General features: G+C 37.7%; 2 protein-coding genes across 2 annotated transcripts; both read right to left on the bottom strand.

Moving 5' to 3' along the window:
- Positions 1–33,538: 33,538 nt before the first annotated feature.
- Positions 33,539–48,252, bottom strand: LOC145767623 (copine-8-like). The gene is made up of 16 exons (XM_082579479.1): positions 48,130–48,252; positions 47,003–47,043; positions 45,061–45,107; positions 44,667–44,770; positions 44,477–44,516; positions 43,634–43,710; positions 42,813–42,980; positions 42,375–42,521; positions 42,064–42,139; positions 41,665–41,780; positions 41,320–41,440; positions 40,766–40,873; positions 36,906–37,033; positions 35,999–36,159; positions 35,252–35,325; positions 33,539–34,868 (listed from the first exon to the last, which is right to left on the bottom strand). The coding sequence occupies exons 1-16, from the start codon at positions 48,237–48,239 to the stop codon at positions 34,689–34,691; spliced, it is 1,698 nt and encodes a 565-aa protein (XP_082435605.1). The 5' UTR covers positions 48,240–48,252; the 3' UTR covers positions 33,539–34,688.
- Positions 48,253–51,832: 3,580 nt separating this feature from the next.
- Positions 51,833–71,764, bottom strand: LOC145766452 (uncharacterized). The gene is made up of 12 exons (XM_082578165.1): positions 71,123–71,764; positions 69,057–69,144; positions 64,399–64,452; positions 64,111–64,157; positions 63,220–63,271; positions 62,925–63,036; positions 62,252–62,561; positions 61,960–62,024; positions 61,530–61,677; positions 60,027–60,204; positions 59,405–59,541; positions 51,833–54,627 (listed from the first exon to the last, which is right to left on the bottom strand). The coding sequence occupies exons 1-11, from the start codon at positions 71,695–71,697 to the stop codon at positions 59,416–59,418; spliced, it is 1,755 nt and encodes a 584-aa protein (XP_082434291.1). The 5' UTR covers positions 71,698–71,764; the 3' UTR covers positions 51,833–54,627; positions 59,405–59,415.
- Between the last annotated feature and the right edge of the window lie 325 nt (positions 71,765–72,089).

Genomic DNA, 72,089 nt, shown 5'->3' with positions numbered 1-72,089 from the left:
ACTAAAAATAACTTTATTGATCTAAGCAATGATATCATTGTTTCAACCATAGAGAATAATGAATAATTATATTAATTGATAGATTGCTTCACCAATCACACGCAACCACACCCGCACGTGCTTCCCATCAATAGCGGACTCAACAGAAAAGTTTGAAGATTGGATTTCATTATTGAGCTATCAAAAATAATCAACTAGTGAATATCAAATGAGTGAAGACCTATTTTGGTACTCCGTCTCTGATTTGCCATTTTCGCTACCTTTTCAAAGAAATTTGGCTTTCAAAAGTGGGTGGGCCAGGCCCACCCAGAAAATGAAGTAGGTGGGTCCAGGCAAGGCCTATGAGAGGGGGGTACGGAGGGTACGGCGTACCCTTGAGGGCCCTGGCCTGTGTTTGTTGGGGGGGCCCAAAATTGTGATTTTATAGTTTACGCGCAAAAATGTTTGGGTAAAACCATCAAACGACTAAATTCAAGCATAAAAGTTGTTATTATTTAGTCCTGGCGGCCCGTAATGTAGCAAAAGGGCCCGGAAAGGTAATTGAGTACGGTACATTGCGAGCAAATTAGGAACCCAAAGTGGTAATTTAATGCTTTACGTGCAAAAATGTTCTGTTAAAACTCATCCTAAATTAAATCATAAAAGTTGGTTATTCTCCTGTCTGTGGGGGGGGGGGGACATAGTGTAGCAAAAGCAATTTTGAGAAAAGCCCGGGTGTTTTGTGTTTTTTAAAAACTATTTGAAAAAGGTAGTTTCACGCTTATTTCATTTCAAATAAACTTCGGAGTTGAAGCAGGTGCCGGTGTCAATACTTTCGGGAGCAGAAGCGGAGCCGGAGTAAAAAAACTGACTTCGTTCATCTCTGCTAGGCATGTGGTGAATGCAAAAGTTAATGAAGAAAGGTTAGGCCTATTGGTCAGATGATTAATTTGATTATGTTTTAACAAGATGTTATGTTTGAGCCTTGGTAGAGAGCTTGACTTGTACCAGATACATGTAACACTCAGTAACGTTAACGGATTTAACATTTTTTATTAAACACACAAAAAAAAAACTACTAAATCCAACGTTTTCGACACCACATAGTGTCCTCATCAGAAATAATTATAGGCTACATCTAAGAGAAATGAATAAATTTGAAAACTTTATATTAAAGCTGTACAAGCGACACCTCTCAACAAGCACCATCAACAACTGACACACGAGTTCAATGCAGGATGCACAAATTGGCGAGGATCAGATCACATGATATGCACAACCATCCATGGCACAACACAAAACACTAAATAATAACATTTTTGCAGCCTGATACTATTATTGCGCACAGATATCCAATTCTACAGTAAAATATTGTATGATGTGCAATAGGCCTACGCCTAAGCAAACATCACGCGTTTTGCCCGAGACAATGGGGGCCCGGAGTGAGAGGGGGGCCCGGAATGAATCTTTGTACCCCTATTGAAAATTTCTCTCAGAGGCCCTGGGCCCAGGCCCACGAGGCCTACGTGGTTCCTCCATGCCTGCCAGTATGACCACTGAAAGTGTGATCGAAGCGTTAACTTCATCGTTTACCGTTTTTAGAATGCCTGATTACATACATTTTGATCGAGGGTCTTCTTTTATGAGCCAAAAACTAAAATAGTTTTTGTTGGAAAGAGGAGTACCCACAAGCAAAACCACGCCGTACAATCCTGCTGGAAACGGACAAGTCGAGAGATGCAATAGCGTTATTTGGAAAGGTATTCAACTAGCCTTAAAGTCGAAATGCTTACTGAGTGCTAGTAGGATGTGCTGCCCGATGTCCTACATTCGATAAGATCACTCTTATGCATAGCTACTAACGTCACTCCACATGACAGACTTTTTAACTTTGTTCGTAGATCTACAAGTGGATATTCAATGCCTACGTAGTTGTCGACTCCGGGCCCGGTGCTTATTAAACGCTATGTACGAAAGTCTAAAAACGACCTATTAGTTGATGAAGTACAACTCATTGAAGCTAATTCACATTACGCTCGTGTAGAATTTCCAGATAGACCAGTGGTTCTTAATCTTTTTTGTATGTTTTACCCTTTTAACAAAGATGAATATCAGATTTACCCCCAATAGATAAAATGGTAAAATCATTCATTAAAAAAACAAAAGGAACAAATTCCATCAGTTATATTCAATGCGACGGCTGCCCTTGCGTTTTGGCAACGAGTTGTTTAATGTCTGGTAACGTAGGAGGTAATGCACAACCAGTGCCGGTCTTTGGGGTGTGCAAACCTTGCGATCGCACAGAGCCCACAAATTAGGGGCGCCCGCAATTTACTCAGAAAATGCAGTAATTGTTGTCATTTCTAATGGAAAAAATTTAATTCGATTCACAAGCAAGTACCGGTATCCTTAAAGTCAGTTGCGGTTCTCAGAATGCGCAAAATTCAAAGTAATTTTTCAAAATTTTCTGGGGGAAGCCCCCAGATCCCTCCGCCGCTGGGTGTCGCCTTCGGAGAACACACCGTCAGGCTTCGCCTGCCGGCCGTCAACCCCTCCTCTTTCAAATTACCTATAGCTACGCTACTAAATGGGATCATCGTCATTGGGGCCGCAAAGCATATTTCGCACACGGCCGAAATGCCCTAAGACCGGCACTGTGCACAACAAATATCGGATTCAACATAAAGTTGGTTTCGTGCTTTAGATTTGATAGTAAGCAATGCAGAGAAGCCGCATTCGCATAGGTAAGTTGAAGAAAGCGTGATCAAAACATTCAGAGCTTGAATACCTATCCTTGGATAGCAATGTTATATTTTAACCCAAAACTTTTCTAGGTTGCAAGAGTGAAACTAATCTTTTGCAAAAGAATCGTTTGTTATTTCTATAAATTCTTCTTGGATTGCTTCAAGAACATCTTTCACTTTACATACAAAAGGATTTCTCGCTACTTTCATCAAAATACTGCCAGTATTTATCTCGAGAAAATATCGTTCAAACTCCTCCTGCGAGTTTTGAAGATAGCTGATGATGTCATTCTTTAAGAGATCATTTCCAGTTATCTCCGTCAAGCGGTGAAGTGATATATACAATACCAATACCTACAACTGGCACAATTTTCTGTCCCGTCAACTGACGTGGATATTTTGATAAATAGCTCATTTACCCCCCAAAACAAGGAAATTTACCCCCAGGGGTAAATTTACCCCAGTTTAAGAAATGCTGAGATAGACAAACCTCAACAGTAGCTACAAAGCATTTAGCACCGTATGGAGGATCTTCCGAAAAACTGGAAATCATACTCAATTATGAAAGAGTGTGTGCTCCAGATGATGAAGATGACCATGAAAAAAATACTACCAATAGTAGTAAAGTCGCCGAACAAACTGACATCACCGAGACTCTTCCAGGAGCATCGGACTTGAATAATACACAGATTTTGTCTGAAGAAGCTGTCGCTCCAATTACTGATACACAGCCTGAGACTGTTACGGACGATCGAACAAAAGGGCGAAGTGTTGTCGCACCAGACACATTACGTCGATCTACTCGTGAACGACGCCCCGTTGATCGTTTAATGTAGCCTACTGTTATTAGGTATTGTCAAGTTTTTATTAGTATGTATTGCTTTCATTTTAAAGGCATAGTAAATGAAATTTTCAAACGGGAATTAAGGATTAAAATGCGTAAACTGAACATTCAAGAATACATTTCAAAAAGAATTACTGAAAAAAAAAAATGTTTTCAATGGCACTGGCAAGGTCCAAAGTTCAATGTTTCATTTATTTTTAATTTTTTTTCAAAATGACCAAAAGTGCAAACACTGCTTGAGAATACGTCACTATCGACAGCAATAACAAAAGCCACGTTAACACTAACATCAGATCTGATGTTTTGAGCAAACTGTCTGATGTCTTGATGTTGAAATCTGCTGTTTTGATGTACATACATACATAGCCTACAGTTAAATCGCCCGCAGTAACAACTATTGCGCAATCAACTGATTGCTCGCTTATAGTGACGTAGGTTGTACAGTCGCACGCTTCGCTGCTCACGCCCATTCTAGTTTTGAAAGCTCTGACAAAAGCGGGCGCGGAATGCTGATCAGACCGCAATGGGGCAAAATTTTATTGAAAATCGTTTTATGGTAGCATGTTAAACAGAAAGAACGTGGAAAATCGCCAAGTCAGGTTTTTCCTTTACTATATCCCTTTAAAGTTTGGGAGAATGTTGTAAAACTCTTGATTCTCTTTTCTGATTGGTTGTGTTAAATCGGTCTTGCGTGCTCTGTGCACAGTCCACGTGTTGGCTTCTGTCGAGATTCGCGAAGCTCTTGTTGACACTCTTTATCCACTTTTCAGTTGTGTTGTGAGGGTTGTAAACAGCTTAGGTGCTTACTTTATGTTTATGTTTAGCTATGTTTTATAAAGCCTTTGTTATGGCAATCTTATTAAGTAAATAATATATGTCAACTTGTAGCCACCTCAAACCTAAAAACGAATTCACACCTAGCCACCTAAAAACAAATTCACACCTTCATCATACCACTCACAAACACTTCAATAAACTCTTTTTTGATTTTCCGTTATTTATCAATAATTTAAGCCGTAAAAACTGACAATGAGTACAATTAAGCAAATAGGCTACCAGCTTTGCTGCGTTGTAGATCTCATAAATGTGGGGTTTGTCGCATATGACCTCGGTGCGAAGAAAGTTTTGCCTCCCTTGTTGTGGCTATTTGTAAACTGCTTTTAAGAAAAAAACGAAATTGGGGAATAGAGAACTGAAAGTGCGGCGAGTTACTTTTTACACTAGTTAAATATGGGCGTGGCTTTAATGGTTTGCTTTTCGAAAGAGCGTCGTCGAAAAGTTGCAATCGCTTGGAAAAGCAGACTTTATTTAAAAAAAATTTTTTTTTTAAATAGCCTATTAATAATTAAAGATTAAACAATAACTAAATGTTGTTATGATCTCTGTCTAAAATGAAGTGCTACTTTACAAGCTCTTTGAACTGCAGCCCGTAAAGTAGCCATCAGCATTCAATTCAAGTTTAAAAATTAATGATATGCAAGCATGGTAACAGCCTACTACAGAGAAACTGGATAAAAATAATTTTCAAAATTTTAAGTCTGAAACAAATATTTCCTCACCCATCCAGTAAGCCAGGTTTCGAAACGGCTTTGCAATTCTTTGTAAATAAGACTCCATCTTTTCGTATTCGTTAAACACGTGCCCTCCTCTGGTACGACATTTCCTTTCCGCATCAACGTAAGTTGCGATGACGTAATGGAATGTGACGTCACCAAGGTGATGACTTCCATACGCTGCTATGAGTAAAAGTTAAAATTATTTTTAACCGAAATTCAACATCTACCAACAAAAATTAAACGCAATAATGCTACCAACATTTCTATTGCTTTCAGACACATGGATTTTGTGGATTAAGTCTATTAACTACAATTGTCAACTAGCAAAGGTAGTTGACATTTATCAATAAACGTGGTTAGAATTAATACAGCAGCTGTAAAGCCAATAGCATGCGAAGCGAAATTTTCTAAAATATATTCAGCACGGCGTGACTTGTATTTCAAACTCGCTTACAATATAACACTAATAATAACAATGTGTGTTAATCATAATATATAGTTATGTTAATTTTATAATACAAATTGTCTACAAGGCATTTAAAATTATTTGAGCAGCATAAACAGTTTTCACCTGTGTCGACTTTTTGGACAGTAACACCAACGCTGAAGTGGTAGCCGCTACAAGCTAGCAGAAATATCAATATAAATCTCATTGTCAAAATATACTACAAATACTTTTACGAGGCGACAATTTATCTGTAATTTATAATTATTACAAGATCTTGGTAAAGTTGAACTCTATGTATACATTTTGATCTCCTATTTCATGCGGTAAAATGATAGCATCTTAAAAATTAACAGCCCACAGGATAATTGTAAGTAAATATATGTAGCCTAAATTTAAGTAAGTAGTAAGTAAATAATAATTTTATAATAGTAAATAATAGTGTAATATATATATAATATAACGGTGTGCCAATGTCTGCAGTTATGGACGCTCTTGGCTTATGTCGATTGAGCACTTTAGTGGAAGTACCTTGCTGTGCATTCCGCAAAGCTCAATGCTTGCAGTTTCAACACTTTGGCAAGGTTGGCGGTAGTATAATTTTTTGGAGTTTAGTTCCACAAAAATGGGAAAACGTCACACGGGGGATATATACCTCCGTGGTCACACCTAGTGTACCTACTGCATCAAAAAAGCCAAAAAAAAAATAATAATAAAACTGTGGATAACAAAACTTTTACATCCACAGATTACCATCTACCGCGGTGGGTCCCTTCGGTAGGAGTTAAGTCTCTCGCCTCCCTGGTAGGTATCTTCCATGTAAGTATGGTGTGCCTGCTGAGTGTTTGGGTGTGTGGACGGCTCCGGGAGCGGACGCACTGATGATGAGACAAGAAACAAATCCATTTCATATGGAAAATTGTAAACCTGCAAGATGTAGTGGTATCCATTTTGAACTCTGAGCGTTGTGCGAAAGAGAAACGATGCTCTATTTGTTTAGTCATACTCAAAGAAGTAGGTTACACAGCTTCCATCACTCCTTATGGGGTGTAAAAGACGACATCAATCCTCAAGAACAAGACAGATACCTGAACATCCTGGGAGAAGCCAAAATTGACGAGGACGCAGCTGAACAAGCGAAACAGCTAATAACTCTAAAAGAAGTAAAAAACCGCCATCGACTCTCTAAATAACGGTTCTGCACCCGAATCCGATGATCTTGGTGCATTGTTTTACCAAAAATGCTGGCACTTTCTGAAACACAACATTTTGGAAATGCTTACAAATCGCTATTTGAGAAAAAATGACCCCTTCCATGAGAGAAGCAAAAGTGAAGCTAATCTTTAAAAAAGGCGAAAAAGAAAAGCTCAAAAACTGGAGACCGATCTCTTTCTTCAACACAGACTATAGGCTACAAGATTTTGAGTAAAATCCTCTCCAACAGACCCACACCCATGATCACAAACCTGATAATTTGTCCAAATCAGAAATGTGGATTGCCAAACTGCAGAATAGAGCATGTTACAATGAACATACAAGCGGCTCTGGAAGCATCCCAAACACAACACAGGGCTTGTACATCATGTTAACTGACTTTGAAAAAGCGTTCGATATAGTAAGTCATTCCTTTCTCTATGGAATCTTGAAGATACTCGGCGTGAAACCAATAATGATGAATTACCTGTCTTTGGTTTACAACAAAACAAAAAGCAAGATAGAAATAAATGGAGCCCTAATCAAACGAGTCAACGTTAAAAGGGGCATTCGACAGAGATGCCCCCTCAGCATGCTCTATTTCATAATCTGTGCCCACGTGCTCACCCGTCGCATTGAGAAAAAACAACTGATTAACGGTTTTCGCTTTTCCAAGATGAAAATCAAAATACAACAATATGCGGACGACACCACATTCATAACAAGAGACATTCCGTCCCACAAAGAAATCAATAGAGAACTAGCCTTGTACCAGACCATGTCTGGCCAGATAGTGAACAGCGAAAGACCCAGATCTTGGCGTCCAAACCTGTTCTGGCCCAAAAAGCTCAGCAGCTCTTTCCTGAAACTGCGATTTTGAACAACATCAAGATCCTGGGCACTTGGCTAGGAACAAACAAAACAGAACTAAATAAATGAACTAGTAGACCGCCATCAGAAAAACTCAGACAATCGCCAACATCCACAAGCCACGAAGACTCTCTCTCTACGAAAAGATCTCCGTCATCAACACTCTCATGGTACCCGTCACTTTGCATCTGAGTAGAGTGCTGATGCCAACAAAACAACACCTCAAAGAACTCAACAAATCCTATTCAACTTGCTCTGGTATCCTTCACCATTCGAACAACTCCAGAGAAGCAAAACACTTTCCTGTCAAAGATGGAGGCATCAACATGATGGACATCCAATCCAAATTCATACAAGCCGCATCGACAGAATTCGCCATCTCTCCTCAATAGAAGACGCCACGGAACACTGGCACGAATGGGCCATGTTTAATTTAAGCTACAAAATGAGACACATCAATCCTCTTTTATTTTCCAACAGCGTTCCGCATGCCTCGAATCCAGTCGAAATGTATGCGGACATCTTCAAGTCCTTTTGCAAACTCAAAGGCTTGAAACACGACTGGAAAAACACTTCCTATAAAAACATTTACCTTCATCTGAAAACTCAAAATGAAAAGAAGATTGACAAGATTGACCAAAATGGAAAAACGATCCCTTGAAACGAGATTCTTTTGAAAAACAAGGAAATCAAATTCCTGCTTCCCCCTTACCAATCCTCCATGTCCTATCGGATAGCTCATGGAGGATATAAATGGGGTGAATTTGAAAGATCGCTACAATCCGGAAGAATAACAAATTGCAAATTCTGCAGAAAACCAGAGGACAATGTGGCCCACGTCCTAACCGAGTGCTCCTTTGCGCTAGGAATATAGGAGCGCCTGAAACAACTATTGTTTGACTTAACCAACGAAGACATTGAAATAACAATGGAAATGATCCTTTACAACCAATTCCCCGGCGGATAAAAAAAAGAACCCAATACCGCTGATCATGATGAATGTAGCCAAACACACCATCATCCAAAAGAAGATACCTCCGGATATTGGCCACACCTACATATGGAACACAAAACGGTCCACCATCCAAGCCCTGTGGGTGATCATGACAAAAACAAAAGACGCAACACAAAAGCATAACATATCTTTGTCATCTGACATTACCATTCTTTCCAAACCTCCTCCTACGGTCAGAAGAAAGAAGAACCAGACGAGACTCTTTCTTCAACCGCTCCTCTTCAGTCGTCCTCGGTGGTAGAGACGACTGGTTGCAGCGGTGAGTCTCACTAGCACAGTACGGTCGAAGAACATCTTTGAAGAAGTTTAACAGCCAAGGGCGTAACAACCCATCTTTAACCCATCCCTCTCACTCATCTGAAACGGACGGTGCCGGAAGAGTGATTGCAGCGGGAAATCTTTAACCATCTTTAACCTCTCCGTTATCTCACTCGCGTTGGGAAGACAGGATTGCAGCGGCCCATCCCAAGAAGACGCTGGGGTCAGCGAAAGCTACCGTTCCTCTGGCCGCCCCTCTCTAGCACCTCTGCCAAATGAGATGTCAGACTGAAGGGGTCCGTTTTCTACAAGCAGGTGTCCTTCTTCAAGCGGGCATCAAAAAGAAGAAACACACACACAAACAAACTCAAATTAAATTAAAATCAATAATCAACCAAAACGTGCAACTTCTCGAGCTTGACCTGTCATCTCCTAGTCTGCTCCAACAACAGCAATAGGAAAGTCGAGACAGGCAGATCAGCTTGAGGCAGCCAATAACCATCATTTTTACATCCACAGATTACCATCTACCGCGGTGGGTCCGGTCCCTTCGGTCAGAGTAAGTTCCTGGCCTCCCTGGTAGGCATCTAACGGTGTGCCACTGTCTGCAGTAATATTCATATATATATTAATATCAAATGCAGTTATTAGATTACTGTAATTTGCTCTGCTTGGCTTTTTGCTTGGCATTTAGCACTTTTTGTAACTTAGTAATAATAGTATTTATTGTTTATATAAATATAAATGTTATATAATATATATATCGTAATAGAATTATATAATATTAATAATAGTTTATATTTCCTGTGTAATTGATATTAATATATAATTATTATTATTTATTATTATTATACTGTATATTAATTATTACACTATTAATATATAGTAGTAATGCAAATAGTAAGTAAGGAGTAATCTATTCATATAATCAACTACCTCATGCCACTATAAAATTATTTACGGTATGTCAATTCGACATCACATTTGCATTAAACTTGTGTTAAGCAAATGATCTTTGAAAATAACGTTGCATAATTGTTAAATAACCTTGATTTCGTTTGCTTCTGTTGGTAATTATATCACTTCATGCAGTCTTCGTTGATCACAATATTTAGCATCTGACGTACTATACTACATGCAAAGCAAAGACCTACCTACCATGCAATAACCTGTGTAGCCTACCTACCTGTCCTAAAAATTCTTTAAAATAACTTGCTTTCGTTTAAGATTTTAAAAGCAGTTTTGCTTTGAGAACAGTATTAAACAAAAGAACGAATTTCTACGACTTACCGTACTAACAAATCTCAAAAATTTTGCGGTTACAAACATAACTATCAGTGAGTGACAAAAGTATCTTCTAATTAAAAATGGCCTGCACGTGATGTTACCACTTCTTTCACAAATAATTGGTTTCACTTTTTATGAACAATAAAATAAAAAAAAAAAACAATGAAAGACCATTATTTTATAATAAGATTTTAGAAATTTATTTCTGCAATTTAACTTTTGGTCAAGCCCCTGAGCTCATTAGGCTATAGTTTTTTATTCAATCTTCAGCAATTTGTCAATTACCAGCTAGTCAAATATTGCAGCATTGTGACGATTTGAATTACGGTACAAAGTAAGATTTCTTTCCTCGATTACAGTATGTAGGGCATAAGCCTACTGCTGAGCTTGATATTTTTCCATTTACCTTCTGATAACCAAAAAGACAATTTATCATTCGTATTTAAATCATGTTTTTCTGATCTAATTTTCTGCTTTGTCAAAACACGCTGCATAAAGAACAAAGGTTTTCATCCTCATGTCAAGACTTCTGCTGGAAACGCGTGCGCAACACGACAAAACCTTCGTAATCAATCAAATCAGGACATTCGTATTTCTTGCCAGCAAATCGGTTTGTTTTTACATTGACTTATCGTCTGGAAGCGGTAAATTAATGTACAAAGGACTGAGTTGCCAGCTGAGAAATTGCAAAGCAAAATTCCCCTCTGAAGATCAAGAAAGTCGTCAAAGTTACACGTTAACTTTGGTGCTGAAACTTAATGACCCGAAACAAACGAAGCAATCAATCTGAAACAATAAAATGGCACCCAAAATCAGATGAATAGTCTACTGTACATTGAAACAAAGCACAATGTATTTTCATTTCATATTTTCTTAGCACAATTGCCAGGCTACCATTTTTCTGTTCTCATGAAACATCCCAGACAACACAATCCAATCCGTCATTTTTACATTGATTCAACATCTGCAGACGTTGAATCAGTGTAAAAATAACGGATTTTGTTGTCTGGAATTGCAGCTCTAAAATGGACATTTTCACAAAATCACTGAAAAAAACTTTTAACAACGCTGCAGCCTATGGCAATGATTTTCAACCGGTGTTCGGTGAAACATCGTCAGGTGTTCCGCAACAAATTCATCAGTTTGACTATGACTCGTGTTCCATGGAACACTAGCCGAAAATCAAAATCACAAGAGCTTCACTTTTGTCTTTCTGCAGTTCCCATCCGAATATCAACTTTGTGCTCATCCAAACAGGCCCAGATATTGCACTGAGAAAAGCTGAAAGTGAGAAGATTGTTGTTGTGTTGACCCAGACAACAAAGTTTGTCATTTTTACATTTAATCGACGTCTGCGAGACGTTAAATCAATGTAAAAATGACGGATTTTACTGCATGAGGAGTATCTTATTGCATCATTATAAAATTTTGTTTGGTGTTCCGCAAGATTTTTTAATACATAGGTGTTATATGACTCAAAAAAGGTTAAAAAGCACTGACCTACGGGGTACTGCGGCAAGTCTACAGTACAGATTAAAGTAAACCTATGAAAGGGTGTAAAATACACGGAAATGTTGCACAAGGTTGCAATAACGTAAAAGTTTTTGTAATATAATATTTTTAGATAACAAAATTCCATTACGACGCGTTCTAACTCATGAAAGGTCCGTGAGTTTCACAAAGCGGTCTACAAACAACCAGAGAATATTTAAATAATATAGATGCAGTATTGCTTCTACAGTATATTCTTCATCCCTGTATGACACTTGTTGTCCTACTTTCTTTGTCATGTCGTTGTGGCGGTATGAAGACAACTCTCTTACAGTATACCGATCTGTGTGGCGTTGGCCATCGCTTCCGCCAAATCAATTAATGTTGTAATTTTCGGATACGTTTTGGTGTGGTGCAATTAAACTGCCTCGTTGCTTTTCTCTGAAAAACTTTCCAGTGAAGGTAACTTCATTTTTTTTAGTTTAAAAAGTTTTTACCACAAAAATCCGTTCTGGATTAGTCTGAGAACTTTCTGAGTCTGACAATGCAGAGACACTTGATTTAACTTAAAAGTTTGTCCATCAATAGCGGAATAAAAAACTCAACAAAGACTGTGAAGTGTAGTCTCTGCCCAGACAGCAAACCAGTCGTTTTTTTACATTAATCAATGTGCTGTCTGGGTGAGTCTCTTACCGGTAGCATTATTTTTTTTTACTGACCACAAGGTTGTGCCCGAGATCATTTTGGGACACATATTATTTTCTGATAAATGCTTTATCCAAAGACAGAAACAATCATCCATGCAACATATAATAGGAATTTTTGGCTTAATAAATTATTTGAGGTCGTCGATGCCTGGTTCAGGGAATTGCTTTATTGATTCTAGTCTTTGAAGGATGAGTTTTATGACAATAAAGAGACGAAACCGTTTTGGAGGGACAAATCTTAAGTTTTCATCCAAACGGCGAAGACCACATATCACTATCAATGTGAAGTATTACCAAAAAAGGCCTACCCTACAGGGTCGTGTAAGCACCATCTCGCCCTCCCTCCTCTCTTTCGGAAATTCACTAAGTTTTAGTGGGTCTCTACTTTTTTTGTAAAGGTACCTAAAATGTTTTTCAAACCAAGGTTGTTAATTTAGATCAAAAACATCAGACTGACTCCACAATCTGTTGAGACTCTATCTTTAACTACATAACAATGCAAAGGGCTGTGGAGTTTAACTAAAACAACTAAAAAAAATTATCATTATCATTTTCAGCCTGTGGTAGCCAATTAGGCCTACTGGGCGAAGCCCTTCCCCTTGTCTTGCCAATCTCGATCGATCGTTTCTTTGTAGGCTACTAGTTTGTTATACAATTTGGGTAAAGAGGTAGCTCTTTTGAACCATAAACAAACATAACTCAGCAACAACACTACATTTAACATTATAAAACAAAAAACAAAAGCGAACGTTTTCGGCTAGTCATGCAGCCCTTTTCAAGCCTATAAGAAAAAATACATATTAAAAGAAATGCTAAAGAATCAAGTTCTTCATATTTTCGCTCTGCGATACGTAGCTCTCTTCGCGTTTCTGTCAACTTCCTTTTTAGTTTGTTGTTTCACATTCCACAAAAACTAGGGAAAAGAATGATGCAGTGTTTGTCTTGAAAAAAAAAACGTTTGGTTGAATGCAAAACAGCCCACTTCATCAAAGAAGCTACAAAACATTTGGCGACGTGAAGTTTCCTTCCGTATGCATTTAAGCCCCTCCTCACTTCTAAAAAGTTTTTAAATTAAAAAAATCATCTCTAATGCAAAAGTAGAGCTACGCTGGGTAATCCTTGTCACTTAGCATAGATTTACTCGTTTTGCTGATATAAAATTGTCATTCCAAATGATGATCAACAATACAAAACCGATGGATGCAGCCTAAGCTATAAAATGTCTAGTTTTTGTAGCATTGTCCCCCTTTTTTTATTCAAAATTGACGAGTAAAGCTGCACCACGGTGAGACCCTAAACAAAGATAGGCCCACTAACCGGATTTTGAAAGGAATAGCCGTACTAAAGGGCCTTGCGTGATTTAAGCTATTGGATATTGAGCTTCTGCAACAATATTTACAATTTTTTTTAATTTCAAATAGCCAAAAACAAACATTAAACAAATTGAAATAAATGGGCTACTAAACAGTCGTGCCCCCCACTTCGGGAGGTATTAGGACCGTTAATACGACCCTGTTACCCAAGATCACTATTAAACAATAGACCTAACATGATTGCACTACACCATCGAAACAACGCTAAAAAAATCAACACTTTTGACGCCGAGGACATGGCCCAATAGCCGTATGCCATTGCCAGTGCTCCCCATATGCGTACGCCACTGAATGTGATTATTTTCTCAATAGACCTTGCTTACTTAATTCCTAGTGTTAGATGAAACTAACAAAGATATGAAAAGATCTGTAGTCTAATTTTCTGTAGGCGTATTTTGAAATAAAACCAAATACGTAATAAGAATAAGGCGATTTTTTGTAACCTAAAAAACTCAAAAATATGACTTTAATTTTGCAAAAAAGTAACCAAAAAGTAACTTTATTCAACAAAAACAAGAAAGCGAAAGAAATAGCAGCAATTCAACAAAAAAAAGCATCTAAATTAAATTTGTGCTAAAATTAAAACTACACATTGAAATTATACATGTAATGTTTTACATTCTCTGGCAGGAAGTTTCTGTCAATCAAACACTTTAGCTGTTGTAGGGAAAACAAGTGGCTAAATACAGTTAACACTATTTATTTCATCGAAAAAATTACTTTACGAGTTTTAGGGAATACACGCGATACGAACAAGCATGGGCTCATGCAAACCTAAAATCCGTACCATAGTAGAAGATATATTAGAAGTCTTGGCGTTACATAAAATGTAAATTCATCTCTACCATAGATAAATGCAAGATAAATACTGTACATAGGAAAATTAGGCAAAAAATATGCAAAATAAAGTCACTAAACAAATGAAAAGTAACCTAAAAACACAAAAAGTGACTTTTGGTAACTTTATAACTTCTTAAATTATATGACCCCACAACCATGAAATTTTGGTTCTACATTTCTTTTGTTAATTGGTACAACTAAAGAAAAAGTAACTTTAGTGACAAAAAATCACCCTAGACAAAGGCAATGACACAAAACAACAATGAAAACAATTTGGGCGAATGCAAATGAAGCAAAAACCGTTTTCGGAACACATCAATGACAGATTGTTCAAACTGATGTTTCTGTTAGGTTGTCTTTTTGCGGCTGGCTTAACAAACCGTTGATGCTAGTACTAGTGATATTTAAATTGGACCAAACAAGAGATATTCCATCAGAAATTTTCTGCCAAAGCCAGTGATGCAATCCTGTGTTGATCAGAGGGTTTATAGCACTGTTTATTGGCAGTAAAACGATGGCCGAAATTCCATAAAACTGGTTTGAGATAAAAGTCCGCCCCGATAGCTCAGTGGTTACGCGCCGGGCTCAAGATCACACGGCGCTGGTTCGACTCTCGGGGTGTGCGCTTGAGCAACGCATTTCAGGACTGCTCTCCATTCAGCGGCACCTAGTGAATGGAATAATTTCTCGGCAACAAGACTTCAACAATCGGAAAACTTCACTCTGCCAATCTCGGTAACCGGCCCTGCGTCAAGTGCCTCTACAAGTATGCGAACAAGTACCAGGAATAACCTATCAAGGCTTTGTCAGTCCGAGGATAAAGATTCAAAACCAAACCAAACCAACCTACTTCTGCAAAGCTTAAAAAACCTATTATACACACAGGCATCCAAGTAAAGCAGTTCGTCAAAATCAGCAATGTAACTGTTTGTTGTAAATTTCCTTGCGTTTTGTTTTTATTGACCATTTTTCTGCTCTTTGAAGATTTACACCAGATGACGATGTATGCACACACCATGAAGATCGTGGCAGTAAAGTTAAAAGTGATTAGCAAAGCAGAAAAGTACCCACCGCTAGATGACAGCGAAGTAAACCATTTAGGCATGCAAACCGAATCGACGCTAAAATACCCAAAATAACCCAGGCTTTTAAAGCTGCTGTTTGTTGGCGACAGGTATTCATTCGCAGTATAAAATATTTCACTCCAGCTGTATGTTTTATCTTCGGCAGTGTAATTTCCGAAGATTAGAGCATCAAACTTAGTTAGAAATTGTGTAAGCGTTTTCTTGGAAATCGTATCTGAGTCGAAATAATGCGATCTGGTTATCCACACTTCATCTGAAAAAGCGTCCAATAAATTCGGCATGTGTGGAATGATTGAAACTATAAGTGATGTTATCCACGTAAGAACAATAATAGTACATGTTTGGGAAAGTGTTAGAGGCTCTTTAAAAGGGTGTACGACTGCTCTGAGTCTATATATTGCCATCAATACAAGAAAGCAAGTTGAGGCCTGGCAGGATAACAACTGAAGAGATCCCAGGGCTTTACAGGGCAATCCAGTTCGCCAACTTTTATCAATAAAGCAGTATCTTCCTTGGCTGACAACTGAGTTTATTCCCAGTGTCATCAAGTATATGCCCATTATAAAGTCTGAATGCGCCAAGTTTAATATGAGCATTTGATTTAATTTCATGTGCAACTTTAGTTTATTTTTTCTAACCAATGTTTTCCACCTCGTTACAATTACTACAGCGTTTCCAGTAATGGATATTAACCCAGCAATCCATACCATTATTCTAAGCCAAGTTAGACTTATGGCATTCTCTGCAGACGAAATAACTCGTTCAGAAAATAATTGTTTTGGGCATTCATCGGACCCATCTTCGCAATCATCTTTTCCATCTTGAATGAAGGACTTGGGAACAAAAAGAGGACTTTTGTTTTCGCAATAAAAACGATCTGGACAATTTATTTCATCTGTACCGTTGTGACAGTCGATAACGAAGTCGCAAACCTTTTGGCGGTCAATACTTACAATAGGTTTCAGTTTGGAAAACTGGGTCAAAACATCACATTCAAATCTATTCGGACAATCCATTTCATCCGTAGCCCCAACACAATCTGCTCTTCCGTCACAAATTTCAGATCCTGTTATTAAAGTGTTGTTGTTATGTAAGCAGCTACGATATTGTATTTTATACTTTCCGCCCACACCATAAGAAAAGGAAAGAAGAGGGGAAGAATTGCAGAACCAATTTGTGGTCTGGCAATCAGAATTACACTCATCGTCCATTAAAGCACATTCAGGAATTCCATTACACTTCGTCCCCTTTTCTGGTCGCTTATTCCCAGCTGTAAAATAGAGAACTTGTCCAACGAGTTTAGTGCATTTGTAATCTTTTCTCAGAACTTTCGTTTCTTCTTGTTCCCCATGCATACAATATAGCTCATCTGCTTTATCTTGACACTCTAGTTTGGAATTGCAAACTTTACTTGAGAGTACTAACATGTTTTGATCACACATGAAGGTTTTAGAATAGCATTGAGTAATGTTGTGACAAAATAGATTGTCACAGACTCTATGAGCTTTTGAACTACCGCATAAGCATTCATCAGACAAGTCTGGACAGTCAAAAATCCCGTCACAAACTTGTTTGTCGTGAATAATCGTACCGTCAACACAGTTAGTTTGAAATTTTTGTGTGGTATCTGATTTATCATCACAGTCTACTATTTCGTCTTTTGATATGAAATATTGTGGAACAATGCATCTTCTCGTAACGCCTTTTTTAGTGATCAGACATTTAAATCCAAATCCCTTCTCCGTTTCGTCAAGCATATTGCTGCAATCCTGAGTTCCATCACAAAAGTAATTTCTGTTTATGTACGGGTTGTTAGGAGTCATACAGTGAAATGTGTAGGACGTTAGGTTTAAGTTTGCGCACTCCAATTCATCACTGTAGTCATCACAGTTTGGAATGCCATCACAACGCATTCCTGCCCATAAACATCGTGATCTATCATGGCATTCAAATTCTGATTTTCGACAGGGAAACATTGCTTGCTCTAACTGAATAGAGTCCTCGTCGCTATTGTCTCCGCATTCATTAACACCGTTTTTGAGCACCACACGATGAACACACCGCCCAGATGAAACACATTTAAATTCATCTTCGCTACATTCAAACAAAAGCCCTTTGAATTCATCGCTTGATAGACAAGTGCTGAAATTGGAGTTTAAAAAATACTTAGGGACACAACGATTTGACAGAGAACATGAAACTTCAAACCATTGGCACGGAAAAGGATTTACATTTTCGTCTTCGTCTCCGCTGCAGTCATTTACTCCATCATTCACTTTGCTTCGAGGAATGCATTTGCCTTCACTATGGCAAAGAAATTGAGTATTGGGACATTCTGTTTGCTTGTCTTCATCACTTCCACCGACACACACTGGGATGCCATTGTTGATCTCCCTACTGTTAATGCATTGTTTGCTGCGGCGACATTGAAACTCATTCTCTGCACACTTAAATAAGATTCCATTTGTTGAACCATCACCACACATATCAGTATAACTGTTGACGAATACCCGTGGAATGCACCTCCCTGAATTTCGGCATTTGAATTCGTAATCATTACATTTCAAGGTTACAGCTTCGTCTTCACCGGTAGGACAGTGTGAAACTGTGTCTCTTACCCAAAGTCTCAATATGCAGCGTTTGCTAATACTGCATTGAAAGCCTGTATAAGCATCGCAATCAACGGGATCTTTTTCGTCCTCTTCTTCCCCGCAGTCATCAATGCCATTTAAAACTGAATAAAAATCGATGCAAAATTTTGTCTTTTTGCATCGAACTTGTTGCCGTTGGCAGAGAGTCGTTTCGTTCCATTCGTCGCTACCATCTTTGCAATGTGGAACACCATCCCGAAATAAATATTTTGGCACGCACTGTAGACCATCAGCGCATGCGCTGTCTGTCACGGGTTGACAACTTTGCTTTGCACCACTTTCATCTTCTCCTCTTTGACAATTTCGAAATCCATCATTGATCCACATTCTTGGAATACAACGTCCATTGCTTTCACAGTAGACTTCTCTGTCATATAAAGAGGAATTGAAGCACTTTAGTGGTTGAATTTCATCACTAGAGTTGCTTCCGTTCCAGCAATCATTAAATCCATCTATCACCTGACGAATAAAAAATGCAAATCAGTTTAGTTGCAGTCAAGATTCATGAAAAATCCTAACGTTTCACAGATTTTACAAATACTGAATTAATTTGTGTTAACGCGGTTTGAGGATTATTCAAAGGCGTTAGAATTAAAGTTATCAGAAATTAAAATAAATGTTTTTTTTAACGAAAATGCAAAATTGTTGAAAAAAACAAGCTAAAGATGCTTCTATAATTTTTAAATTTGTGCGTGTAAATTGTTATATTAAATTTAGAAATGACGTTAAATGGTTGTTTAAATACTTGTCACTAATACGATTAATATGTAATACGATTAATATGCAGATTATTTTTTGGATGTAACGCAATTAGGCTACAAAGCGCACTGCATAATGCATATATCACAGTGTTTTAAAACTATGAGACGGAAAAAAGGCAACTACTTTTTAGACAATAATCTATTCCTTATTCCACAAAATTACGACATAAACTATCAATTACTGTATTACAAGGACGATTTAACTAAAAAATGCATATGTAGGCCTACAGAAATTTTATTTACACAATACTGTAGGCTATAAACAATAAATGCTACAAAAAGTGCTCAATGCCAAGCAACAAAGCCCAGCATCAGAGCGAATAACATCAAAATCAGTTAGCCTACTACTAACCTGTTTTACCTTATTAGGATCATTAATAGGAACTCATTCAAATAGATTATATTTGAATGAAAAGGAGCTTATTCAAATAGAATCTATTTAAATAAGATCCCTTTTATATTATTATTCATTGAGGTCTTTCTGATGATTCCAATAAGGTACAACAAGCTGTTAAGATTTTTAGTGAGTAGTAACTGAATTTGATGTAATACTGTATAGTATAACTTTCACTGCACATTACAGTAAGGTCTGGCTTCCAGGGCTGTGGAGTTCGGCGAAAAATATACGACTCCGACTCCTCGGTTTATAACTGACCGATTGCGGCTTCAGTGTAGCCAGATTTTTTAGCGTTGCCAAATTTTTTAAAACTTGTCCTTTTTATTTTTTTTGAATTTAATCTCACCCAAGTTTTGATCGAAATTGCAAGGGCAACTTTTGCAAAAACTGACAAGAACAAACACTTCTATTTTTGGTGAAGATTTAGATCGCAATAAGGAGAACAAGAAACAATATTTTGAAAAAGTTTGCAAACAAAAGTTTTATTCTTCATCGCTTTGTATCAAGCCAGAGTCGAAGTCGGCATTTTTAACGGCTCACTTTGATTCCAAACGCGCTAAAGTTCCCCCGACTCCAGAGCCCTGCTAGTTTCCCAAATTAAATTGATAGCCGTTTGTTCAAAATCTTCAAAGAAATTATTGGCTTAACATTTTGTCTCTTACGTGACCATTTTCCTTTCTCTACTCCAATACCTTACAACTCACAATTAGATATTGAAACGCAAATCATATCATCATGCAAAAAATAAAGTAATACTTTGCCTTTATTTTATTTACCATTGCTCTTGGAATACATCTCCTTGTTTCTTTGCATTGAAACTCCCTCACCAGGCAAGTTATTGGGCTATTTTCATCCGAGTGGTCAGGGCAGTCGTACTTACCATCCAACACTAAGTGCCGATCTATGCACGTTGTGTTATCGTGGCAACTCCATTGTGTCTCGTGGCACATATTTATAATTTCTGGAATTGAAAAAAATGAAGTTGCTTGAGGTTGTTTTATCTAGGGACAAAGTTATGGAAAAAGCAACCCGAGGTGAAATTGCGTTATTCTATAAAAATTCAGCTTTTCTCCATTAACTTTCACACAATTGTAAACATTAAAACTATGAACATGCTCTACTCTTAACGCCATTAACATTAATAGGTTTAATCTGTTTCATACACTTTTTGAAGAATATAAATAAAGTTGAAATGCTGGAGTCATAGGTGAACCAACCTGCAGTACTACAAGTAGGCTACTGATAATGCAAACCAAATCAAGTCACCCTAAGTGCCACTATACGAGCGATTTCATCTTACTATTTTCATTCTGGCAAATGTAGAAAACTGGTTCTGAACAGTCAACAGCATTGAGACCCTGTCTATAGACCACGCATTGATGCTCCAATCTGGTTAGAGTAAAATTCAAAAACTTGCCAGTGCTGGTCATCCAATTGCCAGGTCGGTGCATATCTGTTATTCCTGCAATAAAATTAATTTTCTATTAGAAATGTACTTGCAAAGTAAATCGTTGCCTTTTCACCCAAAATAGTTTTTTACGTTAGCTCTCCTTTGACCTGATACGAATGGGTCACCAAACTATGACCCGTAAACCGGATCTGGCCAACGATGTTGTCTGTCCTGTTCACCACACTGTGCTAATAATGTGATATAGCTTCACAATACTCATCTGCATGTAACGGTTTACCGCGCCATTTGTTGCATAATTTACAGTTGAATGTTTCACACCCAGTCTGTTGAATCATCGCAGTTTGCTGAGTATGCTAAGCAAGATATGCCTGCGATCATATTTCTAACCAGCCCTCTGTCAAAAAATTTTGGTAACCCCTGACTGCTGTACCATTGCTGTCATTGGGCTCGGTATAGTCAAAAAAGTCATTTCGCGGCTTATTGCATCATCAAACGCAGTCGAAAGCGCTTTTAACTCAAATTTTTATACTTGTGGTTTACTTTGTGGCAAACTTAGACTAAAAAAATTGCTGAAAACGCGGATTGATTAAAGTTAACAAGTAACTAAAATCAGCCACATAAGGAAACTTGTATTATATTTTATTGGTAAAGCTTTCGCCACTCTAAAAGTGGCTTCATCAGTAGCCTATCTTATTCAAATAGAAGATTATTCGTATTTCGTAGAAATAATAAATAAACTTTTAATCGGACTATTAAAAATAAGCGTAGCCTACAACACAACGTTTCCATACTTTTAACATATCAATATTGTTACTTGGTAAATTAAGCAAATATTTCAAAGTCATATTTTGAAACCATCATACTAACAAGTCAGAATGATCTTTTAGTGATAAATACAGTGCGATAAAATCTATTGTGCCATTTTGATCTTATCAACAGACTTTCAATTTACTGGAAGTAAACTACATCAAACTAGTTTGATAAAGATGATATCTGTCTTAAAGTAAAATCTGATATCAATCTGGTACCGAATAATCGTGCTCCACGGTAATTCGACCAAATTAAGTGAAAGATGTTAAGCTAAGGAACAAAATTGTGAAGCATTTTGTTGGTAAAGTTTTTTTTTGCGTTTGCTTCAGTTTTGCTTGATTTTTGTTATTTTACAATCTATAAACATCGATTTGATGCATGAAAAATACGTTTGTAATCCGAAAAAAAGTATCTACCCAACCAGTAAATTAGTTTGTTTTACGGCATCGAGTCGATGTCTTTAGGCGTTGATTCAGTGTAAAAAAGGACTAATTTACCAGCTAGATGTTCTGTTAAATGTATAATCAGATGTATTCACTGCTCGAAGTCATCAAAAATTTGAATTAGGTAACAATTTTAATCACAACATTTAGCCCATTACATTTTCCCGTTTCAAGTAAACAAGCCATTAAATACTGTGAAGTAACGTGCTGTGTAAAATGTTAAATTATATTTGTCATAACATACAATTTATATTCGTGATACAAAAGATCGCGTGATAACTCTACTAAGCTAGATATTAAGTTTGCTTTATCATTACAACTCAGGGGTGGCCAAACCTCGCCTAACGTAGGCTATATCATGACTGGGATGGCGATTAAAATCGTCTTCAAATGCTGCTTGCTAATAGAAGATTTTATTTGATTTATTTTTCTATAGATCTTTGGTAGAGGGTGTACAGTATTTTGTTCTCCCTCAAGCAGGTAATAATTGGAAACACCATGGCAATAGCCTACAGTTTGTGTTATTATTATTACTTTATGTAAACACACTCGGGACAAACACAAATAATGCGGGGAAATATATCAAAATTTTTAACGCAGGCTCCTGCTTGTTGACTTTCTCGTGATTTCTTCTTCATCACAATAATTGAGATTCGATACAACATGAAAATTTCGCAAAAAAATCTTGCGTTAAACAGATTACACAACACAACTTGTAGCTACCTCAAAAGATTATTTATCTGTAAAAACGAATTCACAGCTTCGTCATACCACTCACAAACACTTCAATAAACTTTTTTTGGTTTTCCGTTATTTATCATTAATTTAAGTCGTAAAACCGTCAATGAGTGCAATTAAGCAAGTAGGCTACCATCTTTGCTGCGTTGTAGATCTCATAAATGTGGGATTTGTCGCATATGACCCCGGTTCGAAGAAAGTTTTGCCTCCCTTGTTGTGATTATTTGTAAACTGCTTTTAATAAAGAACCGAAACTGGGGAATAGAGAACTGAAACGGTGGCTAGTTACTTTTTACCGGTCTACAATAGTTAAATATGGGCGTGGCTTTAACGGTTTGCTTTCCGAAAGAGCGTCGTCGATAGGTTGCAATCGCTTGCGAAAGCGGACTGTATTTTTAAAAATATCTTTTCAAAAAATAGCTTATTAATAATGAAAGATTAAACAACAACTAAATGTTGTTGTGATCTCTGTCTAAAATTAAGTGCTAATTCACAATCTCTTGGTACTGCAGCATGTAAAGTGCATCTAACTCAAGTTATAAAAATAGTGATAGCCCATGCAGGCATGTAATAGCCTACGACAGAGAAACTGCATAAAAATACTTTTCAAAATTTTAAGTTTGAAACAAATATTTCCTCACCCATCCAGTACGTCAGGTTTCGAAACGGCTTTGCAATTCTTTGTAAATAAGACTCCATCTTTTCGTATTCGTTAAACACGTGCCCTCCTCTGGTACGACATTTCCTTTCCGCATCAACGTAAGTTGCGATGACGTAATGGAATGTGACGTCACCAAGGTGATGACTTCCGTAAGCTGCAACGAGTAAAAAGAGCTGCTATTAATTTTAACCGAAATTCAACGTAGCAGCTGTCAACAAAAATTAAAGGTAATAAACCTACCAACATTTCTATTGTTTTCAGACAGATGGATTTTGTGGATTAAGTCTTTTAACTACAATTGTCAACTAGCAAAGGTAGTTGACTTTTGTCAATAAATGTGGTTAGAATTAATACAGCAGCTGTAAAGCCAATAGCATGCGAAGCGAATTTTACTAAAATATATTCAGCACGGCGTGACTTGTATTTCAAACTCGAGTACAATATAACACTAATAATAACAATGTGTATTTAATCATACTATATATTTATGTTAATGTTATAATACAAACGGTCTACAAGACATTTAAAATTATTTGAGCAGCAAAGACAGTTATCACCTGTTTCGTTTTTCTGGACAGTAACACCAACGCTGAAGTGGTAGCCGCTACAAGCTAGCAGAAACATTAATATAAATCTCATTGTCAAAATACACTACAGACACTTTTATACAACGACAACTTATCTGTAACTTATAATTATTACAAGATTTTGGTAAAGCTAAGTTCTATGCATTTTTGTCTCCTATTTCGTGCGGTAGAAATGTAAAATGATAGCATCTTGAAAATTAATAGCCCGCAGGATAATTGTAAGCAAATCTTTGATACATTTCAGTTTAGAACCGTAAGTATAAGGAGTAATCTATTCTTACAATCAACTACCTCATGCCACTATAAACTTATTTAGGGACTACGGTATGTCAATTCAACATTACATTTGCATTAAATTTGTGTCAAGCAAATGATCTTTGAAAATAACGTAGCATAACTGCTAAATATCCTCAGTCTCGTTCGCTTCTGTTGAGTGTTGCATGGCCACCTGGAGATGCGGCCTGATTTGTCACATTTTGCAAATTTTGATTACAGCTACTGCTAGTGCTTGACTGAAATTTTTTGAGATGTTTTTACTTTTTGCGGTTTCCAAATGACATAAAACTTTTTTGTTGCCTTGGGGAAGCAGTAGTAAATGAGAAAAAGTAAGTTGAAAAACGCAAAATCAGACTGTTATTGAAAATTAACAGTCTGACTAAAATTTTCGAAATAAAATTTTCTTTGTTTTTCAACATGTGAGAATGTTCAAACCTATTGTGTCATCTGGGGAAAAGAATAAAGAAAGCGTAAGAATATAATTTTTAGAAAAATTTATTTAAACGTTCGCTCAAAGTTAGAAAAACATGAAAATTTCTGCAAAATGTGACAAATCAGGCCGTATCTTTAGGTGGCCATGAGTGTTGATAATTATATCATTTCAAGCAGTCTTCGTTGTTCACAATATTTAGCATTGGACGTATAACTACTACTACATGCAAAGCAAAGACCGACCTACCATGCATCTACCTGTCTTAAATTTCTTTGAAATAACATGCTTTTGTTTAAGATTTAAAAAAAGGTTTTGCTTTTAGAACAGAATTGAAAAAAAGAACGAATATCTACGATTTACTAATAAAACTCAAAAATTTTGCGGTCGCAAACATAACTATCAGTCTGTGACAAAAGTGTCTTCCAATCAAAAATGGCATGCGTGTGATGTTACCACTTTTTCACAAATGATAGGTTTCACTTTTTATAAACAATAAAAAAACAAACTAAAAAACCATTATTTTATAATAATACTTTAGAAATTTATTTCTGCAATTCAACTTTTGGTCATGCCCCTGAGCTCATTTTATCTTAATATTCAAACTTCAGCAGTCAATTACCAGCTAGTCAAATATTGTAGCATTGCGACGAATTGAACTACAAAGTAACATTTTCTTTCCTCGATTATGTAGGCCATAACCACCATAACCCTACTGCTGTGCTTGATGTTTTTCCATCTTCCTTCTGTCAGCCAAAAAGTACAATTTATCATTCGCATTTTAAATCATGTTTTTCTAATCTAATTTCATGCTTGTCAAAACACGCTGCAGAAACAACAAAGGTTTTCATCCTTATTTCAAGACTTCTGCTGGAAAGGCGTGCGCAACACGACAGAACAACTTCACAAAAAAATTCTAGCAACACAAAACATCCGTAATCGTTGCCAGCAAATCGGTTCGTTTTCGCATTGACTCAACGTCTGCAGGTGCTAAATCAATGTAAAAAGGACTGAGTTGCTAGCTGAGAAATTACAAGCAAAATCCCCTCTCTGAAGATCAAGGAAGTGTCAACAATAAATGTCAACTTTGGTGCTGAAGCTAAATGACCCCAATGAAATGTAGCAATCAATCTACAACAATCAAATGGCACCAAATAAAAAACCAGATGAAAAGTCTACATTGAAACAAGGCAGAACGTATTTTCATTTCCTATTTTCTTAACATGATTGCCAGGTTATCATCTTTCTGTTTTGCAGCTCTAAAATGCACATTTTCACAAAATCACTGAAAAAAACTTTTTACAAAGCTGCAGCCTATGGCAATGATTTTCAACCGGTGTTTCGCGGCACACTAGTATTCCATTAAAAATCATCAGGTGTTTCGCAACAAAATTATTAGTTTGACTATGACTCGTGTTCCATGGAACACGAGTCGAAAATCAAAATTACAAGAGCTTCACTTTTGTCTTTCTGCAGTTCCCACCCAAATATCAACTTTGTGCTTATCCAAACAGGCCCAGATATCGCACTGAGAAAAGCTGAAAGTGAGAAAATTGTTATTGTGTTGGGTATTTTATTGCATCATTATAAAATTTCGTTTGGTGTTTCGCAAGATTTTTTAATACATAAGTGTTCTATGACTCAAAAAAGGTTAAAAAACACTGACCTATGGAGTACTGCAGCAAGTCTACAGTACAGTTTAAAGTAAATCTATAAAAGGGTGTAAAATACATGGAAATGTTGCGCATGATTTCTATAACGTGAAAGTTTTTATAATCAAATATTTGTAGATAATAAAATTCCATTATGACACACTCTAACTCCTGAAAGGTCAGTCTGTTTTACAAAGAGGTCTACCAGTGCCGGTCTTTGGGGTGTGCAAACCGTGCGATCGCACAGGGCCCGCAAATTAGGGGGCCCGCATTTACTCAGAAAATGCAGTAATTTTTGTCATTTCCAATGGAAAAATTCAACAAGTAAATTCAACGAAGGAATTAGCAATAAGAAAACATAGAAAAACAACCTATTTCGTCCCCTGAACATTTCGTACCCTAAAAAGATCGAGAAAAAACAACTTTTAGCCGAAATTGCTCATCGGAGTTGCCGCAAACATTTCAAAATTTCTCTTGATCTTTTCAGGGTACGAAATAGGTCGAAATTCGATTTTGTTGACAGTGGACAAACGTGTCCAATCTGAGCAGCTATCTCGGCGGACACACGAGATTTAACTTCGATCGTCATGCTTAATCACTTTATGTTGATAATTCTTCACTCTGAAAGGCCTTCATCAGACCAAACCATTGAAGAGTCAAAGTGCCGCGTAGCTGCTCAATACACAACATAACTGATTAACTTCCACCGAACGAGGTCGTGTGGCTTCTTGCGTCACAATTCTCTGGGCAGGACTCGAAAAACATCAGCACTAACGTTACTGTTTTCTGCTGTGCAAAGTTTCACTAGGCTTTATCCTTAGGTTTATTTTTGTGTGTCATGTGAGCCAAAGTGATGGGGAGCAAGTACTGTAGGTTCATCTTATTCATTCTCACTTATAAATTTTTTCCTGGGCCCTTTCTTTTTTACTGTAATACCAAAACGTAGCCTACTCGTATAATTTAATTTTGTAACCAACCTTGCCTTGTCAATATTACTCGGAGATCAAAGCCAAACATTGTGATATAGGCCTAACACTTGAACTAAATTGCGCTGATTAGTGTAGAAGTAGGTAAGTAGGCTACTCAGTTGCATTCTTAACGAAGAATTCACCGTTATTATGCTGATGCAATGTCATCAAACAGTGAAGCAACTTAAAATTCCAAAGCTTTTCTGCTTAAATGGAAGCTAAGGGATAGAGCATTAACATTTTCTAGATGCACCCTAGAATGTGCTGGAAATTATATTCTCTCAACAATTGTTCATGCTATGCAATCACGTCAGGGTTAGAAATGTTTAAGGATTCAACCTATTTCGTACCAGGGTTAGGGTACGAAATCGGGGTGCGACTTGTTCAGGGGACGAAATAGGTTGCATCCAGACGCAACATAGAGACATACCTTTATTTCCGAAAAATGCCAAAGAAAACATGATCTTATCCTTTTCCTATGCCACCGGACAGCACCATTTTACAGTAATATTCATACCCAAATTTTTGTTGAACATGCTCTCAGAATGCCCCAAATTCAAAGTAATTTTTCCAAAATTTTCTGGGGGAGGCCCCATCAGACCCCCCGCCGCTAGGTGTCGCCTTCGGCAAACACACCGGCAGGCTTCGCCCGCCGACCGTCAAACCACCCCTTTTCCCCTTTCAAAATACCTAGCTACGCTACTGAATTGGATCATTGTCATTGGGGCCCGCAAAGTATATTCTGCACAGGGCCCGAAATTCCCTAAGACCGGCACTGGGTCTACAGACAACCAGAGAATATTTAAATAATATAGATGCAGTATTGCTTCTATATTCTTCACCCTTGTATGACACCTGTCCTACTTTCTTTGTCATGTCGGGTGTGACGTTGTGAAGACAACTCACTTACAGTATGCTGATCTGTGTGGTTATCGCTTCTACCAAATCGATATGTTTCTCGGCAGCCGATTTGTAGCAAGAATTGACAGCGACAGACACGTGTTTCGCCCATGAGGCTGGGCTCATCAGTATCGCACCGTATTCTGCCACAAATTTATTCGACCACCGCTTTACCAGTCAGTTTAACTCTTATCTTTGTGGAAACAAAGAAAGAGCCAACAAAACCAGCAGGCGCCAGGGCAGAGGACATTGTGAAGAAAGGGGCGTTCTTCCCGGCTATCAGCACAAGGCTGAGCACTCACTAGTACAGCGAGCAGCTGCGATTCGCCAACCATAACGGTGTAGCTTCCACGCTAAGCCATTCAGACCATCCGTGGTCGAATAAATTTGTGGCAGAATACGGTGCGATACTGATGAGCCCAGCCTCATGGGCGAAACACGTGTCTGTCGCTGTCAATTCTTGCTACAAATCGGCTGCCGAGAAACATATTGTTGATTGGATGGTCTGAATGGCTTAGCGTGGAAGCTACACCGTTATGGTTGGCGAATCGCAGCTGCTCGCTGTACTAGTGAGTGCTCAGCCTTGTGCTGATAGCCGGGAAGAACGCCCCTTTCTTCACAATGTCCTCTGCCCTGGCGCCTGCTGGTTTTGTTGGCTCTTTCTTTGTTTCCACAAAGATAAGAGTTAAACTGACTGGTAAAGCGGTGGTCGAATAAATTTGTGGCAGAATACGGTGCGATACTGATGAGCCCAGCCTCATGGGCGAAACACGTGTCTGTCGCTGTCAATTCTTGCTACAAATCGGCTGCCGAGAAACATATTGTTGATTGGATGGTCTGAATGGCTTAGCGTGGAAGCTACACCGTTATGGTTGGCGAATCGCAGCTGCTCGCTGTACTAGTGAGTGCTCAGCCTTGTGCTGATAGCCGGGAAGAACGCCCCTTTCTTCACAAAATCGATTAATGTTGTAATTTTCGTATACGTTTCTGGTGTGGCACAATTAAACTGCCTCGTTCTTTTTCTTTATAAAACTTTCCTGTGAAGCTAACGTTATTTTTCCATTTTTTTAGTTTAAAAAGTTTTTACCACACTAGTGAACGTTCCGCCGCAGCCAGTGGGTTAAGACTAGAAAGTATATTTAAATGACGTGGGTTCTATTCCCACCCCTGTCATAACTCTTTTTTCTTCTGTAATTACAAAACAAAGTTCAAGGTAGCATCAACTCTCTGGCTGAATGCAAGAGGGGTCATAATTGGACGGTATAGTCACTTAAACATATGTTCTGACTGGTTGACGGTGTCTTTCAAGGCTTAGAGGTCTCACAGGATATTGTTACGTTTGGCTATCCTAAAATGCAGCCTGCCACAGGGATACGCAAATTGTTTGTGACAATCAAAAATGTTGTTCGCGTTTTTTCTCTGCTTTCCCTGAAACGTCAGACTGGTTGAAACGCTGTTTCTGTAACTTTTGATGAGTCCAATGATTTGTTTGTCTTAAAAAACATTTTTATATTTAAGTGCCTACAGTGCAGCCTACCCGTAGGCCTATGATATTTTATGTTTCGTCTGGTAGACGAAGGAATTTAGGTTTTCAAAAATATTCAAATAAGCAAAAATAATTCAGACAGCAAAAGTGACATTACGCAAAATTTCAAAGTCGTTTTCTTCAGCAATACTTCACATTAAGATTTGTCGCTCCAAAGGTTTTTCGTCTCTTTATCGTCAGAAAACTGATCGTTCAAAGTCTAGAATCACACAGTTGAGATGTGTCCCAAAATGATCTCGGGCACAGCCTTGCGGTGAGTAAGAAAAAATATTGCTACCGGTTGATCAATGGATCAATGTAAAAAATGACTGGTTTGCTGTCTGGGTGAGTCTCTTTACCGGTAGCAGTATTTTTTCTTACTCACCGCAAGGCTGTGCTCGAGATCATTTTGGGACACATCTCAACTGTGTGATGCATTTTATTTTCTAATAATCGCTTTTGTTGATTCTCGACTTTGAACGATCAGTTTTCTGACATTTTAAAGAGACGGAAAACCTTTGGAGCGACAAATCTTAAGTTTTCATCCAAACGTCACTATCAACGTGAAGTATTTCTGAAGAAAACGACTTTGAAATTTTGAGAAATGTCAGTTTTGATTTTACTTTCTATGAGAAATGTTTGCGTTTTTTCTCTGTTTTTACCTGTAACTTTCTGATTGGTTGAAGCGCTGTTTCTGTAACTTCTTATTGATCCAATAATTCATTTGTCTCATCAACATTTTTATGTTTAAGTGCCTACCGCAGTACCGCATTCTTGATCTAGAATAGGTGAACTATTTCATTGTGTAATTCTCACTGAGTTGTTATTGTCGAATTTTGTGCTGAAATAACCTTTGATTATGCAATCTTCTATTGCGAAACCTAGAAGATTCTGCATTACGTGCTATTCTGGAAACGCCCTTTGACTTGTTGACCAAAAGAATGAGTTCTTGTGATGTAAGTGGCAGCAGTGGCCGAGTGGTTAGCGCGTTGGGCTCGCAGTCGAGAGCCTGTATATTCGACTCCAGCCACCCGCACTTGCTGTTGTTTCTCTGGGCTAGAAACTTCACGATAATTGCCTCTACCCAGTGATCGATTTCGAGTAATGGGTAGTATCAAATTTAAGTCATAGGTGGAGTAGACAACCAGAAACAGACATTGCAGTCGGCTGCAGCGTGGGTCAGGTGTACGTCAGAAGGTGTACACCGATGCATAGCGCTCAAGTCCGCTTTCCCGCAATGCAGGATAAAGATATGAAAAACAAACAAACATTACCCTAGTCTCTGGAAGCTTCTGGTCAAGCAAACTTGCTATAAATAGCCGCGTGATTTGAGTATGATTATTCGAGTTGTGTATTATAAGGATTAGTAGTTATAACGAAAGTATGTTGAAGACCATTGTAGAGTAGCCTACTAGCCGATATTGAATAGACTGTGAAAGTGGAAGTTATTGCCAGTTGTAAAGTAGTGGCTGCAAGTAGCATTGTACTGTATATCTATTTTTAAATCGACGAAGACGTTTGCTGTGCAAAATTTGATTTCTTTACTTGCTGAAAGTGGTGAACTATTCGTCAGTTCAAGGATTTCATCTATTATCTCACAAGTAAAACTATTCCACCATTTACCTGACTGTTTAACGTTTAATATCCTAACCAACTACGTCATCAATCTTTCCAAAGTCTCTTTGGAAGTCTTCCTTCCAAAGTCTCTCTCAAAGAACAAAAGTTCAAAGTAGGATCAACTCTCCAGTTGAATGGTAGAAGGGTCACAATTGGACGGTCGTCACTTAAACAAGTTCTGATTGAGTTTCGCTTTTAGCAGCATGATCGTTGCTTACTTCACAATGTAGATATTAACGACCTGTTTTAGCCTGATGCTGCGAGTTCGCTGTGGTAATAGCGGATTGCACTAGCTTTCGGAACACAGTTTCCTGTCATGTGCCATGACGAAATACTTCACAACGCAGATTTGTGCTTTTGTGGTATCTTAATAGTGATGTCTTGAAATCAGCACCTACAGCCTCACGCAGCGAGTAAACGTGGTCGCCTAGCCTCGCCACAATCACAAAACTCAAACAATACATTGGTATAACGCAGATTTAATAAGCTGCATGTTACACGTACTTGCGTCAAAGCTGGGAATGAAACATATAATATCCACCAGCGTTGCAATAACTTACAGTACAACATACGAAGTACCGTTGAAAAGACGATTGAAAAAGGCATATGATGACGAAGCATAGCAACCTACATAGGCATTACCCATACGTGCGAACTTACCATAAGGGAACGTTCAAATATTACGTAACGCCTTCGAGGGGGAGGGGGGGGGGTTATGCAAAGCGTTACCTTAGCGTCACATCGGGGGAGAGGGGGTTCAAGCAAAACGTTACGTAACGCTTTCGAGTACGGAATGGTAGTTTTTTGTGCTGAATTCGTAGTGAAAAAGCGTTACATGGGGGAGGGGGGGATTGAAAAAAGCGTTACGTTGGCGTTACATGGGGGGGGGGGGGGGGTCAAAAATTCGGAAAAAAAGCGTTAGGCTAACTGGAGGTTGATGTAATTTTGATTTGGAGCTGCAGGATATACCTCTTTGAAATGATAGTTATGCGAAACCAAATTACCAAAGTGTGACCACTGAATTTTAAGCCATTGCAACCTGCTGGTGTTGCCAGATGCTCTTTAAACTTAAGTATCAATCAGTTTAATATTTGCATGGCAACACCAGCACATGAGCAGTCCAAAATCACACAAAAAATACAAAAATACTATATTTATCAACTACTACTAAAACGTGTAACTTTTAAGAGTGAGTCTGACTGCTGTTTGTTTGTCGTATCCAGGTTTACACCTGGTGGTTGAAGATTTAGATTAAGTGGACGGGAAGGCAAGGAAGCCAATCTTCATGTCCACCTTCAGGCATGCCTTTAAGTGTCCTGCCAAAGACACAGCTGCATGCTCATGAGCGGTGTCGAACCGGCGCCCTTTCGATTGCCTGCTATTAAGTGCGTAGCAGATCAGTCTAGAGTCTAGAAGATTCAAAATTGAATCTCGTTCGTTGGCATACGCTTGTGCATATAGGTCGCCATGATTTGAAGTTATTTTACAAACACTGACAATTCAGAAACCGTGATCTTAAAATGAACTTAAAACCATGATTACAATAGTGCAAAAAGAAGATGGAAGCACTGCTGACGAAAATAAGGCAGCCGAAAGCAAACTAAAAACAGAGGCTCTCAAAATGACAATGCAAACATCACTTTGGATCATGTGTATGACATACATACCAAAACAAAATCCATTACTTTTACATTGATTAAACTTTTACAGACGTTGAATTAATGTAAAACTGATGGATTCTGTTGCCTGGAAATCATTTTACATTTGATAAAGAAGGAAATCGATTGATTTGTGAATGAGAACACAAGCGAAACGTAAATTGTAAAAATTAATGTCTGATGAGTACAGTGATCAAATGCGCAACACCAAAGCAGAATAAACAGGCAACAGAGAGTCTACACTCATCATTCACATCGCAGCCAGCAAAAGTTGCCGTTTCGAAAACGTATTCGCCAACTTTTGCTGGCGGGTTCGCTCGCTACACCTGTTGAATTATTACCATTCAAACAGTGACATGCGACTGAATAAAATACAGTTTCTGAACTTACTGACGAAAAACGAAAACTGTTTTTTGTTAGTTTTCTTGCGGGTTCTGAACAGAAAGTTTAATGGGATCCAGTGCACTATGAGTTTCAACAAAGTCATTGTCACAAATTCAATTGCTCTGCTGCTTATGCTTTCAGTCTAGCCCAGTCATTGTGACCTATCATGGTCCTTTTTACTTTATTAGGTTATTGTGTGATTTTATTTTGGCAACTCTGGTCAAAGTTCATTTTCAGCTGAGGCATGGCTTGTTGCTAGACAAAGGAAAGCTTACTGTATCTGTTTTTGACTTTTATGGATCATAGTTGAGTAAAAGAGTCTATTATTCTGTTATAGTTGAGTAAAAGTGTCGTTTATCCTGTGTCGTCTGTAATAACTAGATAGTTATTACTTTACCTTAATTAAGTATTCGCCTGACCAGTTAGCTCAGCTCTGCAGTTATAATGAGACTGTAAGTAACTACTAATTTTTATCCATTTACTTGGTTAACTGAGAGAACTGGGGTGTGCTATGTATTTCTAACCGCCGTTCTTTTTGTTTTTCATGCTCGGATTCTATTTGAATAAGACTTGATTGATGTTGTAAACTGTATTTAATAAAGTGACTAAGGCTACACAAAAAGTGCTTCTTGCATTGCAGTCCGCGCGAGTTTGTAAATCAGACAAACCGTGACAGTCATCCCAGACAATAAAATCCGTCTTTTTTAAATTGATTCTACGTCTGCAGACGTTGAATCAATGTAACAATGATGGATTTTGCAGTCTGGGGTATGACGACCGGACAGTGAAACAACCAGCGATAGGAAAGGACCAATAAACGGAAAACAACAATCGGACATCTTCAAAACGGAAATGCAACATAATGACGTAAGCACCAGGTAGTGTACGACAGCAATAACAAAAAGCAGAAAAACATTGTTAAAAATACGCCAAGAGCCAAAGTCACAATCGTCTTTGGTAATCGTTTGCAGCGAAGTATTTTTCATAACTTCACTTTCAGTTATCCGACTTCGTACAACATCGCTTTTGTCTGCAATCCGTATGTGTTAATCTTGCTGGATTTGGCTCAGCTAATACAACGCAAGGCACGTTGCTAACATTAAACTGCAATAATTGAAACTGACGAACGTGTTAGTACTGTCCGGTTGCTGAAGGAGTGTACGCTGGTGGGGGGCTGAGAGGCTTCAGACGACGCGATGTCATGTAACCTACCAACTGGTCTGGTATTTCAGCAAGAACTTCTTTAGCCAGCCGAGCTTGGCTTAAAACTTGACTGGTTTTGCTCCCAATGTAATCACGAAACGGCACGAACTGCGTGTACAAGACAATATGACTTAGATTTGATAAGCTAGGCATGAAACTTGGGTCAAAATAAATTAGTAGAAAATCTGAACTGTTAAAAAAAACTTACAGCAAGGATGTTCAACAAGAGTAGTTGCGATTGATATTTTATTTCAATAAATTCGTTAATTTTTAGATCTTTCGCAAACAATACGTGACTAAACATATTAAATAGTTTAGTGGCGAAAAAAGTCTCTACAATACTTTTTATCACCTGGTCATGTGACCTGGCTATAAATAGATGACGTATACCTACCCGGCCAGCAAAATCTGTCATTTTTACATTGATTCAACGTCTGAGACGTTGAATCAATGTAAAAATGACAGATTTTGTTGTCTGGGTAGTGGCGTACCTGGACAATGTCCCGTTCCGCAACCATCCCCCTGTAAGATACACGGACCTCGTCTCCGTCAAGTTCTTCCATTGCTGCGAGAAATTTCATGGAAGCAAACGTGAAAATCTCGTTTGATCAAATGGTCTTCTTAAAAAAGGTCATGGAGTCGGATCAAAAATAAGTGATTTCGAACCGAACAGACCGTAAAAGTTTTTTTTATTAACTCCGACTACACAACTTCGTTTCTTAAATGAACAAGCAAAGTTACAATGTCAAAAACAAAAACTGTGAACAAGTCGCAACAATAATATAATAATCGTGTTTTTATTTGCGCCCATTGCGATAACATACTGTACAGTAGCCTACACTGCGATCACAGATGCGATACAACAGACGACAGGAAGCAGCGAAGTGACATAAAGTCTTCGAGTCAGCTGCTACCCTTATTTTGGCTTGCCATTAAGTGTCTTTGCCGAGACACAGCCACATGCTCTTGAGCGGTGTCGAACCCACGTCCTTTCGAACGTCGCGCAGACGTTCTCATCACTCGGCTACGCAGCCGACAAAGCGAATGTGCAATTGTACATAACCTGGTGTCATATTGTCTGAACTTGAAGATTTGTTTTGGCCAATTATCAAAAACATACTTTTTAACGTTATAACAATTAAAAAGTAGCGTTTTTGCGACGTTGAAATGATGCAAAATGGCAATTTTTGCAAGCTGAAATGCGCGCATTTTGCAACATCAGTATAACGATAACTCACCATCGAACTCAGCAGGTCCAACTCCAACAATAATGATAGAGATGGGAAGCCTGGCCGCCCGAACGATCGCTTCCTTGGTGGCTTCCATGTCCGATATGACACCATCAGTAATCATCAGGAGGATGTAATAATTCTTTTGGTCAGTGCAAGTACTTGCCATTCTGAAAACGTTGTTAAGATGTGTTTAAAACGCATTTTTAACGTTCATTGAAGGTTAACTGATGTCACATAGATTTCAGACCAAGGCCATGCTGCGATCATTAAAATCCCTGATAACAGAAGCTGTCCCTTCTGTATCGTTTCAACGTCTGTAAATGTTAAACAGCTTTTGTCTTCTAGACAACTAATGAGACAAGCAGAGTTACCCTTTGTAGACCCAAACAAGATTTGGTGTGACTGTACCTAATACATTATTTACAAAGCCCTTTAAAACAGGAAACAATGCAACACAAATGCAAGTTCAACAAGACCTTGAACACCAGTGACCTTTCCATGTAACCAGTGTATTGATTTTGACATCAGATAACGTAGGATAGACGTTAAATTGTATTTTGTGTTGCTGAGAGTAAAATAAGTGATCGAATTTAAATTTTTGCAGATTAGATTTAAATGGCAAAAGGTAAAAGTTTCGGTGTGTCCATTATTAAAAAAAATCTCACAATTATACCCAGCTAGCGAAACTCGCTCTTTTCAATCAGTAACGTTGAAATGATGTAAAAAGTTTGTCCCCACTAGTAGAGGTGGCCTGTTCTTTTCTTTCTTACTGAAATAATTAAAACCTTGTAGCTCAATCGTCCCCTCTAAAGTCTAAGTAAGCAAGCTTCAAGTACACCTGAAGTTGAAGAATTGTGGGAATATATTGGTTTCATTATTTCGAAATAAATTGCTTCTGTAAGAAAGTACTCACTGAGCAACTGTGTTAATGATGGGAGCGAAGTTGGTCGGGCCATACAAGGTCACGGATCTGATGCACTGTTGGTAGGCTTGCATGATTCCGTCCACTCCAAAGCAATTAGGATTAGCAGGATTGAAATTCTTAAAAAAAATAACACATTGCCAACAATCTCAGTGCATCGTTATAAGATGTTCACTTGTTCTGTGTAGCAAATTCACGTGTAGCGTAATTTCTGTGATGACAAGAAATTTGGTAGGCCTACATTAAACATTTGTTCAATTTGTTAAGAAAAATCATGTCATGATATAGTATGAAAAAAGCTTGATTGTGAGTCTGTGACTAAAGTGATGAATATTTAGGGAATGTTTCTCTAAAACAGAGGGTGATTCATTTAATTAATTTTTGTGGTTCAAACGGAAAATTCCCAGACGGAGCCATGCCCTTGAACTGCAAGTGTAGCTGCCCTATCAGTAAGGTTGCCAGATGTCTTTAAAATTTCCAACCCAGTTGCTATTGAGAAGTAGCCAAAAATATGACAAATTTTCAAAAAATACAGTATAGTGGAAATCGAAAAATTTTGGTAAAAATGGGATTGATTCTATGAAAATTGCTTTGAAATGAAACAATACCAAACAAAAAAAACACGCAACTGCTAAAATTTTTCCGCAAATCCAAAACAAAACTAGCCCAATTTTGCGGGAAAACCGCGGAACTGGCAACCCTGCTCATCAGTGATGTAGAGGAGAAAAACTAATCAGCACTTTGACGCGTTTGGCTTTCTTTGTTTTGCTCACGTTCAATTATTTATGCAGTTGCAGTAATAAAGTTGTTACAAAGGAGCAAACACATTAAAGAACACAGTTAAAAGATTGCACCCGGCATGGTTGGGTCATGAAGAAAGTTATCACTGAATATAACAGTTCTGGTAACTGGGAATAGTTATCAGTCCACTATATGTACCTGATGTACATCGGTAAATGCACAAAGCGAAAATTGTTGGAAAATAAAAACAACAGCATATGAATTTCGATAAAGCTGGCAAGATTCAGGAAGTACATGTCTAACTTCAAAAGGTGCGGAGTCAACTTATAGCTCATTTATTAAAGCATGGCATGCTAGAGGGGAGGCTGTGGAAGCAAGACAAAAATGTCTTCTGGTGCTGAAAATGCAATGGAGAGGTACAATCAGACAATGAGATGTATTCGAGAAGCAAACGAAATCAGACGAGCTAAAGAAAACCTGAAATTTATGGCAAAACCTTACATTGCACAACGCAAAATTTTAAACGATGAAAGCGCACTGGAACAAACTGGTTCAAAACCGGTCTTAACACCTTCAAACGAAGTAAGTGGAAGCGGTGAGAAGTTAAATTCCTCTTCAAAAAAAGTTGCAAAGCAGAAATTTCAAAACGTAAGGTCTGACGCATATTACGACATGAAATGGGAGCAATTTCTTGGAAACAATAAAAAGAAACAAGCACAAAAATCAGGAGAAAAATGGGCTGATTCTAGCTTTTCTTCAGTCCTGTTCAACAAACACAAGTCAGAAAGGGATAGAAACGGCCGCAAGAGTGACGTTTGCACAGTTTCAACTAAGACAAGTGTCAGCACAGTTTCAAAACATGTTCACGCAGGCTTGAGGAACAACGACGCTGGACTAGTGCAAAACTCAGGAGGACAAAAAAAGCAACTCTGCGATAAAAAAAGCTCAAAAATGAATACAAAACAATCTAAGAATTCAAAGAAAGAAGCAAAACTGAAAAGAAAATCAACAATGAAGCAATTTAAAGAGGAACAAAAACGAGCAAAGCTGGAAAGAAAGAGAACAAAAAGACTTCACAAAAGTTTTAAGGTCAACAAAAAGAAAGCAGAAAAACAACGCAAGAGGGCGGTCAAAATGCTTCGATTCGAAAACCGGTTCGAAAGATTTGGTGAAGGAGTAACCAGATGCTTCCGACCCTTCTTGAAATATATCTGCTTACTAGCAGGCCTTGTACTGATCATGTCAGGCTTGTTTGTCGCAAACATGCCTCTGGTACCGATGGTACTCATTGGAGCGGGGTTGATTTTGGTTGGCATTATAGGAGTAAGCTTTAAAATTTTGAAACACGCCGAAATTTCCAGACGCCATCAAGATTGCAAAAACGATATTATGACAGCGATGAAGAAGGGAAGAAATGCCCCTGGTGGGAGCAGAAAGATTTCTAAACGTTCAGGACTTTATGTGTACGTTTGATGTCAATGTCTATTGCAACCAACATACTTTTGTAGTCTATCTTAATCACCGTGCAATATTTACTTTAAGTACTAACTAGTTTCTTCAAGTATTTGTATGACGTAGATTATTACGTCATACCGCCATAAGTTTGTAGCCGTGTGAAAATTCGTTGCAGGGAGAGTACGTAATGTAATGAAAACTAGATGGTTGAAAAAGTCATTCTATCTTCTGGTGACCGGTTGACTGCAATTTATCATAGAAATACTTTTACAAAGCGGAATCGAATTGACAAGGATTTGAAATCATTATTTGAGACGTTTATTTTGAATTTTATTATCAATGGTTACCGTTGACGGCTGGAGCATTAAATGATACTGACCGCAAAGCCAACTCAGCTATTTGTACGATATTTCAAAGTTACTAAACACATCATGCTAACTACAACTCTCCGATGTTCTTTGCTCATTTTTCAACATTCAACTGATGACCTTTGAATCTAAGGTTTGTTTGAATTTAGCACGTTTTCAAAATTACAGTAGCACGAGGTTTTCGTTGCTATGTTGAGAAATGAAAATGCAGTTTTACCAATGAGCTCTACATCGATTCACGCCGAGTTAATTTTTAACAACAAGCATCTACGATGATCAATCTGACGAATAAACGGTAAAAGCTGGCAGTTTCTGCCTGAAATAATTTATGTTGTTGCAGGGCTCCCAGACTGCAAAATCCGTCGTTTTCACATTGATTCAACGTCTGTTGACGTTGAATCAATGTAAAAATGACGGATTTTATTGTCTGGGCTTTGCTTTCAGACAACAGTTTACACACAATTGTAACCGTGTTACAACCTCATTTTCATTTAATTGCGCTTTTGAATTTTAAGTGGGTAAATATTTTAGTAAGTGCAATAAAGCCATAAATTATTGAAGAAAATTGGACAGTAAAGCGCATTTAGGCATCGTTCATTGAAAGTTAAATTTACCTACTCTACAACGTGGAAACAACTTGCATTTAGTGTTCCAGTCGGCTAGACCGATTCTAATAACGCGCAAAGCGGCGTCTGTCGCAACCGTCAAATGCAGTTCTCTTTACAAATTTTCTTTTGAAGACACAAAAACACATCAAGTTCACCATTTAAAAAAAAAGATCGCAGTTTATCATTGATCGGTATTTTTAGTTTTGGAAGTTTTTGTTTTCATTTTTGGTCTCTCTACTTTTTAAAATCTTTAGGGCAAAGTTTTCTTTAAAAGGGTAAAGACACAGCAAGGTCTCTTTCAAAAAGCAAAACATTACAGTTGAACATCAATCGATATTTTTAGTTATTGTCAATAGATCAAACGGCATTGATAGAAAGGGGAAGCCACCGTATGATAGTGCGACAATTCGTGAAACCAATCGGACAATCGAAGAATAACTTTTTTCTTGTGAGTGAAACTGCCAAAGTTCATTTCAACCACAAACAACGTTTCTTGTTCACATGAAACATTTGTAATTGTTGCAGACGTTGAATCAATGTAAAACACGGTTGATTTGTTGTCTGGGTAGTGTGTTTTCGACAAGTATAGCAGCCAGTAAATGTCATGCAAATAAGACAGTAGAATTTTCAACCTGTACAGTGTACAATACCGAACGCTATTAAAAAAAAACATACTCACTACGGCAAATTGGTGAGAAACATGACCGGCAGGTGGCAGTCTTGCGCCGAAACCAAATGTGGGAAAAAGTTTGTCAGAATCATAATCCTGGATAATGCTGCCGACGGCCTGAAATATACGTTAAGTTATGTAAAATCAACGGCAATCTACAAAACATGGCCAAATCGTTTTAAAACATTCATGCAAGCGCTGACATGCAAAGCGGAATTTCAAGTTTTCAAATAAAGCTACGGCACCGCAGATTTATAAGAAGTTTTCTCAGTAAAAAACTTATATGATTACAATCTTACAATATGAAATACACATTTACAGTAAACATATCACAGCTACAGAAATGCCAGTTAGAAAAGCAAAAATATAAAAAAACGACACATCAAGGCAGGTGGACAAGGACAAAACACGGACGTATATGCATTGTGCAATGGTACTAGAAAGAAAGTGTAATGACTGGGAAGAAAGTGTGATGGTACAGACAGCAAATCAACCATTTTTACATTGATTCAAACTCTGCAGACGTACGGTTGATTTGCTGTCTGGGTTCGTTCGTTTCTCACCTGTATGGCCAGCGTGTATTGGTTGGGTACCTGCGGATGAATATAGTGCAATGAAGATGGCTGCTGCGGATTCCCATTGGATGCGGTAAAGTCAATGGCAACTACGAAGTTTAATTCGGTGCTGAAAATGTGAAGCAAGCACAATTTATAAACCTGTTGTCAATGATGAATCTTTGTCAAAAAAGTTTGGTGAACTAATATAGCCTTACACTACTCCTTTTCTTCGTTTTCAAGGCAATGTATATTCTCACAAAAATTTGAGATATTAACCAACTTATTATGACTAAATTGCACTTCGCCTTTTTACATGCGCTATCGTAACCTTATAGTTCATGTTGTACCCACCCGCCTCTGATGTAGTCGAGAAACGTGTGTTGCTTCCGCATTGAAACGTTTGTTAGCGTAATGATCCCGGAATTTTTATATTTCTTCTTTTTTGCCTTTTTCTTTGGGCTGATGCACTGAAATCAATAGCATATTCTTAGATATGCTGGCTTTTTAAAAAAAAGTCAGGCTAATCGCAATTTTTTGACATGAAATAACGTTTTCAAAGCGGTTAAAGCAAAAGCAATGTTATTTTTTTTTTACTGAATTAAAGTTTAAGTTAAAAATATATGTTGTTCTTGATGAAGACTTCGAACCAACAACATGCTTTGTTCTCAACGTTTCATCCGGTAAATATTTCACCTCTTCATCATGTGATTAAAACAACATAGATGGACATAGCTGTTTTCAACGTCTCACCTCGTAAACATTGTCCACTCCTGGACCTCTAAGTAGTCTCGATATCGAGGTGGTGAAGACGCCAATCAAGTCATGACTAGAATACAGAAGAAGATTTGGAAAAGGAAATGTGTTAAGACCATACAAGCGTGAAGATGCAGTATTGCACAAAAAACATCATGGCGAACAGCCACCATTCCGAATTCGACAAAACGTTTATGGAAAACAGGAAATTCTAAATGGCTTGTCTTTTTTAGTATGAAAACGCGTAAAATTAATTTCATGTGTGAAAAGTATTGATTTCAAACGTAGGCCACGATTCGAATACATACCCCCCATCTCTGTCCCAATCGTAAACCTCGACCTTTATGACCCGTTCATGATCACCATTGCAGAGTTTACGCACTGGTACCTCAAATGCCTTCCAATCTGGGTTAAGGGTAACCATTTTTACTTCTGTCTTGTGACAAACGGTAAAGCTATAAATAAACAAATGATAAATAAATTCGTTACAACTCGCAGAAAGTTTACCACTGCATTTAGAAAATTAAACTTTCTCTTTCGTGTGGCAATGAGTTGGATTGATCAAACAGTTAAAGACTTAAAAACAAGATTGAATAAGTTGGCAGTTGAATAACTACGATCACTAGGCGAAACTATTCCAGACCACAAAATCCGCCATTTTTTACATTGATCTAACGTCTGCAGACGTTGAATCAATGCAAAAATGGCGGATTTTGCAGTCTGGCTCTGTTTTGTGTTCCCTTCACCTGTTGTCTTCGTTGCAGCGCAAAAATACCATGAAAGGATCCGATTTGCCGAAGAAATCCTTTTTGTCTAACTTTCTACCACAGAACTTGAGCGAGATAACATCCTTGCAGGAGTCCAGCTCTTCGGCTGATATAATGAGTCTGCCGTTGTTTGGTGTGCGCGTTCCACTGAAAAAAACAAACAGCGTTTTTGCGGGAACCGTAAGGGCCTAAGGCAACTAAATACAGCTCTCGGAAAAGTACAGAAAAAAGACATTGTTTTGCGTTTGAATTTCTTGCGATTTGTTTCGGTAAAATCCTTTACCTTGAATAAACTTTGCAGGTTTACGGACGAATGGTGGTCTTTCATGCAGTTGAATATACTGTAGTGTAGATAAACGAATCCAAGCAACACCACACTATTATGTATATTCAGGCTAAAGCAGAAAACAAAACTTCGAACGCTTCTAGCCATTGTCAAGCAAGTGAAAATTGATCTACTCTGCATTTACGGTTCAACAATGAAACCACTCTGGCGAAGTCTCTTACATAAAAGTTTTTCTGAATAAGTAAACTTTAAACTCATTTGCTTTTTCAACTTTTCTTTTTTAGAAATGAAACCTTTCAGTCGAATAAGGTTGCTCATATAAGCTGAAAGTTCATTTTTAAATAGAGAATTACAACAAAAGATTTGAAAAATATGCTTTAGTCTGTTTTCTCATTCTTTGTACTACAAAAAAAAAATTGACACAACTATGCTTTGCAGGGTGCGTTAACAGATTCCACTATTGAAGATATTGGTTTAAAATCAGAGTTTCCAATTATTTTATTTAATTCCTTACGTTAATCTAACTTCGTATTTGCTTCCAGTGCTTCCAACAATTTCTCCCAAAGAGCAGACTGCTTGGCCAAGAAAATCCTGCAAACAGAAAAATAAGTTATGGAATTTCGAAACGTATTTTTATTGGCGACTAGGGATACTTGGAACGAAACCATCCACAAGGAAATTCTGTTCTAAACCAAACAAAAAATGAACAATACATTTTGCTTCAACAAAGAACAAAAGTTTTGTTCCTGTGAGAAAATTATAGAAAACCTTTAAAGAAATGGAGAAGAGACTACGCAATTTGAATTCGAGCTGGCTTCCTGTGATCCTCGTGCGTGTCCATAGCATAATCAAACGAAATAGTATGGGTGTAAAAATAAAATTTCGCATTTCCTTTAAAAGGTTTGTTTTGCTTTTAAGTTTAAAAAAAACTTTATTGCAACTACGATAAAGAAGTGAGTGACGTCACAAACTAACAAAGCCTGTGCTTGATGTTAAAAGGAGGTGTAAACCACCATTTAAATGAGCACTATAGACAGTTAGACACAAACAACAAGAAAGCAATAAAAACAACGCAGTTTACAAACAGTGGTGATTTATCATCAATATACAGTTTACCACCTTCAAAAACAAAACTAGTTTTAGGTCTTAACGTTCATTAATATTGGAAAACATCATCACTGACACATTGTTATAAAAAGAATTAACATAACTCGTACCGCAATGGATGAGAAAAAAAACTATCAGTTTATGCATCACTATAATTCCGGCTGAAACGAAATATTATGATAGGTTTGATCAAATTCAAAATATTACTATGATGACATAATGATAAAAAGCACGTAGCATTTCAACATACATGCTTTGACAGGTCCCTGCTCTTTGAGTCGATGTCATACCTGCAAATACGAAAAATAAACTGTGGTAAAGCATTTTGCAAAACCATTTGCTTCGGTTCATACATATGTTTTTGGGGCAAGGCATTGGCCTACTACGTCAGTTTAAAAACATAAATACATAAAGAGGAACAAAGCATCAAGATGACTTACACATCAAATCGGATAACTTGCCGCTCTTCAAAAAAGTAATCCATTTCAAACTTTTTAACAAAATCAGGATTCAGGGTGTTCATTATGGCCTCAGTTCTTCCAAACTGTGAAATAGAATGTTGAAGAAATATGAGTTGAATTACACCTTGCAAAAATTCAAATCAGGTTGTGCAGTATTTATTACCGTACAATGTGATATCAATACCCGTCTTTTAATTTCTAATGACACAACAACTTAAAATGTGTGTAAAATCGGAAGTTCACCTATCACTTCATATTAAGGTATGTGTTCTTTCTCATGTACCTTTGCACGAAGATTTTGTCAAAAAAAAAAATCAAAAAACTGAACAGAAATACAAAAACTATAAATCTACAATCAAATAAAAAACCTTACCTCTCTCCATTCTTTTGATCCCATTGCTTGCGTGTACATGACAACCACTGCAAGGAAAGTAAAAACAAAAGCACATAAAACATCATCATCATCATCATCAACCAATTTAGATTATACAGGCCATGAATTAATCCTCATTGTCGAGGGTGTGGCCTGTCTGTCTGTCGAGAACGAAGTCTTCCCCTCCACACTTCGCGATTTATTGGGTTGGCAGAGTCCATGTTCAGGGCTACAAGGTCACGTTTTACAAGTTCTTCCCAAGAAAGTTTTGGTCTACCTTGACCCCGCTGTGCTGCGATGTTGACACATCTGACCTGTGAGATCCAGCTTGAGCTGCGCTCAACGTGACCAAGCCATCTCAGTCTGCCTAATTGGAGAACTTCACTGATGTCTTTTAATTTGAGCTTTGATAGCAGAGTCTCAAACCGGATGTTGTCCTCAGGCCCGACCAGACAGGTCCATCTTACCATCGCTCTGTCATTACGTTGTAGGCGCTTGACGGTGCTTGCTAAAGTAGCCCACGTTTCAGAGCCATAGAGCATGACACTCCTCACACAACTGGAGTAAACTTGTCCTCTGGTTGCAGCAGGAAGTTGCTTGCTTGTGAGGATAGGGAGAAGTTCTCTAAACTTTTTCCAGGCTGACTTGCACCGAGTTATAGCCGCATGCTCACACCCCCCTCCAGAAGACATGGTATCACCAAGGTAGCAGAAGTCAGCTACCACGTCAAGTGTGCCACCTTCAATCTCAACCTCGCTTACCGGCCTGCCATCTATTGGTCTTGCTGTGCCCTGACAGCGTGGGCATGAGTAGTGTGGGTCCGGTCTGAGTGACCCTTTAATTCCACTACACTTTTTGTGGACCCAGTGGGAGCAATTGGTGCAGAAGATAGAGTTGCTACCGGTTCCACTTAGGCATACCGAGCAAGGGTGCTTTCCTGATCTTCTTAGGGAGTTCTGGTTGATGCCAGAGATCATTATTTTGGTCTTACCCATGTTCACTCTTAGGCCCTTTGCCTACATAAAACACAATACTATTATTAAAGAGTCTACTAAAAATAGGATTTATAGTATAGTATATACTATTGGGACTACGATACTTTGTAGCCTATAATCCATTTGTTAATTTTATGAAAAGAAAACTTTTTCTTATTCCACATACAGTTAATATTTGTAACAGCACATACAATATTTGTTAATATTTGTAACAGTAATACTTAACAGTGTTGCAAAATAACAGTATGAGATACTCTTAAAATACATACAGCATAATACTGTGTCTGTATGCTCATTGCTCACACTCATATTGCAATTCCTTTCATATTGCAATTCCAATTCCTTTCTTCGGCATTTTTCGGAAATAAAGCCAAGTTTCTATGTTTTCTTGTTGCTAATTCCTGGCTAAGATGTTTGGTATTGGCAATACTTGCTCTTTTAATGCAATTTTGTTTAAAATTAAGCAATTTTTTTTAGACTGAAAGCATCATTCTCAATATCGTGACGTCACACGCGTGCCAAAGGGGGGGGGGGTTGTAACCCCCAAAACCCCCCCCTTTGGCTACGCCACTGATTTGCCTGAAGTATATAATGAAGTATATATAGTTGACTTGATATTTTTCACAATCAACAACAAATCATCTTTTTAGAAACGAATATCTTTTCATTTAATTATACATATGGTACATTTATGACATTATTATTTTAGAGTTTCAGGTAGACCAGAAAGTGACTGAAGAATCAAAACTTGATTTACAAAAAAGTTTGAGCAAAAACGTCAAAATAAATCAAAAGTACCACAATTTATGTTGAATTCAACAAAGCATTCAACTTATTTGTCAATGCCAAAGTTTAGCACCCTTGTAAACAATCAAACTAAAACAAATTATAAAAACCAATATCTTAACATCAGTGGACCAAGTTTTATAGAAAAGCAGAATACGTACTTGGGTCAGACTTTGAAAATACATCAGCATCAATGAGGTTTCTGAGATAGAACAATATTATATTTAATAAAAAGATATGGTTTAGCAAACACTGTAAAACAAAGTACGATACGATAGCATGAGATCTAGTTGCTTGTTTGCACCATGCCTTGTCAGTGGTACAGGAATTGCCAAAGGCTTGTTTATAGAGATGAACAATTGAACACAGTATGTCATTCATTAGCAGTTGTACAATTTCCATAGACTGTACAATTTCCATTGACTGAGTGTCTTATAATCATATCATGACAGGATTTATGTGGAATGCAGTTATAGCGAAAGCTGAAAATTGTATATATTGTCAAGAACATAATGCTGTTTCAATCAAGAACAATACAAACTGACAAGAAGGATAAAATGTGGAAATAAATTTAAAAACTAGTGGCATAGCATCATAACATGCTATACATATATATAATTTTAATTTTGTTGTACTGCATGTCTTTTCGTTGCAACTTTTTCAATTTGCACAGCACAATGAAAAATTTTGTAACACAGTTAATACAAAAACAAGTTGCTTTGAAAAATTTTGTTCTGCAACTTGTAAATGTTAATGCGATTGATGTGCCTGTTTACAAACGTGACAACCACACTTCCTACATTAGGAAGGAAATGCACAAATATCGACAAATACAACTATTGGTTATCTGTGATGAATAGTGTGTGGGCTATTCAAACTCTTGAACGAAGTTTCAAGGCACAGCTGAGAATCTCTCACAGGAACGATTTTAGAAACACTGATTAATTAAGTTTTCAAGGTTTTTCAAATGAAGTGTAAAATAAATGAGGTACACACATGAGTTGTTATAAACAGAAAAAGTAGAATTGATTAAAAGAGTTACTATCAGCCACCTTTAAACTGAGATGCAAATAAGTTATCAAGATATCAAATCAGCCCAAATAATCTTACATTATTGATTAAATGTCATGTTGATTTGTCAGAAAAAAAAGTTTATTGCATAACTACAACACAAGTAGTGGGATGCTATGATTGATTGTTGGAATAATCTTTTGAAATCAATCAAGTTTATTTTTTTATCCAGTAGGTACGGTACAACAAAAATAAAATGATAGCCTATGATACATACCTGGCAGAAATACCAAGTTCAATAGTCATAACTGGCTGGCTATTGTTCCAGCTTTGTGGGGCTGTGGCATCATATGCAGGAGGTACATTGGCTGCACTAAATCCAGCCATTGCTATTACAAAAGATTGTACAGCTGCAAGAATATGGTTTTGAAAGCTGACAATCAAAATCTCTTTAAGACGTTAACAAAGTACTGGGATACGAAAACTGGTAGCTTTGGCTAATTTAACTTTCGCGAGGTCAACAATATATCCGTAAAAAACTAAAAATAATAACTTGTTATTGATTTTAGTAACCAAACACTGGCTTTTGACTATGCAAGGTAACATATGTACGAGAAAAACTTAAATACAATTTTATAGCGCGTGACTTCGTGAACGAAAAACTTCAAGATCAAGCGGCGCCGGTTCGACTCTCGGGGTGTGTGCTTAAGCAACGCATTTTAAGGACTGCTCTCCATTCAGCGGCACCTAATGGATGGAATAAATTCCCCAGCAACAAGACTTCAACAATCGGAAATTTCACTCTGTTAATCTCGGTAACCGGTGTAGCAGTCCAAGAGTTACTGCAGGCCAAAAGTTACCAGGGTTGCCAAATATTTCATTTAAATTTTATTGAATTTTGTTTTGAAAAATAAATAAATTTTTAACCTCTCAAATGGTCAGATTAATAATTATAAGTATTTTGTAATGTTAACTGAAAAGCTTGCATTAGTTTGAGAGTAATGAATTCATTACACTTAGTTAAAACAATTGCCGCTTTTTATCGTTTGCGAAAACGCCGGGCTCCCCTGGTAACTCCTGGACTGACAGTAACTTCCATACTGCAACGCCGCAGAAGCAGTCCAAAAGTTACTGCTATTGTAAGTGGATGTGCTTTTTCGAAATTTGTTTGGGAAAACTTGTAAATGGATTGAAAATTTTGCAGTTAAAACTGTTTTTTAACTGCAATTAAAATTCTGCAGCTTACACTTCACTTGATTAGTAAATTAAACCTTATGCAATTAGGCTATGCGAAAGATCAATCCCAAGGATAAATATTCTCACCACAAAACCATTATTCTTGACTTTTAGTTTCGTGCCACGTGTTTTTGATGGGAATCCAACGGAAATTCATTGGAATTTCAAAGTGCTCAACACTTTCGTAAAAGTTAAAGCCTTCCCCACGTGTGAGACTGTGATACTTACTGAAGGTTGACGGAGTTTTGACTACCGGTTGGCCTAGCCTACATGTAGCCTAAGTTACTTTATTTTTTTTTTTAAACGGTAGTTATGAAAAACCAGACCAAAAATAGGCTCAGTGCTTCATTCACTAGAAAACTTTGATGTTAACTTTCATGAAATACATAAATATAGTCAAAGACTATGTTCGTCAACTACAACTCAAGACAAGCGGCTAACAAGTCAGCCATCAAATGCAAACTTTGCACGATGTATTAAGGCCTGTAGCCTATTAGATGCAATGGAATGGTGGATAAGTCTTCAAGTTTAACATGTTTGCAATGTTAAAATCATTAATACAAATCTGCTTCAAGCGTCAAATCTGACAACCATGTTTTAGTAACTTCTGGACTGGCAGTAACTTTCAGACCGCGTATATGCGGTCCAGAAGTTACGGTAACTTTCAGACCGCAGTAACTCCTGGACCGTTACACCGGCCCTGCGCCAACAGCCTTCACAAGTAGGCTATGCAAAACTACCAGGAATAACCTATTAAGGTTTTGTCAGTCCGAGAATAGTGATTCAAAACTAAACCAAACCAGATACTCAAACTCAGGCTGAAAAAAATTGTAAACAACAGCAAAACGTCATGCTCGATGCTCGCCACTTTTTAAATAAATTCAACGATTGTTTCAGTGTTGCCATATGCAACCGACGTTGCACTTTTCAAATTGTTTAAAACCGGTTAACTAATTAAACATGACTATATGTTATGCACATTTTACTTTTAAATATTTCAATCTTAATATTTTCAAATAGTAAAATTTTAAGATTCCACAGCAAAATAAAATCAACACAGGCAGCCATAAATAATAATAATCTTTTTATATTTTATGTCATTTCCAACAGCATGCAGTCCACAGCAAATGACACATGTGCAACACAACAGAGAGCTGAAAGCAGTGAAGGAAAAAATATTTGTTGAGACAACTTTTCCCAATTGTTTTAGAATGCCTTCAGAGTTTTGATGAGACACAACTGAAAAAGGAGCGGAAAAACTGCTTCCGCAATTCAAGGACTGCTTTCTATATAGCGGCATCTAGTGAATGAAATAATTCCCTGGCAACAACTCTTCAACAAAATATCGGAAACTTCACTCTGCCAATCTCGGTAACCGGCCCTGCGTCAAAAACCTCTACAAGTATGTGAAACTACTAAAACTAACCTATCAAGGCTTTGTCAGGCAGGCGATAAAAATTCAAAACCAAACGTCGAATAAAGTGCTGCAGTGTCGTGTGTCCGAAAAATATCAATTTTTTCTTTTAACTATTGGTAGAAAGAATTTTACTTGAGTTGAATTTAGATAATATTTCACGGGTACTGAGACTTTGTTTTTATGATATTTTAACATTCATCTACAATTCTACATGTTGTACGAAGAACCACCTAAAGGTAACCAATAATCGTCAAATTGGCAACTCTCTCAATGTCAAACTGGAGCACGGTCACATGATAATGACGTCATTATTTTGGAAAGTTTTGATTTAATGAAATCATTTTTGCTTTTTTCCGTTAAAGCGAGATTCACTCTGTCAACGTTTCCGATATCAGGTTATCTGAAGTCCACTGTCCACGAAATAAACTTTTGATGTGTGGGAAACAACTAATTGCATTTTTTGGCATACTGGTAGTTAGAAAAACTAAGGAATTTTTACTTTGTTTGAAGACAAGCAGCCTAGGCCTAGCTTGATGTTTGAAATGATTTTTTCATCGTAGCCTATCATAAACAAATGTCATAGTTTCGGCTGGTAAAAGCAGCCAAATACATCACTACTCTCATGCACTTTTGTTTCCATTCATCGCACGATTTAATTTTTGTAGAAATCCTCATTAACTACGCATGTCAATGCTTTTGGTGTCTGATTACTGTATATCAAATGTTTTGTAGCCATTTTCTTTCATCTCCATGCATGCCATCGTCTAAGAGTCTGTTGATAATTTTGACCTCATCCAATGTGGACGTGCATTTCACATCGCCATCAACACGTTTGTAAAACTGGCCAACGTGTGTTTTGTTAATATTGACTGGTAAATAAAACAGCCAGTAAAACGCAATACCCTACGTTAAACGTATGGTCATAAATGCCAAAGTCTTTCAAATGAGAAAAGGATATGACGGCTGATTTAAGTCAGCAACTTTATGCATCGTTAAGAGGCCAGGAACGCGAGTTTACAAATTCAATGTCACGGATGAGATGACTCGTGTTTAATTTCATTTTTGTTTAAGTTATTGATATAACCCAGGTCTACTTTATAGGCTATCAAAGTTATTTCGCTGGTAGGCTATCCCTCAAACTCACCAGTGGATGTCACGTCAATAACTAGTTTGCCAGCAGAATGTCAAAGCTGCTGATAGTGATGCTCTCACATGCTTTCTACAACTCTACTTTACAAAGCTTAGATTTGACAGGGGAGCGGGTTGAATGATTTCACGTTGGCATTTCGTTTTCAGGCCATACCCCATTTTTTCCTTCAAATGAACGCTCTTCGTAAAGACAACATTTATTTGAAAACAACGTGAAATACAACGGTAATGATGTTGCAAATGCTGCCATCGTTGCAAGGACGGTGAGATTCAACTTAATTCAATTAACTAAAAAATTTACCAGCTGAAAAGCATTTATTCAGCGAAATCTGAAGGTGCACATGCAATGGGCAACACAGAACAAGTCCCCAAAACTAGCAATATGCGGATGCCCGTAAAAACATCATTTATGTTATTTAGGCATACGCTGGGCTATGCTATTTTTGTATTGACAAGTGATCGAAGTTGCCTTTCGTAAATTTCATTGCGACAAAAAAAATATATAATAGCCTACTGTATTGTGTGTTTCTGATTATTTACGGCTGTTAGATATTTACCAAGGGCTAGAATACTAAGTCTGTCAAAAAAGTTTCGGTCAAATTTTAATTTTCTTTAAAAAAGTAAAAAATGTCGGAAACATCAGAAGCTTTTGCTAATAAGTTTGCTGGTTATTGTACAGCACAGTAAATATAGTCGGATATTTTGTACATTTATTGTGCTAGACCAGCATGCACAACACAGTAGAAAAAAATTACATTCTGGTGACGCAAATTGATGTAACTGAAACCGTCAGAACACAAAGCAACGACATGAAAATGGAAGAAGCCCGGCATTCTCACTTAGATGAGCACTTCCGCGATAACATTCCAATCGCGTTGTGAGAGCGTTGAAACAACGCAAAAAATATCAGTTTCAATTCGACACTGGGTTGCATTGGTAGTATTGACGCCAACAAACAAAATATAGACAGCAGTTGGATGCTAAAGATGTTGGTGGGGACAAAGTATAACGATTTAACAGTAAAAAAAAATTAACAACACCTTCAAAGCGAAAGAGCAAATCAATCGTTTTTTACATTGATTTAACGTCTTCAGACGTTAGAATCAATGTAAAAAAACGATTGATTAGCTGTCTGGGAAGCAACAGAACAGATATTGCATACAATCAGCAGTTAATCCAATTCACCGAGAGAAAGCGATGACGGTTATTTGTGTAAAATACCAAATTTTGTCCAATTTTTCGTGGCTGCTTTACTGGACTAACCCTTCAAAGTATTTCAACACCAATACAAAATTAAAAGAACAATGTTAAAGCTAGTTAACTGCTACGCCAAAGCAGGAAGCCACGGAGGTAGCAAAAGTTGCTATTTCTTCCAAACGTTTAAATGTGAAGTGCGCAACTTGAGCTGTCAGGGGTGAGAAAATCAGTTACCTTATTAATGTAATTAAACAGCTTGTTGGGTATTATCGTAGCATCGCCTTACATTAAGACGTTGAACCAGCGTAAAATAGACAAATTTATGACATGTTGACAGTGAATCGACGTTAACATTGTGTAGCAGGAAAAGTAGTCAAATAGTCCATCTGATGTTTAGAATAAATTACATCTCAGGCAGCAAAACCCGTCGTTTTTACGTCTGTTGACGTTGAATCAATGTAAAAATGACGGATTTTGTTGTCTGGGATAGCACTTGCATTGAAAATGTGTAGAGTGAGCACATTTCAACTGTTCCCACCCCTCCCCTGCTACAAGTCACATCCCGCTCCCGAAAGGTCAAATCAAGAATAATTGGCAGTTGTAGTTTCTTCTCAAGCGCTGCAAGCTACAATCAATTCAATTTGCAAAGTACAATTTGAGGAGCATCCAATCAGCATCTCACTACCCGATTGGCAAATCCGACCATTTTGCATTGATTGAACGTCTGCAGATGTTGAATCAATGTAAAAAATGTGAATTTTGCCAACTGGGTAAATGAAAAAAACTGATTCATTGCAATAGTTGTAATGAAGTTTCATTGTCAAAATTTGAAAGGGATTTCTTCATCTTCATGTTGATTCAGCATTACTTGATGTCAGACCTCCGTAACAAACTGGCTTGCAGCATCAATGCGATTAAGAAACGCTACGTTTAGTTTCATTGTCTTACAATATGAATAAACGTTACAATGAGTGGCTTAAAACAAAGCAGAAAGCTGTAAAAATAGAATTCAATCAACTGAAACAAAAAATAAACAAAATAGACAGAAAAATACTAACATTCAGTTTTACATCTTTTTGATGTCTAACTACAAATCACACAACACATTTTGCGAAATGGGGAAATGAAAAGGAAAAAAAACACTAATAACAAACGGCGTTTGCACGAGCCTGAAGTGATGGCTCATTTTCACCAGTAAAACATCCAATTGAATGCACACCGGCAGTCGACTGTAAAAATAATAAAGCGCTAGACGGCGCTATTTCGCATAATGTGGCCCTTATCAATACTGTACTTTACTTTGACTGCAAGTACCTAGCCTGCTTTAGCATGGTCTACAACGCTGCCATGGCGGCCGTGTGGCAAAGACTCAGTTTTGTGCTGTCAGCAACGAACTTCAACATTCTCAATGACGTCCAATCGTGCATACCACCCAGTCGGCAAGCCAGGTCTTTTGTACAGAGATTTAACGTCTGGACTCGTTAAATTAATGTAAAAACATATTTTGATTTGTTAATTGGGGAGAGATATGAAAAAAAATGTCCCAACAGCGACAATGGACGTGTATTGAGAAATTTGCCAAAAAGACAAATCGGATCTGAAACAGCTGTGAATTATCGAGCGTCGTTGTGTCAGTTGAAACGTGGTACGGTGTGCTTTTAGTTCTTCTTCAAGTATTTCTATCGCTGAGATGTTTTGAATGACATTTTTGGAAAAACAGGAAAGTCGCTTTTCGTTCGCCTTTTCCATCAAATGATGATGAGCTTGCTGAAGACGCTGAAACAATGAAAAAATAAGGAAGATTTAGTGCAACGTCAAACTATTCACTTCTATAAATCACCTCCACCGAAAACGAAAGTAAACGGTGTCTTAAAAAAAACAAAAAACATTTGAACATTGCAAATTTTGCCGACGGTGTCAGAGCGTCCTGTACGATGGCGTGAAACGCTATGTTTAGTTTCAAACCAGAGAGGAAAATAAAAAGTAAGAAGATTACATCATGTGATATTTTAAACCCTCTAATCTGGATATTTTAACTACAACAGTTGGATTAACAAATTAACAACTTGGATACCCTGTGAAAGCAAATGGAGAGACGGAGTTGGAGAGGCGAGATGACAAAGAATGTGGAACAACAAACTGGTATACAAAAACACCCCAGACAGCATTGATTCAGTCTGCGGACGTTAAATCAATGTAAAAATGGCGGATTTTGCAGTCTGGGAAAAGCCTTCGGTCCGCAGTGGGCTACCAGCCTACCACAGGTTGAAAATGATGATATAACTTTCTTAACAGGCTTTAGAGCGAATACGCTTGTGTAAGTTTTACGTTGCAAATACACTATACACATACAGACATAGCTTAAACACACATTTACGTACAATTTTCTTGCATGCATCACCATTTTCTGTCGTTTTAACGTAACATTGAAGTTCACAACCTGGCACTGTCGCAACTAGCTCAGGTTTGGCACACTGGGTATATAAAAGCAAGGCCAAAAACAAAGTAATTGCACGATAGGCACTTATATTGTTTAAGACCAGGGTATAGTTTAACCCGTTATTTTTAATTATGCTAGATCCAGTGACGTTATATGCTGCATGGATGATTGTTTCTGTCTTGTCGTTAAATTGTTTCAGATGAGTTTGTCTTTATCTGCCAGATGCCCGCTTTCCAAAAAATTTACAAGTTAAAGAGAGGTGCTCCAGTTTTTGCTTTCTTATTACTTGACCCATGGCCACCTAAAGATATGGCCTGATTTGTCACATTTTGCAGAAATTTCCAGGTTTTTCTAACTTTGGGCGAACGTTTAAATAAATTTTTCTAAAAATTAGATTTTTACGCTTTCTTTGTTCTTTTCCCCAGATGACACAATAGGTTTTAACATCCTCACATGTTGAAAATCAAAGAAAATTTGATTTCTGTAAATTTTAGTCAGACTGTTAATTTTCAATAACAGTCTGATTTTGCGTTTTTCAACTTACTTTTTCTCATTTGCTGCTGCTTCCCCAAGGCAACAAAAAAGTTTTTTGTCATTAGGAAACCGCAAAAAGTAAAAACATCTCAAAAAATGTCAGTCAAGCACTAGCAGTAGCTGTAATCAAAATCTGCAAAATGTGACAAATCAGCCCGCATCTCCAGGTGGCCATGCTTGACCGAGAAATTTATATTGTCTGGTTTTCATACTTTTTAACAGAGTTCTCGTTTGGTTCAGTTGGCGTAAAATTTCTTTATTTGTTTTGTTTGCCAGCCATGAAATACGTTGCATACTACGGAAGCACAAAAGACTATCAAGTTAATTTCGTTGTCTTTGTTCTTTGTATTTACGATGACCTCAAAACAACATCAAACAACTGGTGAACACAAGTTCCCCAGCTGTGGCAAGTAGAGACGGTTTTCCTTTTATTGGGGGGAGTACACTTACTCACTTTCGGGCAAAATAACACCCATGCTTTCAAGTATACCTTCCCATAAAACACTTGCCTTGAAATACAATCGCTGGTTGAAAATATTTCTCCAGCTGGCACATTATTGTTTTTTACTTCATTGATTTGACGTCTGCCAATGTTGAATCAATGTAAAAAGAGATTCATTCGCCGGTTGAGTAACAATGGCAGTCAACAATTAAGTGTGTTTCGGATTTTAGAAAACAAAGATTAGTCCGCCAAGATTGCTCAAGCCGTGATGTCCTGCTGTATATAATTAATCAATTCATTGCAATAAAGTTTTTTCTTTCTTTTACCACAGATTGGTAATTTGATTAAACCTGGTAGAAAATAGGTCAGATACGCTTTTATGCGTTTGCCTGATTAGCATTAGAAGTCAGCCTGACTGTGTAATAAAACCAGACACAGTCATAAATTTTGCATGTCAATATGTCCTTTGTTTTCTTAGCCAGTCTGGTTTTACGTCAGGTAGCTGGGTTCTATTCAAATCGACATGTCCTTTACGCCGAAAATTCAGTGAAATTGTCGAAGGGACATTATTAGACTGGTGGAAACTATGAGAAAAGTGTCGTTAAATTAATGGTGGGCCCATCAACAGCGCATTGTTTTGTTCGTTTTAAAGTACCAACACACCTACGGCTACACACACACAAATCAAGATCAAATCAATTAAAGTTCTGCAATAAGTTTAGACCAAGGACAAGCAGCTTGGAATAAGTCAACACCCGTGTGAGGCAAACAAAATTGGTCATATTGATTCAACATCTGTAGATATTGTATCAATGTGAAAAGAAAAAATTTCGTTAGCTAGGTACATCAGTTGGTTCGCATTAAATTTGCTTTGCGGAGCCTTCTCTTGTATCATGGGCCAATGCAATAGATGTTTGCTGGTACACCATTTCATGTTTTTTAAATTAGATTTCTCTCTAAAGTTGCTCAGCTTGCGACTTTCATCAACGTCAACCAACGTCGAATCTACGTAAAATTAGTATTAAACAAAATGCGCTCGGCGTCGCAGCACAGGAAAAATGAAAACTTATGGTGGTGCTGTCATCACCATACATCAACCCAGACAGCAAAATTGACAAAAAAACGCCTACGCACGTTGATACAATGTTTTTAGTGTGGGAAGTAAGTTGGCGAAGTCGTTGAACCACGGGTGAATGCTTCGAGAAGCAAAAAAAGCTTTTTCCCGTTTTTTTTTTTTTTTTTTTTTTACACAGAAACAAGCTGTTCTAGCATCTTGAAAGCATCACAAGGTTTTAATCTCATTTCATCCTTTTGAATTCCGGACGGATTAATATAAAGTGAAGTGAAACAATCAAACCAGACGGTTTCATAGAACTTGAATTAAGCAATAAGCATGCAACACTCTAAAACTACAGAAGATTTAAGAATTTCTATATTTGACCCGACCTCCAGTCGAGCTCAGACCTACGAGTACTAGAACCGAAAGCGAGAACTGGCATTGAATCCATTCATAAATTAATAAAATGCTTGCAGACAGCAGGCGGTTGATGAACAAAATTTAATCAACTGACCGAGAAAACCACAATCTAACTTTCTAATCAAATCCGCGCCACAAAGAGAAAATGCGCAGATAACCACGCAAATCGCTATGTTGCGGTTATGTGCACCACAACAAGCGTACACAAACACATTATCAAGCCAACAAAAATGTTCCTGTTCTTTTGCACTAATAACGAAATCAATGGATTGCGTTAACACACGAAATACCAAAGTTTCACCTTAGATAGAAAAATCTGTCATTTTTAAAATTCATGTAAACTCTATTTCTAGACAGCGCCAGAAGAAGTTACCGTCTTATATCGTTATTACGGGCTGAGTTTTTAACCGGCTTAAGAAATTTAGTATGCAAAAACAACATCATTTTGCGTTCTTCTCAGCCATATGTTGCGAGCAAAATAAACAGTAAGACCCAAGGTACCGTTTTAAACCCGAGTTGATTAGACGAGTTCTAAAAAGATGAACGGTTTGTAACGGAAGAACGCGTTTGCTCAGTCAAACAGCAGCAACGAAGACCATAAGTTTTGGGTCATTTCAACCTCTCCAAGCGTTGCTTGATGGTAAAAAGAAACCGTTTATGGGATAACTGGTTGTCTTTGACCAACAAGTATCTGTTAATGTTTGAACAGACTTTAAAACAGACATCAGACAATGCAAGCAGTGTTTAGGACTGTGCATAGCCAGGGGTGGGAAACCTTTTAGCAGTATGGACTAGCTGAAGATAAAAGATGTTTTCACGGACTGGCCATCAATGTAGGGTCATTCATTAATTAATAAATTAAGCAATGAACTTGTTATTCGTCGATTTAACGCAATTTTGTCCAAAATGTCTATGAGGTAAAACATATTCTTCGCGTGGAAACTGATTACAAAAGACCTGTAACTTGGTACTTTGACTATTGTCCACCTTTGGTATTTACTGTAGTGATTATATTTCGTCGATTAAACTTCTTTGAGTTCTATCAAGCCTCGAGCATTTAACAAACGATCGTTCCAATGTTTCGCTCCTTCAAACGCAATTGTGTACTACATGGCTTATACAAATTGACATCTCAGGTGACACATGCAACGGCAATTCAACGTTTTTTAATGCTCACAAAATGAGAAAAAAATGGGAAGAATGAAGGCAGAAAAGGCTACTGTCTTCGAACCGCAACTGGGGACTGTTGGTGCTTTGTCTTGTTCAGCAAAAACGTATTCAGATTGTGAACACTGCTAAAGATTATTTTTCACATGCAGTGTCATTTGCTGTACTTTTAAAAGCGTCTGCAAACTTTTAAACTGTGTGCATTAAAAAAAAGTACAATGCCAAAGTCGCTAAATAAGAACATCAAAAATCAGGCATTTTAATTTACTAAGAGGCGAATAAGAACTTTCCACAGCAAGTTACAAGCAAATCTCAATCTGATTGAGAGCGTGGTACCATAGATAAGGTGGTACATACAGGGAAGACGACATACACCATTGAGCTGCATACGCAGTAAAAAGAAGCTGTTTGCCATTATTTCAAAATGATAGACACTCAGCTTCAAATCAAAAATACAATATAAAAACTGAAAACTTTTTACAAATTCATTTACCTCAATCTGGACTAGGATTTCTTCTCAGCTAAGGTTTGTCGCGTTGAGTTCAAAGGTGGAAGGTCACGCAAACCCTCCAAAGAGGACGAAGAACAAGTCGAACTAGCAGGCGACAACGATCGATTGGGATGGTCAAGCTGAAAAAGCGAAAGTCAAGATCAAATGGGATGCTCGCCTACTTAAAAAAATTAATTTTTTTGCATTATAATAACGTGTAAAAGTTGAATTGATGTTAAAAAAGGAAGTTTGTTTGCTGATATTTTATAGATTAAGCTAACAGCGTCAAATGCGTATTGCGTTTGCTACGTCGATTCTACATATTGACAACAAGAAAGTCGCTGTACTTCAAACATTTCCTGTCAAACCAGAGGATCATGTATTAAAATGTCATGATGTCCTTACATTGGTTTGCCAGAGATGAAACATGGCATTTACTCGTCAACTGCCAAACACACAAGGTCATACCCTTTAGTCAACAACAAGGTCCGATTTAAAGTTACAACGTTAAAATAATTTGATGCGTTTGACAGAACAAACTGACCATCTTATTATTATTATTATCGGACTGAGATGGCAAAATCTAACAATAATGTAGTGAGAAATCAAAACTTCACCGTCCTACCGTTATTTGCGGCACTGCGACTCCACCGGGGTGCATAGGACTGGATGAGTGATGCAGGGGGTGCAGCAACCCAGTCACAGCGTGGTTGCCATGATGATGAGTGACAAAAGTAGGGCCTTGATGAGGAGGACTGGGTGAAACGTACAGATCACTGCTGTCCACCGAACTTGAAGATAAACTGCGAATGGAAAATACCATGCATGGCTTAACGGTGTGTGACTCAAACCCTTGCAAGGAAATTGAACGGCGTGAGCAGTTTACAGTTTTGAACGACTCAGTCGATGTAAGTCACGCAGTAAGCTTCAAATCATTGCTCAGAGAGATTTGTGAAGCACTGAGTCGATGTGGGTTTGAAGACTTTTTTTCTATTGCACTACCACAAGTCAAATTAATAGCTGGATTATCCTGTTCACCAGGCAATTTATTAGAAAGAGTGGTGGTGCCTTCTTGTTGTGGAAATAAGCCTACTGCTAATCTATAACAAGCCGTAGTGACGCTACCAACGTTTAAACAAATGAAAATCACTCGAACACCATCTTCGACATGATATTTACATCAGACAAACGTAACACATTTTTGAACAAGCAAAATTGGTTTAATTTCAGGTTACATGTTCTCAATCTTCTCGAAGAAATGTTAAAATTAAACCACCACTCACTGGCAATCCACTCACTGGCAGAAGAAGAAGCACCGGTGGACGTTGAAACGATGTAAAAATAAAACTGACTGCTGGAAGGGCTTCTGTTGCTGACTAGGAAGTTGTTGTCACAGATTTTCCAGTGCAGCTATTTTTGTTTTCACATCATTTCAACGTCTAGCGATGGCACAACAATGTAAAATTGGTTTCTTTCGAAAGGTGGGCAATGGTGAGAAGTTAATTCAATACATAAATTATAAAGGCTAGCATCACACGGACACGTACGTGATGAAAGGAATGTTGACTGAGACGCATTAACAAAACAACATTTTACATTAATTCAACGTCTGCAGACATACAATCAATGTCATGCATTTTGTATGCTTGAGCAGTCAAAGCATCTCAGTACGTGTGAATGGATGACATCACGAAAATGTGCAGTCACTTTTCAGCTTGAAGTATTCTGCTAGAAATGAGTGATGGCCAGCTGTGCAGTAACTCTGATTGTTTCGGGCTGCTCGATACTACCAAACTAGTTGTAACATTTTCAAAGTAATTCTCAACAACTCTTTTTACCGTAGAAAAATAATTTCGCCGTCTAACTGCAGAAGCTTAATATGCTGATAATAGCAAGTTTTTCATTTTGGTTTAGAGAAACTTCATAAGTGATACAAACGGGTGTCATTAAAAATTACAATCAACGATTAGTAATATCACTACTGTACGTACAAAATAATCACACATCATTTTTTTTCAGCAAGTGAATATATTACCATGATCCAACACTGCAGAGAAGAAATCGCAGTTAAAAAACAGACTTTAAATGCAATCAAATTCAAGTTTACCATGCCATGTTTGGGGCTCACCTGTGGGAACGGTGGATTAGGCTTCGGGCAGGGGTGATGTTGGACAATGCCATGTGTGCATCACCGGACCCCCCGGACAGGGCAACATGGGACGGATTGTTGAGGAAAATCCGCTTTGGAGAGCAACTTCCTTCGCTATCAGAATCATCTGCACACAAAAGAACATGGAGGATTTGATTTTATTGATGCCAGGCCAAAACGAATGAAAACAATTATGAAAAATTTAATAAAGAAACAGAAAAAATTGGTTCGATGTAATAGTTCGAATAGCAAATATTATTATCAATACCAAATACTTTCAATATTATAAAACCTAAAAATCAAGGCGTGCAACAACAGCATCGTAGTAAAGGACTTTGTGTTTGTTAGTTTGCGGCATAAGTTTAGTTGCACAGTCATTGCAATTCATTGAACTATGGTAGAGACTTACATTTTCTTTTGATTGGTCCAAGAGCGCTAGGCCGCATTATGCACGGGCTCTGACTGCGTCTTCGCCTGCCAACATGCAATATGTAAATGAAATTTCAAAGAAATGAGAAAAAGCACAACTGTCAACAAATTCAATGCTGGCGTAAACAACTTGGAACGGTCAACACTGCAAAAAAGAGTGATGAAACTGCATCGAGAACTGAATTAGCTAAAGAAAACACATTAGCACTTGAAGACTAACTTCAACATTTGAAGAAAACAATGCGAGCAAAGTGGGAAAAAATTAAACTTACGTGACAAACGTTCGTCGCGTGGGGCTCGGAGAGGGGCTACGACTGGTAGCTCTTGCTAAAGATACAGGGACTTGCATCGAAGGGGAAAAACACTGCTTGCCTGGTCCACAAATTCCTCTGGTTGGAGATGGGGGCAATGGAGATAAGGTGAGGAGACAAGGGGATGGAGAGAAGGTTAGAGGAGATGGGATGCCACCAGATGTGGGAAGATGTGGAGATGGGTGAGGAGGTTGGGACGTTGGACTGAGGGTTCCTCCTGAACAAGCAGGAGCACTAAAATCAATGGCACGACTATGGGAAGATTTTCCGCCTAAAAAAATTAGAACCTTGATTGGTTAGGCTGGAGCTGAAAGCAATTTAATTTTTTTATTAAAAAACTGTATTTGAAACATCGGTACCAATTTCATCACACATTCAGTGCATCTTGCCCCTTAATTAAACAAAACCACATAGATACCACGTAAGCTAAACAACTATGAATACAATAAAAACAGTGCCCAACACCATACTGTTGCACCTACTCAAACAGTGCCACAACTTTCTAGCAAAATGTACGTGTTGTTAATGGCAAAACACAAAAGTTTTGTATTACTGATCGTGTTGGCTGATCCTATTATGCTAGTTTAAAATAAAATTACATAAAAAAAAGTTCAGTCCTTTATAAAATGCTTACCTGTAAAGGCACTAGGTGGAGTAGGAAAGTGCTTAAGAGGTGGAAAGCTAGTCGAAGAGGAAGTGCTTCTTGGCGACGATAAGCAACTATCCAAGCTGCTACGTCTATCGCCCTGCAATTCGGACAATTTCAGTCTTTTAATTGAAAGTAATTCACAAACGCGAGTGACAAGAAAAAAATCGTTAAAACTAATGACAGTTTCACTGCGAAAAATTCCGACAGCATGCTGTCGATTAAGAAACAGAGTTATTATCCGGTTAGCGCGTGCATTTGCATGATTCGATGACGTACGTACCAGTGATAAATCTCCACAGTTGGAAGAAATCTGAATCGTGGCCTGAACTTCCCTGTGCCAAAAATATATAAAATCTTTAAAGAAAAATGACACAAAATTGCACAACAAATCATGGAAACAATTTTAATTATTAAATTAAAGCCGTTGAAGCAGCATATTTTACAAACAATAAAGTTTTTCAATCTTATGATTTCCACGAGTCTTGTCTTAGCATACATAACCCAGACAGCAAACCAGTCGTTTTTTCAATTGACGTCTTCAGCCGTTTTTTCCACGTCTGCAGACGTTAAATCAGTGTAAAAAAGCGACTGATTTGCTGTCTGGAAAATGGTACATGGACATAAAATTGCTTGTAGTTGTAAGTTACAGTACATCAAAAAAGATTTAAGTTATCTAAAATAACTCAAACTTAGTTGCAGTGCCGTCATAAATTCATTTCAATAACGTACACCAGGGGACCAAGGGGTCCTTAAACATGTTATTGTTTATCCACTGCATAAAAATTTGACCACAACCAACAAACCAACAGGTTTGCACAAACAAACATGTCAAGTCAATTTATTTGTTTCAATAGCGCCATATATAAGCGAAAAGGCAGAATAAATGAAATTGTCAATGCATTTATTGCATTGTATAAAACTGTAGGTTAGACTTAGGTTATGGTGCAATCAAGATGTTAGTAAAAGATCATAACAAATTGTTACAGGAGTTCATGATGACAAAAGTTTACGAAACCCTGACCTTAACTAATGTATGATGAATATAGCGAGTTTAACACTTTTTTGACAAATCACAATTACCTCTCTGTATCAATATTGAAAAAAAAAATAGAATGAATGCAAAGCTGATTAAATTATTTTTTATGTCATTAAACATTCCACAAAATATTACCTTTCGTGGGCGGTTTCTTTGCTCTGAATTCCTTCAAGACTTTCCTCCTGGTAAAAGCAACATATAAACATTAACAGCAGCAGAGAATATCCACTTCTCTGCACAATGTTATGAGAAATGATGAAAACTTTTATTAGCAGGAAATTCAGATTATTGCTAAAATTTTGTTAAAAACAAAAACTCGAAATGGTAAGGTAGACATTTTTGCAATAAAAACTTAAATCTATACGGTATATACACATGAGTGAAGTTTCAAGTCTAACAATGCTTTAAAAATTAAAATCATACCTTTTTTAATTGGTGCAGCCTTAGTCTTGTTTTTGCGGTTGATGAAGAGGGAGACTGAAAAATATGCAACAACCAATTGTGATTACACAGCAAGGAAATCAAGCAACAAAGCATATGGTTCCAGTCCACATGACGCAATCTCTCTACCAATGTTGTACACTGGAATTGCTCATAAAAATCAATATTCTATAAATGGGGGTTTATAATTAAAGAAATCATTGGTAAAAGCTTACATTTGATGTCAAACACATCATGATCATTCTTCAAATTATCTTTTTCTTACTTAATCACCAACAAAATTACAAAGCACTCGTCTACAAAGGAACAGTGTTTGAAGAGCACTTAGCAATTTCAAACAAGTAGGCTACATAAAAGAAATTGTAATCTGATATAAACTTTTAAACAAGCAACGTTTCTATAATAGTATCTCGAAAAGATGAAGATATGCTGTAGAAATTTTGTCCCTTCTAACAACTGGCAATGCACTGTTGATTGAAATAATGAATATAGAACTGTGCACAGGCTTTGCGTATCTAAAATAACATCATGGCAGCTCCTGCAATCCTACACTTTTCTGAAAGCTAAATTAGTGAAGAAGAAATATTAACTAGTCTGCAATAGATTGAGTTTCACTTTTAGCAGCATGATTGTTGCTTAGCCCACTTCACAATGTAGATAGCCTAGATTAAAGACCTGTTTAAGCTTGATGCTGCGAGTTTGCTGTGGTAATAACAAATTGTAATACCTTTTTGACTAGGGAACTGTGTTCTGAAACCTAGAACAATTTACTATTACCACAGCAAACTCGCAGCATCAGGCTAAAACAGGTCGTTAATATTGTCGTCGTCATACATATACATTGTCATGTAAAGCTCACAATGTATAATGTATAATTGTATATATACACCAGAGATACATTGTTGTGTATACTGTATACATCATCATCATCATCATAATCCATCGTCGGTTTGTTCCCCACTAGTGGGGGTGGCCGATTGTTTCCGCGCAGCAATTGTCTTAATCCCTTTTTTCCATTTCACCCTGTCCCTTGCATCTTCCTCCTTCAGTCCGACTTTTTTAAACTCATCCTTCACTTGTTGTTTCCACGTTCTTCTTGGACGACCGCGTTTCCTCTTCCCATCCACCTTTAGATCTAGTGCCTTTCTAAGAAAACTTCCTTCCTCCCTCCTTATCACATGTCCATACCATCTTACTCCATTTGCCCTTGCCAGTTGGTCTATGGTCTCTCTCATCTCTAGCATATCCAACAATTCTTCAGTCCTTTTTTCCCTTCTCGTTTTCACCCCACACATTGCTCTCACCATTGACCTTTCCGTTCTTCTCAGGATTGCCAGTTCACTCTCTCTCAGTACCCATGTCTCGCTACCATATAGCATTGCAGGCCGCACACAGTTCCGATATACTTTTCCTTTCATCCTTAGTGAAAATTTTCTGCCATACAACATTTCCCCACATTCTCTGAACTTTGCCCAGCCCAATCTTGCCCTTGTTGTCACCGCTGCTTTAGATCCACCACTTCCATTTATCCAATCACCCAGATAACAGAAGTCTGTCACTGTTTCGATGCCATGGCAGAACTCATCATTATGGCCTTCCACTTCATTCCTTCCTTTACTGCATTTCCCACAAACAAAACACTTCGCCAATCTTGTTGCGGCTCTCTTGACATTAGCACATCTTGCATGTACCCACTTTCCACATTCCTTGCATTGCATTGAATTTCTCATCACTCTCTTGCCACATATTCCACAAGGATCTACTTTGCTCTCAACAACTGTTCCTTCTGCTCCACTCACCATCACTTTCGTTTTTTCAAGATTCACCTTCATACCCTTGGTTTCAAATGCTTCTTTCCATTTCTCAAACTTTCTCTCCATTCCCTCCATACTATTACTTGTCAAGACCAGGTCGTCTGCATACAAAATTTCACTCAATAAGCCCTCCCTCACTCCTTCAGTTACAACGTCAACCACAATAGCAAATATCAGAGGTGACAAAACTGATCCCTGGTGTACACCAACCTTCACAGAAAACTCGTTTGAATAATTTGATCCAACTCTCACTTTTGTTCTTGCATCCTCATACATAGACATCACAGCTCTTACTAATACCTCCGGTATACCTCTTTTCCTCATTGCCCATTCCATCACTTTCCTTGGTACTCTGTCAAATGCCTTTTCTAAGTCGACGAAACACATATATAGTTTTCTCTGCTTCTCTCGGTATTCCTCCTGCATTCTTCTCAATATAAACAGAGCATCCACTGTACCTTTTCCTGGCATAAATCCAAACTGCATATCATTTAATTTCACCAATGTTCTCAACCTCTTTTCTAGTATTCGCTCCACAATTTTCATTCCATGCTCTAGTAGTTTTACACCTCTATATGCACTGCAACTTCTCACATCCCCTTTTCTCTTGAACAGTGGAACAACAATACTATGCTTCCACTCCTCCGGCATTCCCTCTCCATCTAATACCCTTTGGCTAAGTTGTAGCATTACTTCAATTCCCAACTCTCCACTTGCTTTTATCATCTCTACGCTCACTTCTGATGGACCAGCTGCTTTATGCAGTTTCATTTGTCCCATTGCCTCCACCACTTCATCACGAGTAACCTTTCCCACTGGACCCTCCACCAGATCAACCTCTGTCATATGATCCCATACATTCTCCTTATTCATAACATTTTCCATATGTTCCTTCCACACTTCTCCTCTGCTTTCCGGGCTGAAATGCAACTTCCCATCTCCACTCCTTATACATCTTCCCCCTACAATATCTTTCCCATCCTTTTTCATTTGCTTTATGAGTCTGAATACTTTGTTTTGGCTTTCCCCCATTTTATTAAGTTCCTCCTCAGCACCATTCTTCATAGCTCTTGCAACAACCCTCTTTGCCTTCTTTTTCATACTCTTATACTTCTTTTTATTCTCTTCTGACCCATTTTTGCGCCACTGCTTGTATGCATCTCTTTTCTGTGAAATCGCATGCTTCACCTCCTCATCCCACCACCATGTGTCTCCACGATCCCTCCTCACTTTCTTTTTCCCACATATATACTTCATCACATGCTGCTAAGACACCTTTCTGAAATGAAGCCCACATGTCCTGCGCACTCATGTTTACCAGCTCTTTTGCTCTTTTCACATACTTAATTCTCGTTTCTTTTTCCTCCAGTTTCCACACATTTCTCACAAAAACTTGTTCTTTCTTCACAATTTTCTTCACTTTTTTCATATTTAAGTCTCCTACTACTAGTCTATGCTGCAACTCCCACGGAATTACTTTCACATTCTTCAAGTACTTTCTCTGTTCCTGCTCAACCACAATAAAATCAATTTCCGACTCATGTCCTCCTGAGCTGTAAGTCACCTTCCTTTTCTCTTTCTTTTTAAACCATGTGTTGGCAATACAAAGTTTCCTTTCATCACAAAATTCAAGTAGCATTCTTCCTTCCATGTTTCTCTCCCCAAAACCATACCCTCCATGAATGCCCTCGAACCCATTTGCTTGTTTTCCAACATGCCCATTAAAATCTCCTAATCCAAACACCAACTCTTTTGAACTCCGTAAATCCCATTCCTCTGCCAAAACATAAAAACTTTCCTTTTCTATGTAATCCCTACCACTTTGAGGTGCATATGCACAAATTAGCCTCACTACCTCCTCTTCAAAAGCAAGTACCATTGTCATCACTCTGTCACTCCATCTTCTAACTTCTATTACTTTCTCACATAATTCCTCTTTTACCAAGAAACCAACACCACCGATTCCTGTGTTATTTCCTGACCACCATAACTTATATCTCCTCCCATTGGCACCAAAAAACCGCGCTGACTGTCCCCTCCATCTTACTTCCTCTAGGCCACATATATCCACCCTTCTTTTTCTTAGTTCTTTACATATTTCAGTTCCTTTACCACACAAACTTCCCACATTCCAGCATCCGATTCTAACACCATAATCTTTTTTCAATGTTTTCTTGTTTTTTCGGAACCCAGAGATTCTTCGCACCCCTTGCCCATCTAAGGGCTGCTGGGGACTAGGGGCCATTTTTAGCTTTTGCTGCATTTAAATAATATTTTGGAGCATAGATTTTCCAGCCGGATGCCCTTCCTGACGCTAACCACAGTTATTGGCGGTGGGCCTAGCCTTTACTTAAAAAAGTATTTCCTGCAAGGCAGCAGGATTTCTAACAAGTTTTAGCCAACCAGTCGAGGTTGTTGCCCATGAGGTGGGACGTGGACCCACTTGTTAGTTTGGTGTGTGATCAAGACCAGTGTTCCCCGAGACCCATGGTGTAACAATCCATGGCGACTGCCCAGGGTTCAAAGGTGCTACTTGTACAACATACATACATTGTGAAATTAACTAGTCTGTATGTGAGGTATTAAAAACAAAAAAAAATGCTTTAAAGACCAAAATGAAATTGTACAAAAACAGCATTTAGAGCCAGTGATAATGGTTTGAATTTAAAAGGAACACAGGTGGTTAAAAAATTAACTATATTACTTACATTTTTACACCAAATAAAAATGGCAAATATCTTCTTTTTACAATTATCATACCATGTTTTTTTATCATGCCGTAGAACTACTTAAAAACTACTTCAAGCAAAATTACATTTCACTTACTGAGTTTACAGACACAACATTTGCACTGAATCGTCGAATTCGGCCTGCACTGGATGCAATTGGACGACTCCAATCCACTGAACCGTCACTGTAGCAGAAATAATTTGATCAAATGAATCAAAACTTTTAAAGGATTTAAGAAGCAAAACAACTAAACTTAGATGTGAGATAATGTAAAGCATTTATAAAAAACTGTTGGAATAATAATTTCAATAAAATATCTGTCTTGCATGTAAAAGGTAAAGGTGGTCCCATACTTGATTCAAGTGTCGGGTATGATAATATAAGGTTCTCATTGTACTAAGCCTTCGGTACTAGGGAGCACTGGCGCCGACTTACGGGGTTATGGGGTGGCCACGCCACCCCATAACCGCTGTGGCGAGGTGGCAGCCACCCCGTTTAGGTTGCATTACTTACTGCAAATAAATGCAATTTGAAAGGACGTTTAAATCTTTTTTTGATCATTGGTTTTTGCTTCAAGTCAACGTAAAGCAAGAGGTGAACCAATACAGTATTGCAAAGAAAATGATTGTTTTTGTCACAAGCATGATACTCGCGTAACATCAAGCAAGCTACGTGAAGATTACGCAACACGTGGCTACGAGTTTTTTCCTTGTTGTTGTTGTTGCGATCGTTTTATTTGTTACTTGTCATAAGTCATTGTTACATTTGTCAGGTTTACAATGGGATTTATTAATCAACAAAATACGATCTTTCCATTGCCTCCCTCAAAAATCTTTTTTGAAAATTTTTAAACTGCTCATAATATCGCTATAAATTATGCCAGCTATAAAATACTTGGAAATAAAATTATCTCGATGATTGATAGCTCCACCCCCTAAATGAATATCTATTTTCAAATTACATTAAACAAATGCAATTTTCGAAACTTTTTGAGTTTTATTTAAAAAGTGCACTTAGTAAAGTAGCAGTTTTAACGTTCTGCAAATTTACACGTTTACATGATTCTATTCGAGATAAGCTACACCCCCTGCCAATTACCTATAATAAAAGCAACCTTTTTCAATTACTCCAGATTTTGCATTTTGAATTATTTTCCAATATCAATTGGAGTGTACTGTCATATTATGACCGTACACTTCATGCTTTAATTTCTACTTTGTTATCTACTTCATGCAATAATATTGCATGTCAATGCGTGACAAACTGTGAGGCGGGAATTTATTGGTCTGACATAGGAGTTGCTTGTTACATTCCTGGTTACATAGTTACGAGCATGGATGCAAAGATGAGCATTCTGTCCGATTTGCAACTATGTCGCAACTGCTTGATCTATTTGCAAGCAATGAAACAATTTCATTAATGCTTCCAATTCCAAACGTGGTCTGCATTGTGCGGAGTGTTCGTTCAGTGCACTCAGGCGCATAAAAACCTACTTGCGAAGTTGCGATCTACCATGACGCAACAGGGATTGAACCACGTCATAATTTTAAATGTTTATCAAGCTGAAGCTTCACGGTTACAACTTGACCAGTTGATTAACAGTTGGATTGACAGAGCTTCTCTTCGCAAAAAGACTTTTGCCAAACGTTAAGTGTCAGAGCAGCAACGTAACAATAAAATTCACGACATACACCTCCTGTGCTTTGTTTTAAAGTTGCTTTGTAAATTATCGAGCTACAAATCAGGTGTGAAAAGACAATTGCATCTACGAAACACGCGTAGTAAAAATTAAACAAAAACATGCAGTTTGAAAGTTTTTAGGTTGCCATATTGTGCTATCCGCCACCCCGTGCAAAAATAAAAGTCGGCGCCTATGCTAGGGAGAGTAGGGTGGCTAGTTCCTGCAGCAATTATGCCCACCAAATTTAGTACACCCTAAGTAGAGGTGAGTGGTGTTATCAACAACCAACTGAAGGCGGGAGTTGAACCACGTTTGCATAATTGGAAAGGCAATGCCTTATCAGTTGGACCATCCCACCGCTTGAAGGGCAAGCAAAGTAAAAACAGCGTTTATACAAGTTTTCACGTTAAACTAATAGACTACAAATTATGTTTCTTTGATCAAAGCTTCTGGCTGTTTGTATACACACTGTTTTACTTACTCGGCATCATTTAATATAGGAGCACTGTTGCATCGTTTCAAAATATTGCTTTCCAAATCGTCATCCATAAATGGCCGTGGACGACTTTCTCTATTGGGTACAAATGCAGAAGGGGAGATACTGGAATTGAAATGAAACGAATTTCTTATGACATTTTGTCGTTCGAGTTTGGCTGTATTCAAGTGTTCATCTTCTTGTATAGGTGGATACGTTTCATTGGATTGTCGTCGTCTCACAATAGTATGAGGGCAATTATGCTTCATGGCAAATGGAGATCTGATGGACCACATGTTCTTCATTTCGCTGTTCTTTGGAGTATCAGCTGCATTAGAAGAACTCGTGATATTTTTTGTTCCACTCTTTTTGCTTAAAACATCATTATTGGGACTAGAATGGATATTTCCATTATCTGTGTCACATTTTAGAGGCCACACCGATATGTTGGTTCCATCAGTCAGATCTTCACCTTCATTGTTGGGCGGCATTTCTTCATTGTTAACTTCCATTAAGTCTTCACCAGAATTTCCTTTGTTTGCAGCCACAGTATCTTCAGCTTCCATAACTTCACCTGACATTACAACTAACCTAACAACTAAAATAACCAATGTTGTAAAATGCTAACTACTGTACTGGTAGGCTACGCATTTATTGATCTAAACAGGATAAAAAGAAGAAAAACACATTTAAACAAATGTACAAGAGAACATATCGTAGTTCTCTGTACCATTTAGATAAAACCTTGCATTTTGGAATGCTATCATGTAGTTAAAATCAAAAACCTGGCAATCTAATGACTTTGGTAAGAGAAAACATCTGCTACATTGTGAAGTTAACTTAAAATGATGCCTTTAAGTTTTTAAAGTCATTGTACCAAAATAACTTTTAGGTTCATTGGTTTGTAACGTTCGCAATTTGTCGTTTCTATCTTTTTCTAGACCGTTGCTATGTTTGGTAATATATTGTTTTT

This window comes from Aplidium turbinatum, chromosome 3 (assembly GCF_918807975.1).
Source record: "Aplidium turbinatum chromosome 3, kaAplTurb1.1, whole genome shotgun sequence".
NCBI classification, from domain to species: domain Eukaryota; kingdom Metazoa; phylum Chordata; class Ascidiacea; order Aplousobranchia; family Polyclinidae; genus Aplidium; species Aplidium turbinatum.
The sequence above is the reverse complement of the archived record's forward strand: the minus strand, read 5'-3'. Positions and strand labels throughout refer to the sequence as shown.

Bases quoted from the DNA above. Each gene is read 5' to 3' on its own strand.
- LOC145766452 (XM_082578165.1), bottom strand. From the start codon at position 71,697: ATGTCAGGTGAAGTTATGGAAGCTGAAGATACTGTGGCTGCAAACAAA. The intron at 64,158-64,398 runs GTATGATTTTAA...TGCTTTTACCAG, and splicing joins GGCTGCACCAATTAAAAAAG to GAGGAAAGTCTTGAAGGAAT. The intron at 59,542-60,026 runs GTAGGACGGTGA...TCGCTTTTTCAG, and splicing joins TCGCAGTGCCGCAAATAACG to CTTGACCATCCCAATCGATC.
- LOC145767623 (XM_082579479.1), bottom strand. From the start codon at position 48,239: ATGGCTGGATTTAGTGCAGCCAATGTACCTCCTGCATATGATGCCACA. The intron at 42,522-42,812 runs GTGAAGGGAACA...GTTTATTTATAG, and splicing joins CGCTGCAACGAAGACAACAG to CTTTACCGTTTGTCACAAGA. The intron at 41,781-42,063 runs GTGAGACGTTGA...TATTGATTTCAG, and splicing joins GAGTGGACAATGTTTACGAG to TGCATCAGCCCAAAGAAAAA.